Source organism: Plecotus auritus, assembly GCF_963455305.1.
Source record: "Plecotus auritus genome assembly, chromosome: 8".
In the NCBI taxonomy this organism is placed as follows: Eukaryota; Metazoa; Chordata; class Mammalia; order Chiroptera; family Vespertilionidae; genus Plecotus; species Plecotus auritus.
The window spans coordinates 94829809-94900240 of record NC_137782.1 but is presented as its reverse complement, the minus strand read 5'-3'; the positions used below and the strand labels follow the sequence as shown (position 1 = coordinate 94900240).

The window sequence follows — 70432 nt, the reverse complement described above, 5'->3', positions numbered from 1 at the left end:
CCCTGCCTAAAGCTTGAAGTGCTACATTTTCAAGGTGAAGATGTGTGGGCACAGGTTATGGCAGATTGAAAACGATCTCACTTCATGGGGAAAATAACACCTGTCTTATGGATGGATTGACAATGCCAATAAACTGAAACATGCTTCCCTCAGGCTGCTGTATTGGTTTCTGTCGGACTTGTTCTTTTTCTTTATGGGAACTGCCTGCACAACTGCTGGGCCGGGACCCTGGGAATTGAGGTGTCTCAAGTAGGGGAAGCAGTTTTAATATCCAGTGACCAAAGAGATACAGGAAACAGTTTGAAAATGTCTCAAAATAGAAAGTACTCTTTTTCATGACATTAACTGACAGACTATGTCATTAAGGCTTTGGCTGCCCCTTATCTCTGAATCGGCGGTCGTGTCAGCCGTGATGGGTCGATACCCTGGTGCAGGCAGGGGTCTATAGGTAGTGTGCTGCTTGGCCAGTAGCTTAAATGAAAGTAATTACTAAAGTCCTCGATTAGAAGAAAAATACTAAATTGTATTTACTTTTTTTCTTGTGCACTTAAAACCTGGTCTGATGAATTAATCTTTACATTCTGGGAGTATTGCTCAGAGGAAATGAGGCACAGCCTCACTCACCAGCTTATGGAGCTAATGGCCAAGCTGAAATTAAAATCCAAGGCTCCTGACTGCAGTCTCGGGGTGATGATTACAACAGTTAGATGGTGTTTGCGAGGTGACTCATTTAGTCATTAAATATTTATGATTGAAGAATTATTGCAAGTGTTTTGTTTTTATGTTTCTTTGAAACTTGGAAGCACTTGGCAGAGTAAAACTTCATTGCAGAGTTAACTGCTTAATTTTAACTGTTTTTGGAGAATAGAGAACTAAGTTTGAACAGGAAATTTTGAAACACGGTTCAGTTCGTGCATCGGGACCAGTTCTCACCACGGCACTTAAGCTAATAATAATTTTATCAGGGCCACTTAGCAGTGCCAAGAAGGAGCTCAGAAAATGTCTTTGTTCTCAGCTCGTGGAGAAGACTCCCTGCCCCTGGGACACTTGACTTGTAGGTTTTATTTAATTCTCAGCACAGGGCATGCTGGGAGCAGTAGAGCAGTGGGGAGAGCAGGGCTGGGAGCCACTGAGAGCTCCTGTGGTCCTTTGCCCTGGGCTGATATCCTGCTATCCGGGCACCTGGGTTGTTGGGTGATAGAGGGACTAGGAAGCATCGTTCATACAAACATGAGTCAGTGACTCATGAGGCCTTTAGACCTTTTTGATAACCAGACAAAGTAACTGGCAGGCAAAGAGCTAAATTATTTCCAGCCAAGTAATTAGAAATGAGTCACTTATTAGGGAGGCAAATGTGATCATTGGAGGTGAGACTTAGGGACAGGGCTTACGACATGGCAAGGATTAAAGGAACTGAATAAAAGATAAATTTACTGCCAGCAAAGAGTCTCTAAGGCTCTTTATCTGTGATTGAAAAGTACCCTGAACTGATAACTGATTAAATAAACTCTGCATCCAGCCCTGCTGGGTAGTTTGCAGGACTGTCCAGGTTACCAGGGGCCCCAATCAGATCGAGTTGTGGGTATTTTAGTCACTGGTTGGGATGGTCGAGGCTGTCGTTAATCTCTTGCAGTGCTCTGGGGTGGGAGGTGAAGGCATCGGACAAATTAAAATTCCGATTCTATGTCGGTCTCTGAGAGACCAATGTCACTGTAGCGACCATACTACTAAAGAAATCGGCTCTTCAAAATCAGAGGGGACAGATTTCTTTTGGTTTCTAGATTTTTAGGTTTTTTGTTTTTTGTTTTGTTTTTTTTAATCTATTTCTACCATATGAAAGAGTAGGCCGATGAGATGCATTTTGAAATATTTTTAACTAAAATTAATCAGTCTAGGTGGTTAGACTCCAAGAAACGCAATTTATTTAGTCTGAAATAAAGCAATTGAGCCATTTAAAATTGAATTTCTTTATAGTTTAATGATTACTATTGAGCAAGCAAAAATCTTTATAGTAATGTAAGTCAGCAGAAGTCTTTTTCTTTTTAATTTAGATTTATATCCTTCCTCCCATCCACTTAATTGCCTTTTTAGATTTGAGGAAAGTGCTCGAGGAAGCATGAGTATGAATTCTTAGGTAATCACAGGTTGTATGACTTTTTAGCATCTAAGGAAGTTCATAACTTCAAAGTAAGAGCTTACAGGTGCAGCTTCTTATTCAGTCTGTGTTTTTAGTGATTCTTGAACCTCAAGTAGAAAGTGTTTAAAACTTTTTTTTTTCGTTTTGTAAATAGAAGGCTTGCTATACTGCCGACCGCAAGACTTCAATTTTCTCTTGGCAATTTCAGTCATTTCCTTTTATGCATTTGTGAAAAGTAATGTTTCCCAGAATGAGCTATATCTCCCCGCTCCAAGTCCCCCAAACCTGCCTGCACCTGCTGCCTCATTATTATTGCAGATTATGGAAACAAATCAGGAGGCAAGACCCAGTGCCTGCAAGTGAATCCCGGCTGTCCATGGAGCAAACAAGGTAGAGCTCAGTGGTAATTGTAGGCCATTAAACCCTTACAGCCCTCGGGGCCGGCAGCGTATGTTAGAAATAGGTAAGCTGTAATTAAGTTACAGGCGATTTGATTATGCTCTTGTGTGTTTGGTCCTGTTGGCAATGAGAACAGATTAAAACCATGTAATGGTTAAAGCTGTGTCATCCTGCAAACATTATGACAACTTCTGCAAATTAATCTGAACTAGAAAAGTCCCCTAATGAGATGATGTCCTCTGTAACCAAGAGGGACACAGCCGCCGTCAGGCTGCCGCGCCCACGCTGTGCCCTTTCTGAGTGAGCGGGGGCTTGCACCGTGCTCAGAAGGTGGTGACTGTATGGGAGAGGGAAGGCCATTCCAAAGTAGCCTTTATAGAGGGACAACGGAGAGGGTGGTCGATGAGGACCCAGAGTCTGACACTAGTAAGAAACGTAAATGGTAAATGTGTGTGTGGAAAGCTGGCAACAAGGAGCGGATTGGCGCTCCTGAGTTTTGCCTGTCGTTTCTGGTTTGGGTTTCAGCCCGCACTTTTCTCCCCTTCCTTTCCTCCTTTCCTTTCCCCCTTCCAGTCCAGTCAGTGGCTGCGTTGTGCACAAGGACTACACAATTTGCTGGTGGGTGTTGACTCACTTACTTCAGCTGTGTGGCTCCCCAGTACCGCTTGGTCACCTGGCTTTCCTGGAAGCCAGCAAGCGTGAGGGGGCGTGCTGGGCAGAGTCCTCGCAGCCCGGGACACGGAGGCAGGAGTCCAGGTGCGCCTCAGTGCTGACAGTTACAAGGTACCCTCCTCCCCACAATCATGTGCTGTCCTGCCCGCACGTGCTGTCCATACAGTAAACAGTTGTAGACAAAGGGAGTATTTTGTGATAAATGCACTTTACTATTCAAAGGAGTGCAGACAGTGCATGGAATACAGCGCCAGAGAAGACCCTGAAGCCATCAGTGATGTCCCCGCCCCACCCACCGCCCCCTGCCAGTGTCCGTGTCCAAGCTAGCGCTGAGTGGCTGTGAGTAGTGGTACTCGGTGCTGCCCAGCGGAGCAGCCTTGGGATTGCTGCCCAGAGCAATCGTGTGAAGAGCCACTCCCATGCCAGCCGCTCTCTCGGTCAGCCCTCCTTATCCTCTGCTTCCGTTTCTGCCTCCCCCACCACCTCGTCATCTTCCTCCAGACCTGCTTTGGCGTCTTGAATCTGCTGGTACTCGGACACCAGGTCATGGATGTTGCTCTCGGCTTCCGCAAACTCGTTGATGTCCATGCCCTCGCCAGTGTACCAGTGCACGAAAGCCTTCCTCCTGAACATGGCCGCGAAATGCTCGGACACCCTGGTGAACAGCTCCTGGATGGCTGTGCTGTTGCCGATGAAGGTGGCAGCCATGCTCAGCCCTGGGGGTGGGATGTCGCAGACAGCCACCTTGACATTGTTAGGGATCCAGTCCACAAAGCAGTTGCTGCTCCGGGTCTGCACGGTGAGCATCTGCTCGTCCACTTCCTTGGTGGACATCTTCCCTCGGAAGATACAGGCCACTGTCAAGTAGCGGCCATGCCGGGGGTCACAGGCAGCCATGGTGTTGCGGGCATCAAACATCTGCTGGGTGAGCTCAGCCACCGAGAGGGCCCGGTACTGCTGGCTGCCCTGGGCCGTGAGTGGGGCGAAGCCGGGAATGAAGAAGTGCAGACGGGGGAAGGGGACCATGTTCACGGCCAGCTTGCGCAGATCAGCGTTGAGCTGGCCCGGGAACCGGAGGGAGGTGGTGATGCCACTCATGGTCAAGGACACCAGGTGGTTGAGGTCTCCGTAGGTGGGCGTGGTCAGCTTCAGGGTGCGAAAGCAGATGTCATAGAGGGCCTCATTGTCGATGCAGAAGCAGGCGTCAGCGTTCTCGATCAGCTGGTGGATGGACAGCACAGCGTTGTAGGGCTCCACCACCGTGTCTGACACTTTGGGCGAGGGCATGACGCTGAAGGAGTTGAGGATGCGGTCGGGGTACTCCTCCCGGATCTTGTTCATGAGCAGCGTGCCCATGCCTGAGCCGGTGCCCCCGCCCAGCGAGTGCACGATCTGGAAGCCCTGCAGGCAGTCACAGGCCTCGCTCTCGCCCCGCACCACATCCAGGACGCTGTCCAGGAGCTCCGCTCCCTCCGTGTAGTGGCCCTTGGCCCAGTTGTTGCCAGCCCCAGAGTTACCTGTGGCAGAGGACACGTGGTTACCTCCCCAGAGGCAGAGGAGACAGGGTGGAGAGAGGAGGACACCATTAGCAGGCATCCTTCTCTCGTCCCAATGGAACCTTCCAGAAGAACCTACCATGGACAAAACTGTCTGGTTGAAAGAGGCTTCCCAATTTGCTAGATCGGATGCTGTCCATCGTCCCAGGTTCCAGGTCCACCAAGATGGCTCGGGGCACATATTTCTTACCTGTGCAGAAAAATAGGAAGAAGTCAGCAAACTATTGTTTTTTTCTAAAAGTTAATGTTTCGCCCTAACCAGTTTGGCTCAGTGGGTAGAGCGTCGGCCTGGGGACTGAAAGGTCCCCGCTTCAGTTCTGGTCAAGGGGACATGCCTGGGTTGTGGGCTCCATCCTCAGTAGGGGGCGTGCAGGAGGCAGCCGATCAATGATTCTCATCATTGATGTTTCTATCTCTCACCCTTCCTCTCTGAAATCAAGAAAAATATTTTTAAAATAAAATAAAAATTAATGTTTCATCAAAATAGAATCTTGTGATACTGGCCCCTCCCCCCCCAAAAAAAATGGTATCTTTGGTAGAGATTTACAATCACATCCTGACCCTAACAACACACAAATCTACAAAGTGCCTTAAAAATTACTTTTCCATTATTGTTTTGTTTTGTTATGTTGCCGATGACAGAGATTCTATTCCTATTGGAAATGCTGCTGGTTTTTATTTAAAAACCGAATGGGAAAGTTGGTGCTTAAACTGCGCGTGTTAAGACATGTGCCCCCCTTTAGTGACTTCCTTGAACAGAGCTTGGGGAACCCGTCACTCAGCCTCCTGCGGATGTGCCCGGACATCACCCATGGACATCTCGTGGTCCCTGTGAGCACTGGCTGCTCCAGAGCACAGCATCCTACCGTGGGCCTCGTTGTAATACACGCTGATCCTCTCCAGCTGCAGGGCGCAGTCCCCGCCATAGCTCCCAACCGAGTCGATGCCGTGCTCCTCACCAATCACCTCCCAGAACTGAAAACAGAGGAGGGGTGGTCAGTGTGCAGAGGGACTCGAAAAAGGCTATGTTGGCTGCAGGTTGGACAGGAAGACAGGAGGTGGCCCTGGGCCTGCCTCCCTGGGTCTCCCTGCCTGTCCCTTCCCAAGACGTGCTTTTGGTCCTTTTCATAAAACCTCTTCGTGGCATCATTCACTTTGTGCCTCTATTACAGATGCATCTGAAGACTGCACTCCATACCCACCTGAATTCCCCAAATGAACTATCAACATAACATACATTAAGTTGGATTTTGCTCTGATTAAATTCAGGCTGTTGTATACATTAAAGCTGTTGTTTAGAATGTCACATCACAGTGTAGCTCTAATTTCACCTGTAGTGCTCCAGGCATATAAAGTATAGACTCCAAGCCCTAGCTAGTTTGGCTCAGTGGATAGAGTGTCGGCCTGCGGACTAAAGGGTCCCGGGTTTGATTCCAGTCAAGTGCATGTACCTTGGTTGCAGGCTCCTTCCCAGCCCGGGCCCTGGTCCAGGCACATGCAGGAGGCAACCAATCGATGTGTGTCTCTCACATTGATATTTCTCTCTGTCTTTCCCTCTCTCTTCACTCTCTCTAAAAGTCAATGGAAAAATATCCTTGGGTGAGGATTAAAAAATAATAATAATAAAGTATAGACTCCAGAATGAAAACAGACTGCACTCTTAGCTGCTTTCACAGTAATATTGCACTTCACTTTGGAGTTTTATTTTCATGCAGTTTACCCAAAAGCCCGTAACTGGGACATCTACTAGTATGCCTGATGCAAGCAATGTGCATTTTGATGATCAGGTGTGCACACAGTTCAAAGTCATGCATAGCTTACTTACCCTCGTGTAACTGAAACATACTGCACCTTCAATCACACATACAGTACTTATTAATGTAGATACATGCCAAGCTCTCAGTATGGAAACAGTTACCGGACGCCTTCTTTTCATTGCCCTGGGGAAGCCCATAGTCCCGTGCAATGAACACATCTATGCTCAAGTTCCCAAGGGCTTTTTCCCAGCCACCTCTTGTGAATGATGGCTCTGCTCCAGCCATGGTCTTATTTGCAGTAAGTTACCAGCACTGTTCAGGGTGTGGAAGAATCAATAAAGTTAAGTTCTGTGATACCACAAATGAAGTATAACTTCAAGTTCTTATGGACCCAAATAATAAGTAGTTGCTGTGGTTCTGACCACAAAGTTCTGGAGTGAGAGCTAAGACCCTATCTAGACTGCTCTCCCTCTCGAGGGCCTCCATCCACATTATCTTCCAGCGTCAGGGCAGTGGGGCTTGGGCCTCCTCGGTGGGCTGTAGTTTGAACATCTTATCGCTGTCGTGTGGAAGGGTGATGCTTCCCTTCAAGCAGTACTCGTCTTTGTCCCAGGTTTTAAACCCCTGCGTTCAAAGACTGGTTTCATCATAGCAGCAGCATCCACAGCAGCAGACAGTGGGAGACAACCCAGTGTCCATCGGGGATGAATGGTAACAAATGCAGTCCACCCACACAAGCAATATTCAGCCTTAAGAAAGGAAGGAGCCGAAACCGGTTTGGCTCAGTGGATAGAGCGTCAGCCTGCGGACTGGAAGGTCCCGGTTTCGATTCCGGTCAAGGGCATGTACCTTGGTTGCAGGCACATCCCCAGTAGGAGGTGTGCAGGAGGCAGCTGATCGATGTTTCTCTCTCATCAATGTTTCTAGCTCTCTATCTCTCTCCCTTCCTCTCTGTAAAAAATTAATAAAATACATTTAAAAAAAAAAAGAAAGGAAGGAGCCTGGCTGGGTGGCTCCGTTGGTTGGAGCATCGTCTGGTGCACCAAAAGGTTGTGGGTTCGACTCCTAGTCAGGACATATACCCAGCTTGTGGGTTCGATCCCCAGTCCGGGGCTTCTGGGAGGCAATCGGTTGGTATTTAACACATCAATGTGTCTCCCTTCCTCTCGAAAATCAACGAGAATGTCTTCAGAGGAGGATTTTTTAAAAAGAAAGGAAGGAAATCCAGTCACCTGCTATAGCCTGGATGAACCTCAGGACATTGTGCTCCGTGACATAAGCTGGTCACAAAAGGACAAATTCTGATGACTCAACATGAGGGACCTAGAGAAGTCAAACTGAGACGGAGTAGGCCAGTGGGGCCGGGGCTGGGGAGAGGAATTCGGGGTTACCGTTCAGCAGGGACAGAGTTTCAGGTTTGCAAGAGGCACTGAGTGATACCCTTTTAAATAGTTAAGGTGAGGGGGGGTGAATAGTTAAGGTGGTAAATTTTATGCTGCCTTTCACCAGTGTTTTAACATTTTAAAGACGGTTTTAATACAGTTCATACTTGTAAAGGTAATTTAAAAACAGCAATGAGAACAATCAGAGACTATAGGATTGGTCATCTTCCGATTAGGGCTGGAGTCACTGGGCGCTCTCATTGTTTTCTTAGCATTACCAACTGAGCCAGGTCCTTTGTAGAAAATTTTAAGGGGGGGAGGAGAAAAACTCATTTATATTCCAGAGGGTGTATTTTAATTCTTACTGCTACTGGGCATAAACCTTGTAGGTTTACAATTTACTTTCCTGTTGCATATTAAATGGAACAGCAGTTGATCCTTTTAACTTTATAACCTAAAGGGGAGGGAAAGATAGCTTCGCATATGGTGTTGAAAGTTTCCCAACAAACTTTGGAAAACTATTTGGAGACAAATTACTATTTTCAGATATAAAAAGTTCATTGCTTAAAGATGATAAAAGTAAAAATAGGTTATGTGTATCGTACATAAGAGACTCTACAAAATTAACATGAATTAAATTAACCCTGTATGCCTGTGCTGTTTCTGAGTCTAATTAAAGGCTGTTTAATAATCAAACGCCCAGCAAGTGCATGCGGTCTGTTCAGCTGACGGAGGGCAGTTTCTTGGTTGGCTGCACCATAGACCGTGGTGAAGCCATTGCTAGGAATGAAGGCGCCTTACCTTGGCTCCGATCTGGTTGCCACACTGGCCGATCTGAATGTGCACAATTTCACGCATCCTTGCTTTGTGCCCAAGGGCAAGATCTTTACGGAATCTTCAGACCCTGGGAGAGACGCCCTTCACCAGTGTGAGCCCAACACGACTGGTCATTGCAGTGATGGGACCAGCTGACCCAGCTGCCCCCCAGTGTGACCCAAGGGTGTGTCCAGCCCGAGGCCAGCCCAGCCCTCCTGTGTTCTGCCTATCATCCTAGTGAAGGGGGTGTTCTTTTCCTCTCCCAGCACAGAATATTGCCCGGTCATTTCCTAGAGTTCAAGACCAAAGGCTGCCTTTGTGCACGGTGCACAGCAGTCCAGCATAAGGTGTGGGCTTGCGAGATGGACTCTCGGCACTGGTTGGTGAGGCATGTGGTGTGACAACTGAGCCTGGCTCCTCATCACCCTTTCTAGCCCTGCGTTCTGTTGGCCCCTTTGCTCTTGTCCTGCTGTCTGGGGCTCATTGCCTGCCAGTAGTTTCCTTGAGCAGACCAAGAATGCTCAGGGGCCAGAGGGACGCCCAACCACATTTCCATTTTGCTAAGGCCCAGCCAAGGGCAGCCGTACTGGGGGGGGGGGGGGGGGGGGGGCAGAGGATGGACCCGCTCTGCCAGATCCTCAGCATGCTTCCCTGAGCTCCCAGCAAGCAACTTGCAAAACCAGGCCCAGGCCCCCCTCCCACCTCCTACCCACAGCCAGCCCTGCCCAGCAGCACAGAGCTCTGGGGGTGCAGGCAGGGCCACATCTCAGTCCTGAAGCCCCAGCACATGTGCAACTGTCCTCAGCAAGCACCTGCTTCCTGAGGCCTCTCTCAGCCTTTGCCAGGGACCCGAGGCGGGCCCTAATCATTGGACAGCTACCAACTGGTACCTGCCCTATACTGGGCACACATTTGGGAGCTGGGGTTCGGGAATGGAGGAGATGGTGCCGGCAGCCTGAGTCCCGGAGTTCTCTGAGGAGGTGACTGACTTAGGAAGGCAAGTCCCCAGGGTGTGGATTCAAAAGCAGGACTGAACTGGACTCAGCCCAGAAGCCCTGGCCCCTGTTCTCCCTGCCTCTGACATGACAGGTGATCTTGGTTGAGTGGTTGGTCCTGCCTCCCGGGCCTTTCCAGACCTTTGACTCCTAAACCCTGTGTACTGCCCGGCCTGGGCAGCCTGAGATGGGGGTACGTGGGACGGCGAAGAAAAGTTGCTAACAATGGACTTTGGGGGGAAAGGGTGGTAAATAGCCTCTACTCACTCCCAAAGGCATTCACCCACAGGAAGGACTTGAGCTGTCAATTGGAAGCAAACCCCAGAGGTGGGGAAGGAGGACTTGTCCCCCAGGGGCTGGCATGAGAGCTGCTCTGGTCTGCCACTGTCCAGAAGAGGCCCTGTGACGCTGGGCCGGGCCCTGGACCGGGGAAAGTTGCTGTGAAGGGCGCTCCTAGGACAGTCAGGGGCATTTGAATAGATGGCACACATTGCTCAATAACATTGTGTCCATGTTAGAGTTCCTACATGTGATCGGGGCCTGGAGCTTATACAAATAGAAATCCTTGTTTTCAAGAGATACTATGATGCACTCAGGTCAAGAGTCACCAGGCCAGCAATTTAGTCGCAAACATTTAGGCAACACCATAAAAATGTGATACATGGAAAGAGGTGAACCAGTGTGGCAAGTTGTTAACAGCAGGTGCATTTTCCCCAACGTGGTGCAGGATTAGCTCGGGGAACACTTCTCCAGTTTGGAATTTCCTTCTACTCAAATCTCAATGATGACAGGTTTCACAGATGCCTCTGGTTCAAACCCTGCCACCCTCAAAGGTAAAGAGAAGAAAGTGTAAATTCAAGATGAAGGAGTTTGCGGTGTCTAGCAGTACTTTTCACAAATTAAAAAATAAGCTTTCAGCTCTCATGGATGTCACCCCATTCCCTTTCCCTTGGTGCCCTCTTCCCTCATCCCCTGCTGACCTCTCCACCTTCCCCTGCTCATCAGACTCCTACAAAGTCCCAGAGTCTCAGGGCAGCTCCCCTGTGACTTCCTGGAGCACCTTGACCTTCCCCTCAGTCCCTGTGTCACACACACACACACACACACACACACACACACACACACACGCCTGCGGCCCAGCACTTTACTTGGTCCTGTTTGCTAATCACTTATTCTCATGCCTTATCTCCCGTCAGTCTGGGAACTGCCGCTATCTTTCCACCTTCGAGTCCCCCACCTGCCCCTCGGGTAACAGGGCCTCAGCAAATGTTTGCCGAGCGCACACAGACAGCTGGGCAAGTTTGAGCAGCCACAGCAAGTTTTCATAAAGGCAATAATGTATTTATTCAGAGTATGTCCTCATGGGGCCGGGGGCGGGGGGGAGAGTCGGGGGGGAGGCTGGAGGGTTTTTCCCTCCAACCCCTAAGTGGCTTGTTGATGGGGTAACCGCAGGTGCTGTTAGAGCTGCTCATAGGGCCGTGTGGGCTGCGGGGACACAGCCAGGCAGGGGCTACTAGATCTCTCTGTGCTCGTTCTTCGCTGTGTGGGCAGGAGCCACTGTGTGGGCCCCCACCACCTCCACCCGGAGCACATTCCTCTTGGTCATCTCAGTTTGCTCAGGGAGGGGAAGCCAGGCTCCCAGATGGGCACCTAAAAGGTTTTTCTGTTAATGGGGCAGTTGGCGAAAGAGGAAAGAAGAGGAGCTATTTGCTTTGAGCTGTTTGCTGGCAGTGTTTACTCAGTCTCCACACTGCACTCAGCTTTGGACACCACTGGGGCAAGGGCAGATGCTGGGCAGGGAGCTCACGGTCCAGGGCCGAGGCTCGGCTGCTCGTGGGCCTACCTCCTCCCTGAACCTGAGTTTTCTCAGCTGCAACACAGGGTTGTGGTCGCCTGTGCGCTGTGGGGACTGTGCCTTTGCAGGAGGTGTTTTGCGAGTCTGCTTCCAAGGGTGTTAGAGGCTGCGGCTCCCTGTATAGATGGCACCATTCATTTCTAGGTAGTGAGCACCTACTATGTGCCAGGCTGAGCTAGTTGTGGGCACAGAGAGCTGGCTGTCCGGGTTTAAGACGTCTGGGTGGAACAGAGTGGTAAGAAAGGCATGGGTCTGAAAGCAGCCACTTCACACCCCTCTGTCCTGGTGAAGGTAGCTGTGTCCCATGGAAAGAGCTCGCCTCGGAGGGCCCTTCTCAGACCAGCAGTGACAGCCCCTCTTGGGACACAAGCTCTGCTCTCCGACCCGGAGGATGGTGACCCTCCAGCCCTGAACTGCAGCGAGGGATGGAGAGTGGCCGTCTGTGACGGACAGTCCTTTGTCCCCCAGAGAAGGGCTGTGGCAAAGGCAGGTTAGCAGTGACTGCCCAGGAGCTCAAGCATCAGCGAGCATCACTGCAGAGGGCAGAGGGCAGAGGGCAGAGGGCAGAGATTAGGAGCAAAAGCATCCCAGGGAATGCATGGTGGTGACACCACTGCACGACAGGAACGCCGCTGCCTGCGGACGCTGAAACGACCCTTAGTTGGGCACCACCCCTCGGCGCACTGTTGGCCTCAAGAAGATGCGGTGGCAGCCAGCCCCTTCCTGCATGTCGCTGGGTCTATTATGGGAATGGGACTGCGACGATAAGGAAAACCAAGTGTCACCAGAAACCCCAGATCGGCTGCTCCCAAACTTCCTCCAGGAGATGCCCCCAGTGGTCAGGTGGAGGCCCCCCTCCCCCCGCCATTTGACAAATGAAATAGAATCAGGAAAAACACAGCACACTTAGAATTCATTGATTTCATCTGCCCCTGATCCTCTTCTGGGTACATCAAAGTTCCATGAATAACTCCAAGGAGATTGTTGAATTATAGTGTTTGCTTGTGATTCAGAGGCAGAAATTTTTCCAAATGTCTTAGCAAGAAAATGACATCTGAGGGGCCATTATGAGTGACTCAGCGGTGTGGGCAGATCAGCTGCACTGCGCTCCCCGTTCCTGTCCTCGGCTTCGGGTGTTCTCTAGCTGTGAGAGAAAGTTCCGGAGAAAGAATAAGTAATTCGCAGAGAGGAGGGACTGGGAGAGCATGGCTGTGTTCCCACAAGCCAGGCTGCCCGGCTTCATGGAGAAGTTTTAGACCTGGTCCCCCAGCCGAAAATCCCCATGGCACTCATACCACGCTGGCCTCCGGGCCACTCTGCACCCCTCCCCACCCCACCTTCCCCCGCCCGCCCCGGTCTCCAGGTTCAGGCAGTGAGACACTCTGCCAGCTCTTTGGGCACATCAAGGGTCAGAGCTGGGCTGTGCCGTCTCTAAGGTGCAGAAGGAAACACACACACGCATGCACATGCACTTCCCCGAACTGCCATGATTCTGCAGGGACACATTAGCCCTCTCCACCGCGCCTCTCCCTCTCTCAAGGCAGACAGGACCCGATAAGCAACGTTCTGTGGCAGAAACAGAGATAAGCATAGCACCACCAGCACCTGGAGCTGAAATCAAACAGAAACATACACTCCTTCAAGCCCAGTGTTTGTCCAAGAGACCTGTTGTGTGCCTCTCAGAAATCCATTCGTTTATCCAACAAATATTGGCCAGGTGCTCTCTGGGGGTTCGAGGGACCTCAGGGAAGTAGGGAAGGGGGGCCCTGCTCTCCAAGGATGCAGACATACAGCCCAGGTCCCCTTTCCACTGGCCTTTGCCAAGTTCTCTGCCACCTCATTTGGGAATCTGAGGCTCGAAGAAGAAATCGGCTCACTCAAGTCCCAGAATGAGGGTCTTCAGGCCCCTATGTCCAGGGGTACAATGTGAGGTGTTGAGAGGGGTCTGCCCGCTGGCCTCCAACGAGGCATCTGAGGAGCTCAGACTGCTTACCTCCTCTTTCTCCTCACCCCTGGCCCACACCTGGGTCCTGCCAGCTCTACCTCCCAGGCAAGTAGCCATGTGCCTGCTGTTTCATGTCTGCGAGGCATCATCAGCTGCCCGTTCTTGACCACAGCAGACCCCACCTGACCTCACTCTGCCTCCTTCCATCTCCTCCGCCCACGGCCACCAGAGGGATCTTATCACATAAACCTGGCCCTGCCCTTCAGGAGCCAGCTGCCACAGGGGAAAACTGCCCCTCTCACCACAGCCTGCATGGCTCAGACCCTCAGAGAAGATGCCGGGAGGGGCGGGGAGGGGGCTTGCAAAGACTGCGATGCAGGGCAGAGGGTCCTCACCTCCTGGCCTGCGCCTGCAGGAAGCGTGGCTGTGGGTGGTAGGCAGGACACAGCAGCTGTGCCCGGCCGGAGGCCTGAGGGGCATGTTTAGGGCACCTTTGAGCTCTCCGTGACCTCACCTGCCTGTTGCTCAGCCACCCCTGCTGCCTTGTGCCCCTCGGCTTCTTCCAGGTGAGCACCCACCAAGCATGTTTGCGTGTTGAGGACTTTGCATAGTTTCTCCCGTCTGCCTCGGAAGTGCAGCACTTCCCATGCCCGTGTCCTCGCCACCAGTCTCCACTCCCTGAAGCGCCCTCCCCAGAGGCCCCATCTCTAGCTGGCCCTGTTGTATCCATTTCCAAGCACTTTCTACTCCCGGAGGGCTTCCTTTCTCCATGTGCCCCTTTCCCACTTGTAAGCTCCTCGAAGGCAGGGGCTGGCACAGTGGTTTGGCACATGCCAGGTGCTCAGCAAATACCTGTGACTGCCTGACTTCAGAGAGCCACCGGATCTGACCAGTGAATGACCAAGACCCTTCAGACAGAGGTCATGGGCAGCTCCCAGGCAGGCTCGACATTCTGGGCTCGGCCATGACCAACATGTTCTGAAGGTCATGCTGACAGCCAACCTCATGAATGGGGTCCCAGGGAGGCAAGTGTGTGCAGCCAACAGAGGGGTTCATGGTGATGCCTTTGGGGACAGCAGCAGGACGAGGTCACACCTGACCCACCAATCAGAAGGCTTCCCCTGCAAGGCGGCTGGGATTCAGCTGGAGCATCTGACCTCATGGCCACGTGAATGGAGAGGGTCCCTGCGCTGGCAAGAACGCCAAAGTGCCCTGTGAAGCCAGACGTGACTGGCGAGCAGGGTCAGCATCCCTCCAAACAACACCAGTATCCAGGATGTGGCCAAACTCAGGAATGTGGAGTAATGGGAAGTGTCTGCAGCTTGCGGGGTGGGAACCACCAAGCGGCCTGAAGGTTCCGAGGGGTGAAGGTTCTGAGGAAATTCCACAGACACAGAAACAACCTGTCTGCACTCTTCTTCAAGTGGGGAGAGCGGGCTAGCCCCAGCCCAACTAGGAAGTATGTGTGTTCTTCATCGGGACGAGGGGAAATCAACCCTATTTTTAGAAATAATAGGTTTTTGTGTTGTGGCCTTGGATCATGTATGTGTCAGGAGACTTTATAGAGGAAAAGAAAAGGTGGGGGGACTAGATTCTAACCTGCCACCCACAAGCCTATGCTAAGTACAGGTCTCCTGACCTCTGTGGAGCCTCAGTCTTCCCACCTATAAAATGGGGAGATAGCATCTGGCCCCACCTCATAGGGTTGTGCCAACATCTAAAGAGGACAGATGATTCCCAGTCTGGAGACTATTTTAGAAAGTCATCGCCTCTGCCTTTAAGCACCTCTAGGAACAGGTATGATTCAGTTACGTCCAGGAGGAAAATGCCAGGGCACAGGTAGGCTTCCAGAGAGAGGACTTGGTAGTGGTTTCAGGGTGACTCCACATCTCAGCACCTGCAAGACTTGCCCCAGGTGGGTCACACTGAGTACAGGAGGGAGTGGCTAGAGCTGGTGGGCCCCTGCCCAGGCCCCTCTGCTCCAGGCTGGAGAAGATGAGTCTTTATCACAGACTAGAGGCCCCGTGCACGAAATTCATGCACTCAGGAGAGGGGGGGCCCTCAGCCTGGCCTGTGCCCTCTTGTAGTCTGGGAGCCCTGGGGGATGTCCCGCTGCTGCGGAGGTGGGAGAGGCTCCTGCCACCACCGCTGTTCTTGCCAGCCTTGAGCCTAGCTTCTTGCTGAGCGGCACTCCCCTGGTGGTCAGTGCATGTCATAGCGACCTGTTGTTCTGCTGTTTGGTCGATTTGCATATTAGCCTTTTATTATATGGGATGCCCTCACAGGACTGGCCGCCAGGTCTGCCAAGTCCGAAGCTGTGCTCAGGTGCACTTGCTGTGCAAAGAGACGAGCAGGCCCCGGAGGCCAGCCCAGCAGGCTCTTCCTCCTACTGAGCCCAGTGGCCTTTCATGTTGATCTGCATGCCCTTCCCTAGCAGTCAGCTGTAGTGCTCTGACCACAGTCTACAGGCTGACACTTTGCTCAGGTTGGTCCAAGGCCACCCCCATCTCAGAGCCTCAGCATCCACTGATCACAGCCAAGTTCACATGTAAAGGGCCCTGGGTCTGTATGTCTGACCATCCTGGGGGCTGGAGAGGCAGAGTGTGTCACACCAGCCCTCACTCACTCACTTCTCACCTTACAAGTTGTGGTTTCAAATGTCTGGACTCCCTCCCCATCCTGCTGCCCAATTTCCCCATCGCTTTCTGAGTCTGACTTGCTTCTGTGTCAAGGAAACGCTGGTGGGCCACAGCGAGGCAACCCTGATGTCCTTCCATCACCAGCCTGAGTGTCATCACCCCTCCCTCTGGCTAAGCTGCATTCCACAGGCCTGTGTGACCTTCCCAGCCGACCCTGGCCTCCGCCCTGGCTGCTGGAGGCCATGTGATCAGGCCAGCCTGCTGCAGCGTCTGTGGGAGGCAGCATTACGGCAAGCTTGGCCCTCGGAGCCCAGGGCCCTGTGTGACTGCAGGTCACCTGCCAATGACAAACTTAGGGCTTTCCCAGAAGAGAAAGAGCACAGCAGAGGGTGGGGCCGTGACTACACTTGAGCTCCCAGTGGCTTTTCAGGAACAGGGACGAAACTTTTGGCTGAGAATGCAGTGCCCGGGCTCCACCTGAGGCCTCGGCTGCCCGGACAGCCACTGCGGACAGGTGTCCAGCCCCATTGGGGTCCCATGGTCACTTCAGCACTCCTAAGGTGGCCATGGAAATTGCTGGAAGTCCAGGAGGCAGTCATTTTGATTTTTGAATGTCTGGTGGCACAGGCCGTTAGGGGCCAAGGGGCCGTAGAGGGGCCGGGCCTGCGGACCCTTCCTTCAGGCCAAGGCAGCGGCTCTGCGGCCTGGGCAGCAGGAGGGAGGGATGACTGTTCAGTTAGGAAATCGAGGCCATGGCTCCCCACTTCTGCTTTGAGTTCCGCATTTGACCCTGAAGAGCTTCGTCAGCAGGAAGCCTTCCCAGCATCTTGGAAGCCAGAATGCAGAACCAAGGATTTCTGTGCCAAGGGAGCCTGGGCACTGCCTCCTCTGTGAGGGGCAGCATCTCTTCAGAGGGCCTGGGCCCTCGCCAAGGGGGGTGCCAAAAGCCAGGCCAGGGCAGGATTCTGCAGGGACAGTGGCTTTCCTTCAGGACTTGGGGAGAGCCCTGCCCCTTCCCAGGGAGGCCTGGGCCCAGGTGGGATGTCGGGACAGGGGGACCTCTCCAGGGTTGAGGGTCTCAAGAATCCCAGACTGCTGGGGACATTCCAACACTGCTGTCCCTGGCCCACCCCGCCTCAGGGCCCCTCCAAGTCTGGCTCTGATGTGATCAGTCAGGACCCCAGCCACGTGGCTGGTGGCCAGTGGCGGGGTCAGGTCTGGGGTCTGGCTCCACGCCCAGTACGTGACCCCATCTCAGCCCCTCCCGCACAGGCTGCGGCTGAGCGGCTCTGCCCGCGGCCGGGGCGGGGCCGGGGTCACCGGGGGCAGGAGCGGCTGCCCCGCCCCGGGGGTGTGTCCGGGCACCCGCGCCGCCACCTTAAGGGCCGGGCGGGGCCGGGCCGAAGCGCGAGGGCTGGGAGGCGCGGGCAGAGGGGTACCGGCGCGGGATCCGGTACGGGGTTCGAATTGGCACCGGCGGGGTACGGGCGCGGAGCCATGGCGTCGTCAGGGCCGGCGGGGCCGCTGCTGCTGCTGCTCGTGCTGCTGGCGGGCGCGCGGGCCGGCCTCCTCTTCCGCCTGGGCCAGGGCTGCTACCAGGCGCCGCGCGGGGACCAGCTGGCCCACCTGGGGCGCAGGTTAGCGGCCTAGGGGCTTCGCGCGCGCTCTCTCCTCCTGGGGACCCTGCCGCCTCCTTGGGGCGCCCTGCCTCCCTTGACCTTTGAGGGTCAAATCCAGTTTAGGGGTCTCGCTTCTCTTTCATATCCGGGGAGCCCTGGTGTTGGCGGCCTGGACAAGTGCCGCCTCCCTGCGTTTGGGGCACTGCTCCTGCATTTGGGAGCGGCTTGGCAGGAGCGGGCTCACGTGATTGAGGCTCTGCCTGTGCGAGGCCAGGTGTCCTGACAGCGCTGGTCTTTCCCCAGGACCTACCCGCGGCCTCACGAGTACCTGTCCCCGTCGGATCTGCCCAAGAGCTGGGACTGGCGCAACGTGGATGGGGTCAACTATGCCAGCGTCACCCGCAACCAGCACATCCCCCAGTACTGCGGCTCCTGCTGGGCCCACGGCAGCACCAGCGCCATGGCGGGTAGGTGTGGCCAAGGCCTGCCAGGGGCTCCCTCCAGCACAGGGCCCAGCCCGGGATGGGGTGTCAGCCCGCAGACCGATGCTGTCTTGGCAGGGGCCGGTGACCCAGGCTGGCCGGTCCCCACGCAGGTGGGCAGGACAGTAGCCGTGACAAGTGGCCCCCAGGGGCCTTCTTTGTCCCAAAGATGGATCCAGATGTAGGAACCCAGCGACTCCCTAGGTGTCTCCGATGGAGATGAAGCTGCTTTTCCACAGCGGTTGGCAGTTGAGGTGCTGGCCTGCCTGGGCTTGGAGCGTGAGTGAGGCCGGCCCCTTTGCTCTGGGACCTTTGCCGGCTGACCTGTGAGGAAGGCGGCCGGAGGTCAGAGCACCTGAGAAGGCTGCTGGGCCTGGCTGGGGGAAGGGTGGGTGGGGGGAGGGGGGAACTTCACACTGGAAGCCCCTGGGCCGAGGGACCTCCCACTGGGAAGCCGCAGCAGGGCCGGGGCACTGTCTCCCTCCTGGCAGAGCTCAGGGCGGGCCAGCTGAAGGAGTGGCCTCTGCTGGGGTCTTCCTGGTGGCCTTGCCCTGGGGTCCCTGGGGGCTGCAATATACACCTGATCTTCAGGAAGGAGGAGGAAGGGGGCAGGTAGGCTAAGGCCCAATTGGAAGGTATAGGAACCCTTGGGAGAGCAGAGCGGCCAGGAGCTAGACAGGGCCAGAGCTCGAACCACTGGAAGGCATGGGCCGGCCGCAGGCAGGGGAAGGACAGCCTTAAGGCGGAGAGTCAGGGCAAAGGCTGGGCAGGTAGTCCCAGATGGCGCATTCGGTTGAGGAAGTGAAAGGGCCCCAGTGAGGGAGGGGAGAGGAAGACTGCAGAAGTCCCCTGAGCCCTGCCCCCGGGGAGGGCCCTAGTGGAGTCTTGAAGAAGCTGGGAGCGGGGGCTGGGGCCTGCCTTTGACTGTCCCTTTAGGATGATCAACCACAGTTCTGGGGGAATTTCCTGGACAGAGGACTGCTTCTCCCACTTTCTCCTCAAACCTCCATTATTTTCCCCAGCAGCAGGGTTCTCCTTCCACTTTCATTGAGAAAACAGAAGTCTCCAGAAGGGGACTTCCACGGGGGCCCACCCAGCTGCCACCCAACACAGCTGGCCATAGTTTATGCCTTCCCTCTGGTCCCTGGGCGTCCCGTGTGCGAGTCCCTTGCCCAAGCCACGCCTCCCTGTGCTCAGATTTGGCCATCACTTGCTATGTGCAAGAGCATGGCCCCAACCCGCCTTCAGCCACCACCCTCTGCTGGCCTCCCTGCTTCCTCTTCCCCATCCTTGAGCCCACTGCAGCCTCACTCCACTTCGTTGCAAGATCACTGGCAAGAGGCTGCCATGCAGGCAGGTCCAGTGGTCAGCCCGGGCCTCCACCTCCTGGGCTACCTTTGCAACAAATACTTTTAGCACTCGCCCACCTCCTTCCCCACTCTTCCAGGCTCCTTGTCCTCCCAACTTCACTAATGAACTTTGGCTTCCTCAGGACCAGGTCCCTGGCTCCACTCAGCCTGAACTCTCCCCTCAGCTTTACACCCAGCACCCACATTCCCTCTCGCTTGGACGTCTGGCCCCTCCAAACCTCATATGTTCAGACCGAACAGCCCGTCCTTCCCACTACTGCCCTCACCCCTCTGGACCAAGGAATATCCAAACCTCTAGAGAATTTTTCTAAGAGTTTATTTAAGCCAAAACTGAAGACAATTACTGGGAAGCAATATCTCAAATGCCCCAGGTAGTGACATTTGGAATTAAGGGGGGAACATGAGCAGAATTACAGGGAGGTGAGGAAGCAGGGTGGCATGGTTGCAGGATTGTTAACCAGATCCAGTGCCCTCCTGGGTCTTTGCCCTTGAGGGGTCTGAAAAGGTGTTTCCAAGGTGTGTTCACCTATGTATAGGAACAATGGGCAGGGCTGGCTTAAGGCAAAGAGAAATCCTTACTAAAAAAGTTATATGCCTGGGGCTTGTCTGCCCACCATCACCTGCCCAGCTGGGAATTTATGGTCAGCTCAGCCTGTGAGGTTACTTTCTGTAGAACCCCTTTTTCATCCACACCCTCAAACCCTGTTCTCAGTCCTCGGCTGAGCTCCCTCACTGAAAAGGTCCTCCTTCCTGTCTCCCAGGCAGAAGCCTGGAGTCATGCCCGATTCCTCTGTTTCTTACCCTCATACAATCCTGCAACAAATATCGATTCAAAATATTTTGCAAACTCCTCTGCATCTTGCCACCTCCACCTCCACACCCAGCCTGAACCCCCACACCCGACACCTGGCCTCATCCCAGAGCCGCTGGACTGGTCTCCCTGCTGTCCAATCACGAACAGCTAGCCCGAGCCTGGTCAAACCCAAGTCGGGTTATGTTTCTTAAACCCCTTTAAGATTTTATGCAGATAAAACACAAAATCCTTCCTTGGTCTGCCGGCGCTCCCTATCTTGTGGGTCCAGCGTGTTGCCCCGAGCTGGAGCCTGCACTTGCAGACCCTCCCTCACAGGGATGCCACCCAGTGAGGCCTCAGTCACCATCTCTGCACGTGGCCCTGAGTTCTCTCTCCCTAGGACTTCATGCTTCCACACTGACACGTGTTTATTGTCCTTTGTCCCCCACCACGTGGACCTCTGTGACAAGAAGCTTCTGTCAGGAGGAGGGTCAGGGGCTGCAGGAGGAGAGGGCAGGGATGCTCTGGGGGGCTGTGGAGGGCCTCTGCTCATTGTAACTTGGGGTTGGAAAGCGAGAGGAGGCCCTGAGGTAGCACCTGGCGGGGGTGTGGCTGTGAAATTGGTGGAACGTGAGCAGTGGGGACTGGGGTGGGATTGGCTGCAGGTCCAGGGGCCCAGGTAGGTGCAAGGGCCACCTGTAGCTGTCCCTGGCTGCCCACAGTGGGGTGTGGGCCCTGCCCACAGGCAGAGTCAACACTGACCAGATCCTGGCTGGCTGCTCAGAGCCCTGCCTCTGCCCCCGAGTCCCGTGGTGCAGATGCCACCAGCAGTGGGCGCAGTGCCCTTGGGGCTGGTCCCGCCCAGCCTCCCAGGGGCTGTTGGCCTTGGGCTCACTGCCTGTGGTCCTGGCTGCCCTTGCTCACCAAGTGTCCTGTCCTTGCTCCTGGCCCTTTCAGTTCCTCATGGGGCATCTATAGTTTGGCCCAGCCCACATGCCCTTCCAGTTGGGTGATGTGGCCAGAAACATCAGTGCAGCGAAGGGCTGGGGGGACCGCTCTGGAGAGCCTAGGCTTCCTCAAGGCAGTCTGGAGAGGGCCCTCCAGAGAGGGACAGGGAAGCCATGGAAGCGGCTGGGCAGGCTGGGTGCTGAATCCCACGGGTGTGCTTGCAGATCGGATCAACATCAAGAGGAAGGGGGCATGGCCCTCCACCCTCCTGTCTGTACAGCACGTCATCGACTGCGCGGAGGCTGGCTCCTGCGAGGGGGGCAACGACCTGGAGGTATGGTCTTACGCCCAGAGGCACGGCATTCCGGATGAGACCTGCAACAACTACCAGGCCAAGGACCAGGGTAGGGCCCTCACCCTGCCTCCCTCTTCCCAGGACAATCCAAGCTTCTCTCCCTGGTTGGGGAACTAGGGGAGGCTCAAACCTGTGGGTTTGGGGGAGCAGGGAGCTGGAGCCCATAGTCCTTGCTAAGGGCACCAGAAAAGCCCTGGGCAGGGATCTCTCCAGCCTGTGTCCCTGTGGTGGGGCTGGCCGTGGTTGTGGTTCTGACATGGTGGTTGCGTGGGCCTTTGTAAGAGAAGCACAGGTGGCCATACCCAGGGAAGAGTAAGTTTCCCGGGAGCGTGCTAAGCGCAGGCAGGCTGCTGCCGAGGAAGCAAGCGGGCCCCACTGGAGGAACATGGCTCTGGCCTGGTTCCTGCCAAATGATCCTGGGCCGTGTGCATTTAGGTGGACCTGGAGTCCAGAGGCCCTGCATGGACCAGCTGACCCAAGCGGGCCTGGAAACCCTGGAGTTGGCACATTCCTTTCAGGCTGCTCCCCTTTGAAATGAAAAGAAAAAGTCCCTAATTGGCAGTTTTAAGTCACCCGTTAACGTAAAAAAAACCATTGAAACCTGTAAAGAATTTTTGTGAGTTTGAGCCAAACTGTCGACATGTGCCAGGAAGCAGAACCTCAATGAATTGAGATAATGCTCCAGAGAATGGTGGGTTACATTTGTATTTATACATTGCCATCAAAGGAGGGACATAGGTGGGTTACATGAAATTCATTGGTGATAGATTAAGGAGGTGGGATAAAGCAAAGGGGGTGGGGGGTGGGGGTGGAACCCCTGGGATTGGATAAAAAGTAAAATGATGGACACATACTTCGGTGGGTGCAGGAACAATTAACATGATAATAAAGGAATTTGTAGTATCTGTCCTGGCGCCCAGCACATTTGGTTGTGCCCCAGGGGCTCCAGAAAAAGGGAAGTTACCCAGACATTTCAAGGATATGTTATCATAGATGCAAAAAAGACAGATAGGCTCAGTTAAGGTAAAAGTTGACCTTGTCAGTGAAGATACTGGCCTAGGACAACTGCCCACCATAACTGCGTTTAGTTAAAGCTTAATTTCAAACCATCCTTTGTGGTTCCTTTAGGTCTCTGAGTTTGCAAGACCGCCATGCAGGCCTCCCCTGAGCTTGTCAGGTCAGCATGTGGCCCCTTTCATCCACACTACCTTTATCAGCTGGAGCAGAGAGCTGGAACCAATTCAAGGGCTGTTTGAGACAGGAGGGGGCTAGGGGGAGCCCAGGTGCTTTCCCACCCCACCCTCTCCTACAAAAGGGATTGCCTAGCTCCTGTGACTGTGAGGCACACAGATTCAGGCCCCATCCCATACCACGGCCCTCGCTTGCCTCCAGGGCCATATTGCCCAGCCACAAGGAATTCCCCCAGACTGGTTGGGCAAGTCTTGAAGTGGTAAACGCTTCAGGGATCTGAGAACCTGAGAGGGACAGATAAAGGGAGGTGGAATGACAGCTAGGAACCAGGAATCAGGTGGGCCCTGGGGCCTCACTCTGCCCCTCTGCCCTGCTCAGCCCTGAACTGGTCTCGTCAGGGCTGGCCCCTGTAACCCTGGCGTGATGGGCAGACGCAACTCATCAGGAGCCTGGCTGTTTGCAATAAATAGCCTGGTCTTTGTATTTATCGAATGTGGCCACTTGCCGGTTGTCCTGGGCATTTGGTGACCAAAGGAGACATCAAGCCATTTTAACCTCAAGGAGTCGAATGTCCTGGGGGAGGAACCTGGGCTGATAAGAAACTAGAACAGCAACATAAGTAACATGCAAGCTGTGAAAAGGCAGGTCAGGGTCCGAGGAACAGATGCAGTGGGTGGTGTGGAGAACTAAAGGCTGCAGTTTTTAAAGCCTAATTCTTGATATCACCTCAAACCAAAATCATCAAAAAATGCTATTTTTTCCAAATGATCAGCCTATTCACTAGTCATCTTAAGAGCTAACCATCCAATGACACTCTATTTTCAGCTATGGAGTTTGTGAAAGGGCCCTTCTCCAGGCCATTAAAGGAAAAGAAAAAAGCTGTCTCTTGAGTGCCTACTATGTGCTAATTATGTCCTGTGCTTTCCACCAAGGCCTGGGGCCGGGCTTTTTAGGACTCCTGTGCAGCTGAAGGAGCAGCAGGATTAAACAGCTGTGGTGATGACCGCTAATGTCAGTCAGGGAGCCACGTGCAGGGTGGGCCTGGAGTGCTCACGGGCAGATGACTGAGGGCGGGTCTCTCGCTGACTGTGTGTACCCCCAGAGTGTAACAAGTTCAACCAGTGTGGCACATGCACGGAGTTCAGGGAGTGTCAGCCCATCCGGAACTACACGCTCTGGAAAGTGGGCGACTACGGCTCTGTGGCCGGCAGGGAGAAGATGATGGCAGAGATCTACACCAATGGTCCCATCAGGTGAGCAGCCCCGGCTGGGAGGTGCAGCTGCAGGCACATCACCCCTTTCCCTCAGCCTGCTTTATTTGCTAGGCTCGAGACGGCTGCCAAGGGAGTTTTCTCAGGAGTGGAGCCAAACTGGCCGTGGGCCCCTCGGGTGGTTGGGAATGAAGGGCAGTGTGTGGAAAGGCCCCGGTTGCAGCGAGTGCTGAGGGCTGTGGGCTGGGCCAACAGCAGGCAGACTCACTTGCCGCACTATCTCAGTCAGATTTACTCTGATTCACAAAGTGCTAATTCCCTCCCTGCTTGCTCCCAGCTGCGGAATAATGGCAACAGAAAAGATGGTGAATTACAGCGGAGGCATCTACGCGGAGTACCAGGAGAAGAGCTACATTAACCACATCATTTCCGTGGCAGGCTGGGGCATCAGCGATGGGACTGAGTACTGGATTGTCCGGAATTCGTGGGGTGAACCATGGGTAAGATGTTCCTGCTGACACACTCCTCACGTCAATGGTGCTGTGGCTTTGTGGCTTGGAGCTGGGCCCTCAGCAAGCACCAGTGACGTTTGGGGTCAGACACTTGACTTGTGTGGGGGCTGTCGCTGTCCTAGGCATCGTGGTGCGTTAAGCAGCATCCTGGCCCCTGGCCCCAGATGCCAGTAGCTGCTCTCCCTGCCCCTCAGTTGTGACAACCAAGACCGTCTCCAGACATTGCCAGGTGTCTTCAGGGGGAACGGCCTGGTGGGACTTGGTTCTAGAAGTTTCAGGTTAGCTAGCTTATTCCTTCACAGCCGTCTCGTCCTTTTTCCTGTCAGTTTTGGCTCAGCCCAGTAATCCTGTATAATTTTTTCATACCTTTGATTTGGGTCACAAATGCAGGGGAGAGAAACTGATTGCCAGAATTTTAATTTCTAAGAAGTAGTATGAACCATTAATGGCTTAAGACACAGACATTCATTATTGTGAAATGGGGGCAAGTGATTAATGTTGAAGTGCCACAATGTCAATATTTTGTATATATATTCTTATTGATTGGCTGCCTCCTGCACGCCCCACACTGGGGCTTGAGCCTGCAACCCAGGCATGTGCCCTGACTGGCAATCAAATTGGTACATAGGTCGACCCTCAACCACTGAGCCATGCCGGCCAGGCACAATGTCAATATTTTGTATTAAATGACTACACATGGAGAAAGAGTAGGAAGTTAAGTCATCTGGTCCAAAGCATCCATGTTTTGGTTCCATGAATTGGCCTTTGCCATGCAGGTACCTGCACCCCTCATGTTACATACTAACCAAGTGAAATACTCACAAGAGGTATTTGCAAGCAGGGGTCCCACACGGGGAAGGGAGAGACAGCTGGACAGGTGGTGGAGCCTGTGCTGAGTGACAGGTAGAGGGAGAGGGGGTGTTCGGCATGCTGAGGAGTGGGGGTCAGGGGCTGGGCGATAAGCTAACAAGAGCTCCCACTTGTCACAGGGCGAGCGAGGCTGGATGCGGATAGTGACCAGCACCTACAAAGATGGGAAGGGCGCTAAATACAACCTTGCTGTCGAGGACAACTGTTCATTTGGGGACCCCATCGTTTAAGGCAGATGTCTCGAGAGCAGATCTTTAAGAAAATATGAACCTCCGTGGTTTGGAGGATTGGGGGCTGATGTTCAAATCACACTGCTGAGGACTGGCGAGGGCACTAAGCACCAAGAGGGCGCCTGTACTGGCAGAGCACATCCCCTGGGAGAGTCTCAGAAGGGATGGCGTGAACCAGCCCAGGACACTCCCCTGCAGGACTGCAGTGAACCATCTACCTGCCCAAGATGGGATCGCAAGACATTAATTATGTGAACTCCATTTTCTTCGATTGATGGTTTGGTATTTTCTCTTTGGCAACTGTAGTCTATAATGTGGCATTTATCACCAGTTCTTTTGTCACCTTGGAAGGAATGGGGAGTAGAGGGGGAGACAGCAGTTTCAAATCGCCCAAGTGACAAATAAAATACAGACTTCACAAGAGAACAGAGCCTGAGCATGCCTTATTTACACATGGGAACAGAACACCAGGGTCTACACTTTCCAACTCAAAAGGAAGGTTTTTATTTGTCCTTGGGAAATTAAAACAATGAAATGAAATAACTAATCAGGTTCTTGTGAGAAAGCATAAGTCAGCTTTGCAAGCAGTTGATTTAAGTGTCTCAGCTTCTGAATTCCCACCACCCATCCCGAGAGGTAACCTGAACACAGGCCCTATTGGGGGAGAGAATACTGTGAACAGAACTGACAAGGCGAGGGACCACTCATAACAGCAATTTTCCACTTATCTTGCTCACATTTTCTTTTTTTAAAATGCCATTCACCCCAAGAACGCATTTCCGAGGTGCTGACTGAGCCCCTTTGGTCTGGAAGGCGTTTCCCCCCCGGGTCTGGAATGTTCGCTTCTGCTCCGGAGGGTACTGGGTCAGTTTACCAGAATGAAGTTGGACTTGCAGTGAACTTTACAAACAGGAGGAACACAGGTCAGAACCAGGAGGTAAAACATGACATGTAAACTAGCAGGGGGACACTCCCATCCAGCCTACCTATGAATTCTGTCACAGGGTCATGTTCACCTTCAGTCTTAATGGTGCCTGCGATGCTGTCGTTTTCCAAGATGGGGAGGAAAAGCTGCACGAAGTCAGAGGTGTATGGCGGAGCTATGACGTCAAGCACCTGCAAGGAGAGGACAGCAGGTCACTGCTCCCGCACCCATGCCTGCGAGCAGCCTCGCACCACAGGCTGATGGAATGCCAGTCTGTCTGGAGAAAACCACCCTCCCCACCCAGCGTCTTGCTCTCCAGTGACCCTAGGACCCAAGGGGCAATGCAGGTAAACAGTACAGTTGCAGCGTGTAGGAGGAAACAGGTATCTATGTCACCATCATCGGCATGGTTACCAGGAAGCACAGTTCTCAGGGTTAGGTACAAAACACACTTAAATTAATCCAGAAAGGACACTGTTAGTGTACACAGTAGGGAACATGAAACAAATGTGTTGCTGACCTCGGTTACAAAATAGCGAATGAGAGAAATGTCAGTGTCCAGCTTCTCCAGACACTTTCGGATGTAACCGACAACAGGAAGTACATAACCGCGACTCAGCAGGTGTACCATCCTGTCCAACAGGGTCTTCTTCAACTCAAGCTACAAGAGTGAACAGAGAAATCAGTTAGAGAAAGCCCTCTCCTCGGCCACCTGGCAGCCCCGCCCTGCTTACCTGCTCCATCACGTCCAGCTGGGAGTGCTCGGTCTCAAAAAGTTTCACGAGCAGCTGTAGGACCTGGGGGTGCAGGAGCTGGTGGCAGGTGCTGATCTGTAAACAGGCCAAGGGAGCCCAGCTGAGCATGAGGGCTGATCCCAGGGCTCATCACCAGCACACACAGCCACTGTCACTGTCACAGCCAATAAACAGCTTATCCTAACAACTGTGGTCCCCATCACTCAGCCCAGCCAGTCAGCTGGCTTCACTTGATAAAAACACAGACATCTACACCGTCAATGAACCGTCCTCACAAGGAAAACCCTGGTTTAGGATAGAAATAACTTACTTTGGAGATTAAAAATGGCGGCAGAGTAAGTGGATGCTGCACGGACATACTCCCAGGACCAAACTGGTATTACAACTACAATACAGAAAAACTTCCTGAATAATCAACAGAAGACTTGCTGGAGAGAACCCTGATAACCGAGGACCGAAAGTGGAGACACATAGAGACAGGTAGGAGGGACGGAGGCGCGAAGGGCTGGCTGTGCTCACACAGACAGCAACTAAAGTTCTGGAGAGATATCTCAGCTGTGGGGGCTGCCACTAAGAACTCTTGGGTCTAATCCCCATTAGAGAGCACCAGAACTGAGAAGGGTACCCACAAAGCATCTGGCTGTGAGAAGCAGCGAGCTGCTGTCTGCTAGAAAATGCAGACACCCTCTTAAAGCGCCAACACACAAAATTCCCTGTGGAGCCACCCACCCTGTGCTCCAGCAGAGGGAGGGCAGAGTCGACTGGAGCTGTGCAAGCAGAAGCCAGGATCAGGAGCTCTGACGTTAGAGCTCAGAAGGCAGAAACCCTGGTTTCCTGGGCTGAATCACTCTCTCAAGCAGCAGAGGACATCTTTCTCACACAGACAATTGCTATAGGTGACCTGGCCTGAGGGAAATATAGTTGACCCACCATATTGGAAAACACCCTGTCCCACAGGCCCATTAAGAGACTGAGAATAACAATTAGCCTCCAGGCAGAAGCAACTGCCCCACCCAATACATAAACAAAACAAAACAAAACAAAAACCTCTCACCAATCCTGAGAACCATTGCCTGAGGACAATTCTAGTAGTAATTCTATCAGTCTATAGCAGCCTTGGGCAAACTAAGGCCCGCGGGCCGGATCCGGCTGTTCTATCCGGTTCTCTTGCTCTTCCCTCCGCTCCTTTACTTTGAATTTATATTAGTTCACACAAACACTCCATCCATGCTTTTGTTCTGGCCCTCCGGTCCAGTTTAAGAACCCATTGTGGCCCTCGAGTCAAAAAGTTTGCCCACCCCTGGTCTATAGGCATAGGCGGTGTCTGGAGGCTTTGAGTCTTTGCCTGATCTAATTAGTCAGACATGGAGTTTGACACTGTCCTGCACTAGAGATTGGGAGGTGTAGCAGATCTACCTAATACCTACTAGTAGTCACAAACCAAAACTGGCAGCCAAAATGGGGAGACAAAGAAACAACCCGCAAATGAAAGAACTAGAGAATTCTCCAGAAGAAGAGATAAATGAAGCAGAGATAAGAAATGTATCTGAAATAGAGTAATGATGGTAAAGATGCTCAACAGCATGAAAGAAAATAGAGTAACTATGAAAACAGAAATAATGACATAGCATAAATAAAGAACAAACTGGAAGGAATACACAGCAGATTAGGGGAATCTGAGGATCAAATCAGTGAATTAGAAGATAGGGTTGAAAAATGACTCAATCAGAGAACCAAAAAGAAAAGACAATGTAAAAACAGGAGGATGATTAAGAGAGTGGTGGGACAACGTGAAACATAACAATATTCGAGTAGCAGGTATGCCAGATGTGGCAGAAAGGGAGAAAAGGATAATGTGTTTGAAGAAATAATGGTAGGAAAGGTCCCCAACCTGGTAAAGGAAAAAGTCCAGGAGGCACAGAAAACCCCAAGCAAGAAGAACCGAAACAGGTTCACACCAAGACACATCATAATTAAAATGCCAAAAATCATAGACAAAGAGAGAATCTTAAAGGCAACAAGAGAAAAGAAAATTGTTACCTACAAAGGAGCTTCTATAAGGCTGACACTTGATTTCTCATCAGACACTCCACAGGCCATAAGTACTCAAGGTAATGGAAAGCAAGCATCTGAAACCAAGATTACTATAACCAGCAAGGCTATCATTCAAAATAAAGACCTTCCCGGACAAAAAAGGGCAAAAGGAGTATATCAACACCAAGCCAACATTACAAGAAATGCCAACAAGCTAGACAATGTGGATGAAATGGACAAATTCCTAGAAAAAAAATCAATCTCTCTAAACGGAATTAGGAAGAATCAGAAAACCTGAGTAGGTCAATAAAAACTGAGGAAATTGAAGCAGTATTCAAAAAACTCCCAGCAAACAAAAGCCCAGGTCCAGACAGCTTCACAGGGGAGTTTACCAAACATTCAAAGAAGAACACTTACACTCCTCAAACCAGTGGTTGGCAAACTCATTAGTCAACAGAGCCAAATATCAACAGTTACAACGATTGAAATTTCTTTTGAGAGCCAAATTTTTTAAACTTAAACTTCTTCTAACGCCACTTCTTCAAAATAGAGTCGCCCAGGCCGTGGTATTTTGTGGAAGAGCCACACTCAAGGGGCCAAAGAGCTGCATGTGGCTTGCAAGCCGCAGTTTGCCGACCACGGCCTCAAACTATTCCACAACATTCAAGAGGAAGGAACACTTCCAAGCTCTTTTTATGAGGCCAGCATTATCCTAATTCCAAAAACCAGAAATGCTAAAGGGACTGCTGTAATAAGAAGAAACAGAGAGAGAAACCTAGGCATGCAAAATTAAAATGGCAATAAATAAGTACCTATCGATAATAACCTTAAATGTAAATGGCTTAAATGTTCCAATCAAAATACATAGGGTAGCTGAATGGATACAACAACATGATTCAACTATATGCTGTCTACAAGAGACCCATCTCACAACCAAAGACACACACAGGATGAGAGTGAAGAAGGGTGGAAATATGTTTTCCATGAAAATGGAAAAGAAAATAAAAGCTGGAGTAGCAATACTCATATTGTAGGTAAAGACACTACAAAGAAAAACCATTACAGGCCAATATCCCTGATGAACATACATGCTAAAAGCCTCAAAAAAATATTAGCAAATCAGATCCAGCAATATATTACAAAGATAATACACCATGACCAAGTGGGATTTATTCTGGGGATGCAAGGCTGGTACAATATTTGCAAATCAATAAACGTGATACATCATATTAACAAATTGAAAGACAAAAATCACATGATCATATCAATAGACACAGAAAAAGCATTTGACAAAATCCAACACCCATTTTCGATAAAAACCGTCAGCAAAGTGGGAATAGAGGGAGCATATCTCAACATGATAAAGGCCATATATGACAAACCTACAGCCAACATCATACTCAACGGGCAATAGCTGAAACCATTTTCCATAGGAACAGGAACAAGACAGGGATGTCCACTTTCACCACTCTTATTCAACATAGCACTGGGGGTCCTAGCCACAGCAATCAAACAAGAAGAAATAAAAGGCATCCAAATTGGAAAGGAAGAAATAGAAAACTCTCATTATTCGCAGATGACATGATATTGTACATAGAAAACCCTAAAGACTCCACCAAAAACTTCTAGATTTAATAAATGAATTTGGCAATGTAGCAGGATACAAAATAAACACCCCAAAATGAATGCCTTTTTGATACACCAATAATTAATTCTCAGAAAGAGAAACTAAAGAAGCAATCCCATTTACCACTGCAACAAAAAATTTAAAATACTAAGGAATAAACTAAATCAAGGAGACAAAAGACCCATTCTCAGAAAACTACAGGACATTGAAAAAAGACATATAAGAAGATAGAAACAAGTGGAAGAATATACCATGTTTATGGATAGGTAGAATTAACATCATTCAAATGTCCATACTACCCAAGGCAATCTACAGATTCAATGCAATCCCTATTAAAATACCAACAACATATTTCAGAGATATAGAACAAATTCTCCAACAAATTACATGGAACCAAAAAAGACCTCAAATAACCTCAGCAATCTTGAGAAAGAAGAACAAAGTTGAAGGAAGCACAATACCAGATTTCAAGTTATACTACAAAGCCACTGTAATCAAAACTGCCTGGTACTGGCAAAAGAACAGCAAATAGATCAACTGAACAGAACAGAGACCCTAGAAATTGACAAAAGCCATTATGCTCAAGTAATATTTGACAAGGAGGCAAGAGCATACAATGGAGTCAAGACAGTCTCTTCAATAAATGGTGTTGGGAAAATTGGACAGATACACGCAAAAAAAATGAAACGAGACCACCACCTTATACCATACACAAGAATAAATTCAAAATGGATAAAGGACTTAAATATAGGTCGTGAAACTGTAAAAATCCTGGAAGAAATCATAGGTAGCAAAATCTCAGACATCTCTCATGGCAATATATGGATACACTAGAAGCCCGGTGCACGAAATTCGTGCACGGGGGAGGGGGTGTGTCCCTCAGCCCAGCCTGCACCCTCTCCAATCTGGAACCCCTCGAGAGATGTCCGACTGCCTGTTTAGGCCCGATCCCGGTAGGATTGGGCCTAAACAGGCAGTCGGACATCCCTCTCACAATCCAGGACTGCTGGTTCCCAACTGCTCACCTGCCTGCCTGCCTGAGTGCCCCTAACCATTTCTGCCTGCCAGCCTGATCACCCCCTAACCACTCCCCTGCCAGCCTGATTGATGCCTAACTGCTCCCCTGCCAGCCTGATTGCCCCTAACTGCCGTCCCCTGCAGGCCTGGTCCCCCCCAAATGCCCTCCCCCGCAGGCCTGGTCCCCACAATTGCCCTCCCCCTGCAGGCCTGGTTTCCCCCAACTGCCCTTCCCTGCAGGCCCGGTCACCCCCAACTTCCCTCCTCTGCCGGCCTGGTCAACCCTAATTGCCCTCCCCTGCAGGCTTGATCGCCCCCAACTGCCCTCCCTTGCAGGCCTGGTCCCTCCCAGCTTCCCTCCCCTGCTGGCCATCTTGTGGCAGCCATCTTGTGTCCACATGGGGGCAGCCATCTTGTGTGTTGGAGTGATGGTCAATTTGCATATTACTCTTTTATTAGATAGGATATTAGATAGGATATCCTAGGGCCAAGTAAACTAAGGAGAAAATAAAAAATTGGGGCCACATCAAAATAAAAGGCTTCTGCTCAGCAAAAGAAACCATTAACAAAATGAAAAGGGAGCCCACTTAATGGGAGAACATATTTGGCAATGATACATCTGAAAAAGGGTTAATATCCAAAATATATAAGGAACTCATACAACTTAACAGAAGGAAGACAAACAATCCAATTAAAATATGGTCAAAGGATATAACTAGATAATTCTCCAAAGAGGACATACAGATGGCAAAGAGACATATGAAAAAATGCTCAAAGTCACTGATCACCATCGAGATGCAAATTAAAATGACAATGAGGTATCACCTCATACCTGTCAGAATGGCTACCACCAACAAATCAACAAACAACAAATGCTGGTAAGGATGTGGAGAAAAGGGAACCCTAGCACACTGCTAATGAGAATGCAGACTAGTGCAACCATTATGGAAAACAGTATGGAGTTTCCTCAAAAAATGAAATATGGAACTGCCATTTGACCCAGTGATCCCACTTCTAGGAATATATCCTAAGAAACCTGAAGCACCAATCAGAAAGAAGGTATGCACCCCTAGTTCATAGCAGCACAATTTATAATAGCTAAGATGTGGAAACAGCCCAAGTGCCCATCAGTAGATGAGTGAATAAAAAAAGCTGTGTACATTTACAACATGGAATACCTAGGCAGCAGAAAAAAAGAAGAATCTCTTACCCTTTGAGATAGCATGGAGGGACCTGGAGAGTATCAGGCTAAGTGAAATAAGTCAGTCAGAGAAAGACAAGTATCACATGATCTCACTCATATGTGGAATCTAAATAACAAAATCAACTAATGAACAGAATTGATCCAGAGACATGGAAGCATGGAACAGAGTGCAGAATCTAGAGGGAAGGAGGTGGAAGATGGGTGGGTGGGAAGTAGGACCTTGTATGCATATATGCATGGTCCATGGACACAATTAATGGGGCGGTGAGGTCCTGGGTCTGGGGGCGGGCTGGAAGAGGTGAAGAGAGGGGGGAAGGAAGGAGACATATGTAATACTTTCAACAATAAAGAATTTTTTAAAAAAATTCTGAAATTAAAAAAATAAACAAATATAATTTTTAGGGACAACAGAAAAGTTATTGATAGCAATAAATGATATACAAATTAATATATTAATATAAGTGGATGATAGGCAGCAAGGTATGCTAACTTTTTTTCATACAAAAGACAGAAAAAATGCTTTTTTCTATTTGCTTTAATAATGATAGAAATAAAGTCTAAACAGAGGCATGAATACATGCAACTGACAGTTGACAAAGGGAGAGGCAACTGGAAATAAAAATAAAACAACTTGCTTTGATGAGAATGTCCTGAGTTCACTGTACAGATGTGCTAGAAACACAGGCACAGACGGCGCAAGGACGGACAGTGCCGCAGGTCCGGGTACAATGTTTTGTTCAATGTTGTTTTGTTTCGACGCCAATGGGATGCTAGGGGCACGAACTGTGGTTCTTATGCATTAGCCCATGATCAAATCGTTTCCCTTTAGTCAACGCACCACTGTGTGCTGTGTATGGCTCTCCAGCCCCTACCTCATCCAGCAGCGCCAGGTGCACCGGGGTGTGGTCAGTCTGAAGCTGGAAGTACCGTGGCTCTGACACAGTCCAGTCCACCCACTTCAGCACACCCATTGCCACCACTGGAAACCTGCCGGTAACAAGGCACAATGCTACCTTTCAAAATTTTTTCAACAACAAACAGAAAGGTTTAAAAAACAAGGACAACAAGCTCAATCTATCTCATCAATCCTTTTTGATACTCTCTGCAAGGGAGATACCCATTAGTAAGAGATGAGCTGGCTCCCTGCCAACACGCAGTGAAGAACCCTCGCTCAGCACTCGGCTCCTTTACCTCCTCCCTGCTTGACAGGAGAGCATCCTTGGAGCCCCGCAGGAGCTGGGGGCCAGGTTGAGGTTCACTGTTATTTAGCAAACCCCGTCCTTGTCCCTATAGCACAGGCTAAAGGGAAAGACTCAAGTGCCTAAGAGAACACCCATTTATAAGCATTTCTAGTGAACTCTTATTGATGTAATTGGCATAGTTGTTGGGTCTAACTTTTACCATAAATAGACCCTTTTCTCCAAATCAATTTTTGTAACTCAGTTTAAAGTTCTCTATATACAAAAAAAAAAAAATAAATGAGTGAACATTTCTGAAGCTTCTGCAGGGTTTTTGAGTGAACTACTCCCAGAGTGATGAAAGTGAGCACGGAGCTGTCTGCTTACCTGATGCACTGGTAGAGTGTGCTCAGCTCGGCCACCAGTTCAGAGGCTCCTTTGTTCTCATTACAACACAGATTGTGAACGGTTTCGACTGCCTTTGACGTCGACTTCAGCTCATCCTTATTGATGCTCACTCGCTTGTTCTGAAAACACCCCCACCCCCGTCGGTGAGTCCCACGGAGCACATAGCTGGCCAGTGGGGTGATCAGCTATGGGCCACCTCTCCCTGCAAAGGCCCCTCCCTACTCTGAATTCAGGGGTCCATTTACATTTAAATGTCACCCTCCCCAGGCACACATTACAGAGAGACTGAAAACCAAGGAGACTGGTGTGTGGCTCAGGAAAAAGATCTCATTCTTTTTTTTTTAAGGTCTCATTCTTTAGTCACACAAACTTTAAACTATAGTATGAATAAGTAGTAGAGATGCTGTGTTCATTTTCTTGAGACTGTTTCTGACACTTCGACTATTTTATGAATAAACACTAAAAAAGACATTTCTGACACTACACGGGCTCATGATTTCTTGCAGCCAGAATCCCCAAATAATCGCCGGGAGGAAGTGGGTCACTTGTGTCCTTAACAGCACCTTCTTCCAGGTCTCCACCACACTGGCCGCATACGCCAAGATGTGGATGTACTTGTGCTTATGGTCCTGGTTGATCCTGGCGCCGGGTTTAAAGAGTGACTGCATGAACAGGTCCAGGAAGGCTGGCACCCGGATCTGGGAAGGACACATGACAAGTTGGAAAGGGACGCGGAAACATGGCAGGTAAGTCCACTTGCTCTCATTGTGGCGGGCTGTGAGTGGCGCACACCCAGCAGCTGCTTCAGTGTGTGGGCTTAGTGTGGGATCGGGGGGACCAGGAAATGCACAGAAACATTTCAACAGGAATTTGTCCTCACTGATGTAAGAGCATTAAGAGAAACACAGACTTTCCAAGATCCCCCTTCCAAGTCGGCACTGTGGGGTCCTGCTTCACTGTTAAAATGAGAAGGCACTTACGAGTTCAACAGGAGGCGGGTCCATGCTTGTAAACATCTTGAACAGGACTGTGATGTCAGCCGGATTCAGGGCTCCTTTGGACAACATAGCCCCAAGGGCCTGGCACGCCCTCGGGTAGGAGGCAGCCGTGCCTAGTGCTAGCGTGATCTGACTGGCATCATGGCCTCTTGATGAAAACAATCATATATCTCATCGTCAGTAAGGGAGAATACATCATTAATGACCCCTCCCAGCCTCCCTTTTTCTCAGTGAATGCTTTGACGGCTGGGATCCCTGTTTTTTCCTAGTCCTGCTTTCACTGTACACTCACTAACTGACCCAGGAGACAACACTTGGAGCTACTGGGAAGGAAGGGTTCCAACACAGCTCGTAGACTTTCTAGAAGGAACCACTCACTTTCTAAATACCTTGTTAAGACTCCACCAGTAGAAAATAAAGACAATAAGAGCTAATCTTATTCTACAATATGGACAACCCCAATAATTAGTCTACTGACTAACCACTTCCAAGACTATTCTTATTTACAACTGATAAATCCCAATATATGAAACACAGGTTCAAAAATCCAGTGAGTTGAACAATCATCAAGTACTTAACAAATTATTCAACAAAGCAACACTTGAGGAAGCAAGGCCTCCCCACGTCCTGAAGTTTCCCTGACTTCTCTAGCTTGGGGGTCAAAGGCAGGCTGCTGTGTGACCCGATAAGAGGGCCTGGAATCTTCGGTTGTGGAAGCAGGGCAATGGGGGGGTCTACTGGGGCATCTAGTGGGACCCGGTTATCACAGACACCGCCTCACTTCTCCTGGGCAAAGCGCTGGACCTCCTGGGCGATCCTGCGCATGGCGGAACCGCCCTGCTCCTCTTGAGCTAGCACGGACATCATGGCCTGGGCAAACAGGTATGTGTGCTCCCCATGGCACACCATTTTCTGAAAAATTCCAGGGAGAGAGTGTGAGGTTTCATGCTACAGCAATGACAAACGCAGAGTAAAGAGCAGATGACTCTGTCCTCCTGCAGGAAGCTGTCATTGTGGAAGGAGCTTTTGGCCGGGGTGTCCCCTAAAGGAAGGGGCATTTCACATGGGAAATGCTCGACCCAGCCGCCTCCTTCCACTCTGAGATCAATTGAGAACTTACGGCAAACTCAGGAAGATTTTTTTCAAGGTTTTCTTCTCCTCCATCCAAAATTGTAGCCAGAGTGGTACGAAGTACTCTAGAGAACACCTCCAGCTGCTGGCAAGCTGTGGATACACTGGTTATCTCCCCTTGGTACCCTGCGTCAGAAATAAGCTACAACACAAAAAGAAGAAGCCAAACAGAGTGTCAACAAGTAGTGGCTACATATTTCATAGCAAGCTGGCTTGTTATCAGTGTTCGTGGTGAGATGGGACAAGCAAGCACTGGACTCAGTCACACACTTTCACTCTGACCCTGCTCCGCCTCTAACTAGGTTTGTGCCCAAGCCGAACACCTGGCTCGGTTTCTTTGTAAGATGGAGGAGACAGATCAGGCAGTCCTAAAAGCCCCCTTGGGACACAACGGACTCTATGTTTCTGCCAAATCCTAGAAACCCCAGAAATGTTGACCCAATAACACACATACAAATGCTGTGCTTTTCTTTCTCATGTAAGGTTTACTCAAGTAAAACGATGAAGGCCTTTAGCAAAAAAGCAAATGCAGTCTCTCAAAGGAGAAAGATCACACCCCCCCGCCCCGAACCCCCCACTAACCATCCTTAAAGATAGCCATTGCTCATGAACACTTCTGTCTTTCTCTACCTCTGGCCCTCTTCCTACCTTAACAGTGAAGTTAAGCATCAAACAGTCTGGATGGGCTTCGGCCAGTTTGTAGAAAAGATCTCTCCATGTGGTATGTGCAATCATTTGTTCAAGCCAAGCTGGGGTCTGCCAACAGACAGACAGACAGACAGACAGAGAGAGGTGAGGCCCAGCATTAGCTTAGTGAAGACTGTGCTGACTAAACAATCACGGATATTTTCAACTGCAGAGTAGAGCCCTGGGAGCATTGGATGTGGCCCCACAGTCCCAGAGCAGCTGACGCCACACGGGCAGCTGAGTGGCAGAGTTGAACGCCCACTCACAGCTTCTGGGAGAGCCAACTCCACGCAGGACAAGCCAAGGCACTTCCTGGAGACTTCCGAGTCCCACAGAAGCATGCTCACAGGAGAAGCATCACACGCACAAATGCTTCCTGCTAAATCAGCTGTGTGCCTGGGCACAGAGGACAAGGCAACTTGAAATAGCACAGATGGCTTTGCCCATCACTGGTGAAGCAGCCATGGGAATGTGGCTCTCAGCTCTTCTACTGCGTGGCTGCCAGGGCTGCACTCTGCATCCACCAGCCCTCCGTGCCAAGGTTGAGCTGCCCACAGGCTGCTCCCAGACACTGAGGGTGGCAGGGCTCTGAGGGCTCCTGTGACAGGTGATTGTGGCTTGCAGACTCTGACATTGCTGAAACTTTCTGACAACTATACTATCGTCTGAGACCCCACCTACCTGCCCTCCCTCTTGTCTTCAGGGATCAGACCTGCCTCACAGCTCCTGCAGCCTCCTCCAGCCACTACTCATCTTCCCCACATACTAATCCAGCCCTGGCATCTTATTTTTGGAGGACCTAAATGAACAAGCCACACCACCTTAGAGCCGGCGCGTAGAGGTAGCATGGAATGGGAGGTGGGAATCTGCTGTTTTCTCTGGAGCTGGTACCTGTGTGCCTCTCCCCACTAGACCAAGTGTGGCATTTAAAGGGCAATTCGGACTCGATGCAATTTTTGGCTCACACCCTGATTTTAGTCCCTAACTCTTATATTTCTTATATAACATGCCACACTCCACTGTGCACATGGAATTAGCAAAAGACCCTAGGAACTGGTATTAGAAAAAGAAAAAAGGCCCCTCACCTCTCCTTCTTCAGTAAAAATAGAGTCTGCTTTGCGGGGGTCAAAATGTTTGATCAATAAATTCTTCAAGTGATTCTCCACAGTCTCCTGCACCTGCACAGGTTCAACACCTGAGAGAGAACGAAAACCTCTCAATTTGTTGTTAAAGAAAATAGCTCCAGTCTATACGTGATATCAGAGAACTGCTTCTGACAACTGAGGATTTGGGATCAATTTTTAAAAATTCCTATTTAGTAATCCTATTCAATGCTAAAAACCAAAAGGAGTACAGAGCAGAACACAAGGATGCTCTACCCTTTCTACATGGACAGGATAATATCTTCAAACCTCGCTAAGGATAAGGACAAATGACCAAACCAGACAGGCAGGAGGACAGAAAGGCACACCCCTGCACAGGAGGAGGGAGCAGATGCCAGCCAGTAGAGACACTGTGTCTAACCACTGTGACAGTGACGACAGACTTGTTTCCAGGAAGTCTTACTGTGTCGTCACAGCCAGTTCCGTGATTGACAGGAGGCTCTACTCTGATCACATTCGCTGAAAGCCACAATCATATTCAGCCCTAAACTGTCCACCATCTGCTGTTTGCTCTCATGGGCCTCTGAAATGACACCCTGAATATACACCGTGTAACAGTTCAATGAGAATCACAGTAGCGGGCTATCTGTAAACCTCAGTTACCAAATGAAAGACAAGGGTAGGAAAGTTCAGTTCTGTCTTACTTAAGTCTTAAAAACCAGGAAGACAAAGAAGCTTTCCAATTTATCAGCATTATAATGACCCAAAGGTCTTTGAAAAAGGGGGGGAAGATGATGAGCAGTCAGGACAGGGGCCACCCACAGAGCACCTGTCTGAATGAGCCACTCGGCCAACAGGTTGACAGTCTGGGCCACAGCAGTGTAGTTCTCTGACAAGAGCTGGATCACGTTCTCTGGAGACCCTCCTGCCTGAAAGTACCTAGAAAAAGTAAACTCTTTCACTAAAATGAAGGTAGATGGGCATGGGGGTCGATGACAGCAGGGAGGCAGATAAGGAGGAAGACAGGTTATTAAGGTTATACAGTGTGGAGGGGACCCCTAGAAGCCTTCCTGTCTGATATCACAGCATTCTTACTTTTACAGGTCACCTTCCGGTCCACTACAAAACTTTCTCTAAATTATCGCCACCTCCTCCCAATACAAATAACCCTTCTCACATCCATACCTCTTGAGGGTGTTGAAGATGGAGGGCTCCATTATGTAGTCCCGGGTAGAAAACTTGTGGAGGCACTCCTGCTGGACCTCAGCGTCATCCTCCCCCTCGGCATACTCCTCCTCCTGCTGGTGGTCATTTCTCAATTAACACAAGCTCCTGTAACCTCACAAGTCTCTCTCACACTGTCCCCTTCAAATTACTCCACACACGATACATTATTACATGTGACTTCCATGGGACTCTCAGGGAGTGGGCTGGACAGTAATGAGTGGCTAAGAAAATGGGATCCAGAATCACACCAAGGGGGTCTGTCTTGGCCTCTACCCTGGAGAACCTGTACATGCAGTCACCACAAGCCACCTCATCTTTGGGAACCTTCCCTGTTAAACAAACAAAGGGCATCATAGCACCTACTCCCACTTGGCTGTTGTGAAGATTGCACAGCTAATTTTTGGAAGAGCCAAACATAGTGCCTGACATTTAGTGAGAGTTCAGTAGACATTAGCTATTACTGTTTTTACTATTATTATGTATTTGCCATTTCATGCTTTCTGACGAGGTTAAGGCAACAGTGATTCTTGCAGGCATACACCGCCAATCTGCTGTTAGAAAGTAAAGAACATAGACTTGCATCGTATAAGCAGCCCTGGCTGGGTTCTAGTCCCTGTTCTACCTGGAAACCACTGTAAACACATTCCCTAGTCTTAGGACAAAGCAGCATGATGATGTGATAACCATGGACCCAATGACCCCGAGGTCTGTCCAGCTTTCACTCTGTTGTCCTAATGAACAAGCATGTGCTTTTGAACACTTGCTGTGTGCTGAGAGCACTGTGCTTATCACCAGGGAACCTAGGAACATGTAAGACAAGGTGTCTCTTTCCACCAAAGGCGTTCACAAACTAGTCGGAGAGACCAACCTCCGTGTAACTTGACTCTATGTAGGGCAAGAGCTGGGCCAGACTTGGCAAATGTGGCCCAGGGCCAAATCTAGTCCTCCTCTTGTTTTTGTAAATAAAATTGTATTGGAACAACAGCCAACCCCATTTTTTAACAACATAGTATCTATGGCTGCTTTCCCCTTAGAAGATCAGAGTTGAGTGGTTGTAGAGACCTGCACAGCTTAAAATACCATGTGGCCTTTACAGAGAAGTCAGCCCACCCTCTGAGACCATGTTTGACGGGGAGCCTTGAACAAGGCTGTGAAGGAAGCCCGGATTCACTCTGAGGCTCCTCCTCATGTATGAGTCTTGGGCTTCTACCCTGGACCCCCTTCCCTCCTCCTACATCTTCTCTGAGACCATACCACCTCCCTACCCGTAAATCTAGAATTTAGCCTGGATCAATCAATTGATGGATGGATACCTATCTCTTTCTCTCCAGACTCAAGTACTCAACAGTGTATTCTCATGTCCATTCCGATGCCCCACCAGTATTCCAAACTCATTTGATCCAAAACTGACCTCACCTTTTTCCTAAAACCCATATTTTAGTACAAGGTTCCATATTTACCTGTTACCCCAAGCCCACAAACCTAGGCATCCTCAATTTCTCCTCCCTCACTAATCCCCACAGTTCCATCTCCCACTTGTCAGTCCTGTGTGGCCCTTCGCTCCATCTTTCCCTCCCTATTCTGTGGGTGTCACAGAACCAACATTCCCCTCAGGGCTCGGCCTCCTTCCTGCCTCTCAATCACCTTTCACATGATGCCACAGGCATCTTTTAAAATTTTTTAATTTTTTAACCCTCACCTGAGAATATTTTTATTATTATTATTGATTTTAGAGGGGGAAACACTGATCTGTTGCCTCCTGTACACACCCCCACATGGGATCAAACCCTCAACCTAAGTATGTGCCCTTACCTGAATCAAACCCAAAACCTTTTTGTGTGCTGGGTGATGCTCTAACCAACCAAGCCACCAGGCCAGGGCCTGTTATTTTCATAAGCCGCCAAACGGCCGTCTCACTGAGAAGACACATCCAAGCTCTAGCATGCCCTCAACCTTCCAGCTGCTCACCTGGCCAGTCTCACCTCTGGATGGGCTACCTAAAGCCAGACTGAATGTTCGCATTTCAGTTGCTCTTAGCTTCTTCCACCATGTGGACTTCAAATCTCCCTGCCTCCCACCATCAGCAAGCTCGGTCCCCAGGGAACAGGATATGAGTCACAAAAATGGACCTAGCAAGATCTTCCAAAACTCGGCTCATGCCATCCCTTCACCTTTCTTGACCTTCTTCCCCTCGTCTGAGCAGGTACAGCGGTGCCAGCTGGAAGAACAGTGCAAAGCACGGCTGGTCCACCCCCTCTCATCAGTGCGAGCCCTGTAGGTGGGACTGAACTGCGATAGTGGCTGAGGCTCTCGGGTCAGTGGGGCGCAGCCCAGCTCTGCCTGCCTCCAGCGCAAGCGCCGAGAGCTATTAGGCGAGGCCCTGGCCCAACACTCTGGGCCTCGAAGGTGCCATGTGCAAACTTCAGGACAGGATGCTCCCAACACCACCCACCACTAAGTTCGGCCCATCGGGACCACGTGGGTGGCCGGCAGTTTGATACAGTGGTAATGGAGGCAAGAGACCTGGGGGTCACCTCGTGTCACGGCTGAGTGCCGCTCCTTGCCCCCACCCTGCTGGTCGCCAGTGCAGGCGCGGAGCCGACACGCCGCGTGCGTGACCCTGGCGGGCGGGGCGTAAGGGGCGGGCCCCGCCGGCCGGGGTGTAAGGCGACGGGCAGGGCGGCGCGCTGTGCTTGCACCACAAGGTGACCGCGGGGCCGACGCGGCGGGGGCGGGCCGCCCGGTGCCCCCTCACCTGGCCGCCTTCCGCCTCGTCGCCCCGCTCGGCCGCACTCACGAAGTACTCCTCGTCCATGATGGCGCCCGGCGCGGCCCCCGCCAAGCTCTCCCGGGAGCGAGCGAGCGGCCAAGGCGCATGCGCACGACGGGGCGAGAGAGCGCACGCGCGGCCCCGCGGCCCGGCCTCCCGCGGCCATGCGCCTCGGCCCAAGAGGGAGGCGGGGCGAGGCGGGGGCGAGGCGGGGGCGAGGCGGGGGCGAGGCGGGGGGGGGGGGGGGCGAGGCGGGGGCGGGGCACCGAGAATTGCCCCAGGCACGCTGATCCAGGTGCTAACCTAGGGAACTTCCTTTGTGACCCTAGAGCACAGCCTGTTAGAAGTTTTTTACTAGAATCATGCTTGGCCTGGGTTCGCGTCCCCTCCACTTCTTCCCTGTGTCTTTTAGTCTTGAAATCATCCGTTTCCTCATAGGACAACTGGCCCCATAGCAGGGCTGACTTATCAGACACAGGGTCTAGGGCCCACGAAAATGTTTTAATTTTTTTTTAATGAGAAGAACAATAACTATTATGACAATGAATCCATCCTGGATTACATTAGTATATGTATAATTGGTATGAAGAACTAATGCAGTATAATATATAATTTTTAATATTTCTTTATGAAAGAAGGGTCCATGAAGGCCAAAGTACCTAGAGCCCACAAATGTCATAATGCAGCCCTAGAAAAGAGGGCTTACTTCCTGCGGTAGCTGCTGAGAATAATGGAGATGATGCTTTTTAAGCCCATAGCATGGTTCTCAGCACATAGTAGGAGGTCCAAAAGCAAGAGCTTGAAGACTTCATGGAAATTTTGAACAAAGATGTTAACATCCTCTGATCTGGATGCTGTAAGGGCATTAGAGACAAGAGCGCTGGATACTAGTAATAGGATAGTTTCTGGAGGGCTCCCCAAGAAGGTTTCATTCATTCCTTCTTTCATTCCTTTGGGCACTGTTTATTTACCTGTGCCTGACTCTATGCAACTTATTTAAGTGCCTGACTCTATGCTACTTTTGGAGCTCATTGGTGAACAAGTTGGACATGGTCCTTGTCCTGAGGGAAGCTACATTCTACGCAGGGAGCTGAATGAGGGGAACAAATAAAATAATAACAAGTGCTAGTGTTCTGTGATAATAGGAGAGAGCAACTTTGGGCGATCAGAGAAAGCTTTTCTGAGTCATATGCCAAAAGGAGTCAAGCAAGCTGTGACCAGGAGAGAACACTGTAGGAGAGCAGAGCTGCTTGCTATGTGTCTTTGGAACACAAAGGCCATTGAAAGTGGCACCAGGCAGCTCAGATGAAGCAGAGGAGACAGGCAGGGCCAGAGTAAGGAGTTAGGTTTTTAACTGAGGGCTATTAGGAAGGATTTAGACTCCTTAGCATGGATCTTGCGCACAGTAGGGTGCTCAGTAAGTATTAGTTGCTATGATGAGCAGGAAACATTTGGGGGTTTTTTTTGGTTTGCTTGCTTTGAGGGAGTGACAGATCATATCTGGGTTTTTGGTGCTGTGTCCCCATAGCTGAGGGGGAGGCCTTATGTTGGGGAACTTGGAGGTGGGAATGCAAGATAGGAGGCCTCAGTGAGAGTTAACGGGTTAAGAAGGGGCTGGGGTAGATGCTCTAAGATTGAGGTTCAGTCCAGAGAATGTAGCAGCCATGGCAGGGGAGTAGGGGGTGGCTATTGAGTGGGCCAGGAAGATGCTGAGACTTGCAGCCTGTGTGCCTGGGATGGAGGAAGGCAGGTTTCTGCAAGGGCCATCCTGAATTCAGATAGGGACTCACAGAATTGGAGGTGCCATCGGAACCGGCCTGCGGAGATGTCTTACAGGTGGCTGGAGGTGGAAGCCTGTGACTCTAGCTCCTAGTCACAAAATGAAATCTATTAAGTTAATGAATGAATGCCCTGCTGATGGCTTGTTGCAGGGTTCATTTCCATGTGCTTTCTGAAGTGTTGCAAAGATTGGATGGCTGTTAAACTCCTACCTTCTCTACTCTTGGATTTCCTTTTATAAAATAGTGCTTGAATTGAAAGCAGGCAAATTAATATATGTATAAGCAATTGCTCGTATAGAAGCAGGGCTTATGTAACTCACCTCTCCCTCAATCAAAAGGTTACTCATTAAATGGATGAACAAACAACCCCTAATGAAAGCATTACCTCCAGTCTGTAAGTCGCAGTGATTTAGCATATTGGGTCTATAGGTCTTGCCTCCTGAAATATGATTGACTTGTTTTTTAAAAGCCTTTCTAAAATGTCCAAATTAGCTTTCATTGCTTAAAATAAATACTCTAAAAACATTTTAGGATGATTTCCTGTTTAAGAAAAATTCGTGGAAATTTCCATGGAAATGAAAAGTTGGTTTCACTTAATCCATTGGAGGAACATTTGGGGAACAACTTCTCGGTGTCATGTGCTGGGATGGAGCTGTAAACCATCGACACAATTTAGTGCTAATGTCGGAAAAAAGAAACTCTGTCTCTTATGATAGGGAAAGTGCAGAGGGTCAGGGGCTTGAGCTCACAGAGAGGTCAAGGAATACCTCTCTAGGGAAATGATATTGAAGCTGAGACTTCAGGCTTGAACATGGAGTCCTAAGAGAATAGGGCGGAGCAGAGAAAATAAAGATGATAGTGAGAGTAAGTGGCTGGAGTGCAGACCAGAAAAAGAGCGGGGGGGAGAAATGCCTGAGAGACAGGCAGGAGTCAGATGACCTAAAAAAAGTGCAAGAGATGTGGACTTTATCCCCATGAGAATAGGTAGCCATTGAAAGTTTTTAAACACAAGGGTGACATGATCATATGTAGGGATTTTAGAAGGTTGTTCTGGCTGCCAGGGAGCAAAGCAGGGGTTGGGAGGCCAGTTAGGATGCTGTTGACAAAACATCCAAGTTGAGACTGTTGGTAAGTGCAGTTAAGGCAGGCTTGAGGCTGAAGTGAACACATTTGTGAAAGGCTCAGGAGGCCAGACAGAGGGGGTCTGACGGGTCTTACCCAGTGAGTGCATTATAAATACCCAAATATTTAAGTCCTTCCTCTTCCATTCATGCATCAGCCCACTCTTCTGTGTTCTTCAATGCCACTGAACAACACCTGCCACTGCCAACCTTTCTGCCATATCCAAAGAGCACTTCTGTGTCTTCATTCTGATTGATATTCCAACACTAATCAGCACGGATAGCCCTGACCCTCTTGAAATCCGATCCTTCCTCTGCATCGCAGCACTGCACCTGCCTAATTTGCCTCCCACTGCCTCAGCTGTTCCTTCTCAGACTTCTTCCCCTGTTGTCCCCAAACATTTCTCTAGACATTTCAGTTCCTGGGGATGGAGGCTTGGAGTCTTCTAGACCTCCACTCTCTTCTTAGGGGGTCTCATCTTTCCCACCCCTTCAAAATCATCTATATGCTGAGAACTCTCAAACCTGTATCTCCAACCCTTGTATCATCTCTGATCTCCAGATCTGTGTATCTAAGTGACCCAACTGCCCGTTGACCTCACCATTGGGTTTCCCCAGGGGCATCTCAGCATCTCTGTGAGTACCCCAACATGGTCCTTCTGCAGGAAATGGGGCCACCAGCTACACAGTTACCAAGACCAATCACTAGGAAGTCATCCTTAACTTTTGTTCCCCATCCAATCCAAAAGTACTTCCTGTACCAGTTTTGCTTTAAAAGCATACCTTCAGTCTATCCATATTTCGCATCTCCACTGCCACCTTCTTAGTCCAGATTTCCATGAGGTCTCAGTGAGTCACCGGCAATAGCCTCGAACTAACCTGGCCACATCTATCCTTACTCTGTTACAGCCCATTCTCCAAACACCCACAACGTCTTGCCTTTTTAAATTTTGCTAAATCACTTTATCATAAAGAAAAACACCAAAGATTGTAAAACTCTCCCCCTCCCTTTTTTTTGCTATAATTTGTGTCCTCATAAGGCAAATAAACTGAAAAAATACTTATGGGACTTCTAGATGAAGGTTAGGTGCCAAGGGGGGAACAAAAAGACTGATGTGAATGTGACCCATCCATGCCATCAAAGGGCTGCAGATCCAACAGGGGAGATATGACATGCATATAGATCATTGAAGTAGTACATGGATAACAATGACATGCTCTGAGAGAAGTGTTGATGGTGTTCTCTTGAAACCCAGAAGAGGAAGATCTTATTTCTGGCTGAGATGGTTAGGGGCTATTTCTTGGAAGAAATGGCTTTTGAGCAGATACTTAGCAGGTAGGCAGGATTTGAGGAAGTTGAGATTATAGAAAAGGGTGTTTGAGGGAGAAGGAACAAGAAGCAAAGGGCATTTGGGAAATAAGGAATGGCTCAGTTCTGTTGATCCACAGGAAAGGGAAAAGGGCCCTGAGAGAAAAAGCTGGAAAGTAGTGCAAGATATTCGAATGCTTTGAATTACATGCTAATGACATTAGCCTCTGTCTGAGGGAGCAGGCAATGGAAAACCATGAACAAACTTTAAGAGGATGAGAAGAATCAGGCATAATAAACACACAAATGCGCATATAATGATTTGGAGTGTATAGAGTTCCCATCCCTAAGTTTTCTTCCTGATTCCCCTAAAGTTTTTAATACTCCTCTTGTCAAGAGGTGGAGCTTAAGTTTTCCTCTTCTTAAGTGTGGCCTGAGCTTAGCTATTCACTTCTAATGAATGGAATAAAGCAGGGACCATGTGAGAGGTTATGGGCTATGACACAAAAAGACACCATGGCCTTCATCCTGGTCCCACTGTCTCTTGAATCGCTCACTTTGGAGGGAGAAAGAACCCAAAATATGGGCAACCCTATGGGGAGGAGCACATGGTGAGGAGCTGAATCCTGCGCAGCCACGGAAGTGAGGTTGAAAGTGGAGCTGCCACTCCTGGTGAAGAACCAGCTGACATCCTGAAGGTCACCTCAGGAGAGCCCTTGAATCAGAACCGCCCAGCTAAGCTGCTTCCAAACTTCTAACCTACAGAAACTATGAGATAACAGATGTGTGTTGTTTTAAGCCAATATGTTTGGAGTAATTTGTCATGCAGAGATAATCAACTTATACTAGTTTAAGACTATTCTTTTAAAACATTAATCAGATTAGGCCCCTCCACTGTTTGATGTCCTCAGTGGTTTCCATTTTTTATTCTTGTATTATTATTTGTGAATTATGGTATTATTTCCTTATGAACAACAATAAACCCACCCCATCTATAAATGCTTCCCAATGTGAAGACATAAGTTATAATTATTGGAGGAAAATAACAATTAGCAAAATTTGTCAGATACTTAGGGCCTTTAGGTCTCTCTATGAAACAAAATATGCTTAAACTATGTCCTCAAGGCAGAAAAATTAAGGATCTGAAAGACAGGAAACTAAAGAGTAGCCAGGTGTTTGTTTCTGCACTCTGTCCCCGTTCAGAGCTAACCTGATCCACACACAAGCTGGGCTCCTCCCTGACTACAACCTGTTCACTCCTTCATCACTTTCTGCCACCAGCATTCTCTGGAATTTTAAACAAATCTTTATTGTTGAAAGTATTACATATATCCCCCTTTTCCCCCCACTGACCCCTTCTACCGCCCCTAGACCCCCACACCAGGCCTTCACCAACCTATTGTCTATGTCCATGGGTTATGCATATATGCATACAAGGTCTTTGGCTGAACACTTTCCACCCACACATCCTCCCCCACCTTCACCCTCTGAGATTCCACAGTCTGTTCTGTGGTTCTATGTTTCTGGATCTATATTTTTCATCAATTTATTTTGTTCATTAGATTCCACATATGAGTGAGATCATGTGATACTTGTCTTTCTCTGACTGGCTTATTATAGAATCTGTCTTGACTCCATTGTATGTTCTTGCCTCCTTTGTCAAATATTAATTCAGCATAAAACTCTCCAAGTCCCTGCATGCTGTCTCAAATGGTTAGAGATCCTTCTTTTTTACCGCTGCATAGTATTCCATGGTATAAATGTATCATGGCTTTTTTATCCACTCATCTACTGATGGGCACTTGGGCTGTTTCCATATCTTAGCTATTGTAAATAGTGCTGCTATGAACATAGGGATGCATACATTCTTTCTGATTAATGTTTTGGGTTTCTTAGGATCTATTCCTAGAAGTGGGATCACTGGGTCAAATGGCAGATCCATATTTAATATTTTGAGGAAACTGCATACTGTTTTCCATAATGGCTGCACCAGTCTGCATTCCCACCAGCAGTGTACTAGGGTTTCCTTTTCTCCACAGCCTCTCTAGCTCATGTCATTTGTTGATTTCTTGATGGTAGCCATTCTGACAGGTGTGAGGTGATACCTCATTGTCATTTTAATTTGTATCTCCCTAATGATCAGTGATTTTGAGCATTTTTTCATATGTCTGTTGGCCATCTGTACGTACATTTTGGAGAAATGTCTATTTAGGTCCTTTACTCATTTTTTCATTGATTGTTTGTCTTCCCTTTGTTAAGTTGTCTGAGTTCCTTATATATTTTGGATACTAAGCCTTTATCAAATGTAACATTGCCAAATATGTTCTCCCATACAGTGGGCTCCCTTTTCATTTTGTTGATGGTTTCTTTTGCTGTGCAGAAGCTTTTTATTTTGATGCAGTCCCATTTGTTTATTTTCTCCTTAGTTTTCTTTGTCTTAGGAGATGTATCTGTAAACATATTGCTACTGGAGGTGTCTGAGATTTTCCTGCCTGTAGTTTCTTCTAGGATTTTTATGGTTTCACAACTTACATTTAAGTTTTTTATCCATTTGAGTTTATCCTTTTTTTAAAAATAATCTTTATTGTTCAGATTATTACAGGTGTTCCTCTTTTTTTCCCCCCATAGCTCCCCTCCACCTGATTCCCCACCCCACGCCCTTACCCCCCGCCACTGTCTTCATCCATAGGTGTAAGATTTTTGTCCAATCTCTTCCCCCACCCCTCAAACCCCCTTCCCCCTGAGAATTGTCTGTCCACTCCCTTTCTATGTCCCTGATTCTATTATATTCACAAGTCCATTCTGTTCTTCAGATTTTTTATTCACTTGATTTTTAGATTCACTTGTTGGTAGCTATGTATTTGATGTCATTTTGTTGTTCATAATTTTTATCTTTACCTTTTTCTTCTTCTTCCTCTTCTTAAAGAATACCTTTCAGCATTTCATATAATACTGGTTTGGTGGTGGTGAACTCCTTTAGCTTTTTCTTGTCTGTGAAGCTCTTTATCTGACCTTCAACTCTGAATGATAGCTTTGCTGGGTAGAGTAATCTTGGTTGTAGGTTCTTGCTGTTCATCACTTTGAATATTTCTTGCCACTCCCTTCTGGCCTGTGTAGTTTCTGTTGAGAAATCAGCTGACAGTCGTATGGGTACTCCCTCGTAGGTAACTAACCGTTTTTCTCTTGCTCCTTTCAAGATTCTCTCTTTGTCTTTTGCCCTTGGCATTTTAATTATGATGTGTCTTGGTGTGGTCCTCTTTGGATTCCTCTTGTATGAGGTTCTGTGCGCTTCCTGAACTTGTAAGTCTATTTCTTTCACCAGGTAGAGAAAGTTTTCTGTCATTATTTCTTCTAATAGGTTTTCAATATTTTGCTCTCTCTCTTCTTCTGGCACCCCAAAAATTCGGATGTTGGTACGCTTAAAGTTGTCCCAGACGCTCCTTACACGATCTTCATATTTTTGGATTCTTTTTTCTTTTTGTTTTTCTGGTTGGGTGTTTTTGTTTCCTCATATTTCAGATCTTTGGTTTGATTCTTGGGGTACGTTAATCCACAGTTGAGTTTGTGTATATTTTTTATTTTAGACAGTGTATACTTAATTTCTGACTGGTCCTTTTCCATTTTTTTTGGCATTCTCATTAAGATCCTTAAAGGTCTCACTAAGTTCCTCAGCGGTTTTTAGAAGATTCTTGAGTAACCTTATAAATGTGGTTCTGAACTCTATGTCATCCAGTAGTTTGCTTTCCTCCATTTCTTTCATTCATGACATGTTTCTTTGTCTCTGCATTTTGCTGCTTCCCTGTGTTGATGGAGTGGCTTTGTGTGGTAGGTGACCTATAGGGGCCAGTAGCTCAGCCTCCCCAATCACCTGAGGTGGATGCTCTTGGTACATCCCTTTGTGGGCTGAGTGCAAAGTCTTGGTGTAGTTAAGCCTTGATTGCTGTTGGTACACTGGGAGGAATTGACCTCCAGGCCAATTGGCTGTGAGGACCCGCTGTGTCTATAATGGAAGAACTGCTGCGCTGGAGACACGCTTATGGTGCAGGACTTGTTTCAGTGGGGCTTTGGTGCTCACTGAGTCTGCCTCTTGAATGTGTCACTTATGGATGTGAGGAGTTGAAATCTGGTGTCTCACACTTTCCACAAGGTACACTGGCTTCTGGATCTCCAATGGGGTGCAGGTCAGCTACTGTCTGAGGCCACCCAGCAGGAGCTGCAGCAAGAACTACAGTTTTCTCCTTTTTGCTTGGGGTTTGGAGGTTTTGGAGCTGTCTGACCTGGGCTGCAAGTTTGCTAGGTTAAGCTGCGATAGGGCAGGCCATTCATATGCTAAAGCCGCTGCTTGGAGCTTGGGTGGGTTTGTAGATTGTGCGGGGCGGGGTCTCAGGGCGTCACTAGGCTAGGGCGTGGCAAACAGCGATGGCTGCCAGTTAGCTGGCTCTGCGTCTCTGACCACATCCCCGCGTCCCACACCCCAGCGCAGTAAACAATTATTCCTGCACGCAGCCCTGCAAGCAAGCCACCCTCACTTTCCAACCCAATGGCAGACAGTCCAGCTTCTCCCTGTAGGAGTTTGGGTCCCCCGCTTCTCCCCAGAAACTGGAGTTTGGAGTAATTGGGAGCTTGTCTTCCTTCAGGTTGAAAAAAGCAGCGCTCCCAGTTGCCCACCGCCAGCCCGATTCGCTCATCTCTGTACCTCAGCTTTTCAGCGCTTGTGCACGTCTCAATGCTCTTTTCTCTTTCCTTCTAATTGTAGAACTTCCACTCAGCCAGCTTTCCCGTGGTTCTGGGTGATAGACATTTTGTCTTTTAGTTGTAGTTTTGAAATTGTTGTGAGAGGCAGCAGTTTAGGTGTTTACCTACTCCGCCATCTTGGATCCTCTTCCTGAGTTTATTTTTTTTTAAATATATTTTATTGATATTTTACAGAGAGGAAGGGAGAGGGATAGAAAGCTAGAAACATCGATGAGAGAGAAACATCGATCAGCTGCCTCCTGCACACCTCCCACTGGGGATGTGCCCGCAACCAAGGTACATGCCCTTGACTGGAATCGAACCCAGGACCCTTCAGTCCGCAGGCCGACGCTCTATCCACTGAGCCAAACTGGTTTCGGCATCTCCCTGAGTTTATTATTGTTTTATGGTGTAAGTTGGTGGTCTAGTTTCATTTTTTTTTTTTGCATGTGTCTGTCCAATTTTCCCAACACCATTTATTGAAGAGGCTGTCTTCACTCCACTGTATGTCCTTGCTTCCTTTGTCAAATATTAATTGAGCATAATAGCTTGGATCGATTTCTGGGACTCTGTTCCATTGATCCATATGCCTGTTCTTGTGCCAATACCAGGCTGTTTCGATAATGGTGGCTTTATAGTATAACTTGAAATCTGGTCTTGTGATTCCTCCAATTTTGTTTTTCTTTCTCAAGATTGCTGCAGCTATTCTGGGTCTTTTTTGGTTCCACATACCTTTTTGGAATATTTGTTCTAGATCTGTGAATATGCTGTTGTTATTTTAATAGAGATTGCATTGAATGTATAGATTAGTTTGGATAGTATGGAAATTTTTTTAAATTTTATTTTATTGATCTCAGAAAGGAAGGGAGAGGAAGAGAAAGATAGAAACATCAATGATGAGGAAAAGAAAGAAAGATGGCCACCAGCAAGAAGGTAGGGTGAGAGAGTGAGGGAGTGATAGAGGAGTGTGTGGATGTGAGTGTGTGTGTGTGTGAGTGAAATAGGGACAGTTAGATGCTGCAGGTCTTCTAAGGGGCTGCCAAACCAGGCAGTCTTAGACAGCGAAACCCCGCTGCTACCGTGGACACTCCAGGGGCAGCCAGCACAGGCACAGAGATCATACCGTCTTGAAAAACAGAACTGTTTGAGACTAGGATCCTAGCCTCATCACCACCTAATCTGGTCTCAGATGCAAACCAGGACTTTACAAACACTAAGGACAAAGACCTGCGACCACAGCTGCAGACCCACAGACACCAAGAATCCAGACATCCCGGCTGCAGATTTCTGTGAGTCACAGAGCCCATCTCCCTCCCCATAGGCTCATTGCAGTGCCATAGGAACTGCTAGACCCACCCCTCACACAGGGCTGCAGCTCCGCTACTGGAATTAGAACCTGGGCGCACACATGGGCACATGGATACCGGGAATCTGTTCCCCCCAGTGCACAATCATGTCACCAGACCACACGCCCACACAGGGTGGCAGTGCCACCTGACCTTGATTCTGGGCAAGTGCACAGGGAAGTCTGTTCTACACAGTGCAGAAGTGGATCCCCTGCTGACACAGGGCGGCTGTGCAACCCAGACCCCCAAGCAGACTGGGGACCCTGATTCTCTGCACAAGAGGCAATACTAAGCACCAGTTTCTCATTGCACACACCTGGGTTCCCTGAGTTCCAGTGCATGCACACTAAGAGCCAGTGACTCCAATTCTTGGCTCATGCACACACAGGGACCCTAATTCTTGGCACAAGGCCGCACCAAGCAACAGAGACTCTGATACTCGATTCTTGGCACAGACACAGGGGTCCTCTGACTCTTGGAATGCACTAGGGCACCCTGATTTTCAGCACACGTCAGCGGGGTCTCTTTTTCAGTGCGGCACAGGTGGGGTCCCTGATTCTAGGTGCATGCCCGAGGCCGCACTGAGTGCCAGTGACTCTGATCCTGGGCGAGCGTGGCTCCCACCAACCCACTACAGCCACATGTCTTGGTGTCAGAGCTCTTCAGTAACACTCGGGTGGCACAAAGCTCCCAGTGCACATGGCCCAGGCCCCAGCAACTTGGCGTTTGAACCTTCTGGTGGTAGTACGAATGGGGAGACAGCAAAACAATCCCCAGAGGAAAGAAAAGGAGGAATCGCCAAGAAAGGAAATAAGTTAAATTGAGGCATGCAACATGACAGAAAAAGAATTCAGAGTAATGGTCACACAGTTCATACACTGGATGGATGAGAAAATCAACAACCTATGCAAAAATCATGAAGAAGTCAAAAGTGATATAGCTACAATAAAAAACACCATGGAAGGTTTCAACAGTAGATTAGAAGAAGCAGAGGACCGAATTAGTGAGTTAGAAGATAAGGTAGTGAAACAAGCCCAATCTAGAGAAAAAAATTAAAAAGCAGGAGGAGAGCCTAAGGGAGCTTTGGGACAACACGAAATGAAGTAATATACATATAATAGGGCTGCCAGAAGGACAAGAAGAGCAGCAAGCATTAGAAAATCTATTTGAAGAAATAATGACAGAAAACTTCACTGACATGGGGAAGAAAAAAGTTACACAAGTACAGAGAGTCCCAAGCAAGATGAATCTCAAAAGACCCACACCAAAACACATCATAATTACAATGGCAATTGTTAACGACAAAGAGAGAATCTTAAAGGCTGCAAGAGAGACAGAGAGTTACCTACAAAGGATCTCCTATGAGATTATCAAATGATTTTTCAACAGAAACACATCATACTAGAAGGGAATGGAAGGAAGTATACAAGGTGATGCAAAGCAAAGGACTGAATCCAAGAATACTCTATCCAGCAAGACTATCAATCAAAGTTGAAGGGGAAATCAGGAGCTTCGCAGACAAAAAAAGGCTAAGGGAGTTTATCACTACCAAACCAGCAATGCAAGAAATGCTAAAGGAAATGCTGTAAAAAGAAGGAACAGAAGGGGAGGAAGGAACACAGGCTTAAAGCACAAAAATGGCTACAAACAAGTACCTATCAATAATAACATTAAATGTAAATGGATTGAATGCTCCAATCAAAAGTAATCGAGTGACTGAATGGATAAGAAAACATGACCCATATATATACTGTCTACAGGAGAACAAGGGACTCAGACTGAAAATGAAGGGATGGAAAAATATCTATCAGGCAAATGGAAATGAAGAAAAAGCTGGGGTAGCAATACTTATAACTGACAAAATAGACCTCAAATTGAAGACCATAACAAGAGACAAGAAAGGCCATTTCATAATTCTAAAGGGATCAATACAACAAAAGGATATAACTCTGGTAAACATATATGCACCCCATGCAAGAACACCCAAATACATAAAAAAAACTTCTGGAAGATATCAGGGGAGAGATTGACAGCAATACAATCATAGTAGGAGACTTTAATACTCCATTAACATCACTGGATAAATCCTCTAGACAAAAAATTAGCAAAGAAATATCTATCCTAAATGACTCACTAGATCAGATGGACTTAATCAACACCTTTAGAACATTCCACCCCAAAACTATAGAATATATGTTAAGCACACATGGGACATTTTCAAAGATAGACCACATATTGGGACACAGGCAAAGTCTCTCCAAATTCAAGAGGAAATCATATCAAGCATCTTCTCAGATCACAATGGCATAAAATTAGAAATCAACTACAGTAAAAACAATCACAAAAATTCAAACACTTGGAGGCTGAATAGCATACTATTAAACAATGACTGGGTTACCAAAGAGATCAAAGAAGAAATAAAAAACGTCCTGGAAACAAATGACAATGAAAGCACAACAATCCAAAATCTTTGGGAAACAATGAAAGCAATCCTGAGAGGAAAGTTCATAGCATTACAGGCCTACCTCAAAAAACAAGAAAAACTGGTAATAAACTATCTAACTCTGCAACTTTAAGAATTATAAAGAGAGCAACAAGAAAAGCCCAGTGTGAGCAGAAGGAAGGAAATAATAAAGATCAGAGTAGAAATAAATGACATAGAGACCAAAAAAAAAAAGATCAATGAAACCAAGAGCTGGTTCTTTGAAAGGATAAACAAGATTGATGAACCTCTAGCCAGGCTCACAAAGAAGCAAAGAGAGAGGATCCAAATAAACAAAATCAGAAACGAAAGAGGTGAAATAACAACAGACCCCACAGAAATACGAAGAATCATTAAAAAAATACTATGAGCATCTCTACTCCAACAAACTGGTCAACCTAGAAGAAATGGACATATTCCTAGAAAAATACGACCTTCCAAAACTCAACCAGGAGGAATAAAAAAATCTGAATAGGCCGATAACTATGGAGGAAATTGAAGCAGTAATCAAAAAATTCCCAACAAACAAAAGCCCTGGACCAGACAGCTTCACAGGGTAGTTTTATCAAACATTCAAAGAAGAATTAAAACCTATCTTCCTCAGACTATTCCAAAAAAATTCAAGAGGAAGGACCACTTCCAAGCATTTTCTATGAAGCCAGAATTACCCTAATCCCAAAACCAGATAAAGACAATACAAAGAAAGAGAATTACAGGCCAATATCCCTCATGAACATAGATGCCAAAATCCTCAACAAAATTCTAGCAAATTGAATTCAGCATTACATTAGAAAGATCATACACCATGACCAAGTGGGATTTATTCTGGGGAAGCAAGGATGGTACAATATCTACAGATCAATAAATGTGATACACCACATAAACAAACTTAGAGACAAAAACTATATAATCATATCTATTGATGCAGAAAAAGCATTTGACAAAATCCGACACCCTTTCTTGATAAAAACTCTCAGCAAGGTGGGAATAGAAGGATCATACCTCAACATAATAAAAGCCATATATGACAAACCCACAGCCAACATTATACTCAATGGGCAAAAACTAAAACCATATCCCCTAAGAACAGGAAAATATAGCAATGCCCACTCTCACCACTCCTGTTTGACATAGTACTGGAAGTACTAGCCATTGTGATCAGAAAAGAAGAAGTAAAAGGCATCCAAATTGGCCCTAACTGGTTTGTCTCAGTGGATAGAGCATTGGCCTACAGACTCAAGGCTCCTGGGTTTGATTCCGGTCAAGGGCATGTACCTCGGCTGCGGGCACATCCCCAGTAGGGGGTGTGCAGGAGGCAGCTGATTGATGTTTCTCTCTCATTGATGTTTCTAACTCTCTCGCCCTCTCCCTTCCTCTCTGTAAAAAAATCAATAAAAAAAAAATATATATATATATATATTTTTTAAAGGCATCCAAATTGGAAAAGAACAAGTAAAACTGTCCTTATTTTCAGATGACATGTTATTGTACATAGAAAACCCCAAATACTCCATCAAAAAACTACTAGACTTAAATGAATTCGGCAATGTAGCAGGATACAAAATTAACACCTAGAAGCCTATGGCTTTTCTATATACCAATAATGAACTCAAAGAAAGAGATATTTAAAAAGCAATCCCATTTACCATTGCAACAAAAAAATTAAGATACCTAGGAATAAACTTAACCAAGGACACAAAGGACCCGTACTCAGAAAATTTCAGGACGCTAAAAAAGAGATAAAGGAAGACATGAACAAATGGAAGAATATACCATGTTCATGGACTGGTAGACTCAACATCATTAAAATGTCCATACTACCCAAAGCAATCTATAAATTCAATGCAATCCCCATTAAAATACCAATGGCATACTTTAAAGACCTAGAACAAATTCTCCAAAAATTCATCTGGAATAAAAAAAGACCCCGAATAGCTGCAGCAATTTTGAGAAAGAAGAACAATGTTGGAGGGATCACAATACCAGATATCAATCTATACTACAAAGCCACTATTCTCAAAACTGCCTGGTACTGGCACAAGAACAGACATATAGACCAGTGGAACAGAACAGAGAACCCAGAAATTGACATAAACCAGTATGCTCAATTAATATTTGACAAAGGAGGCAAGGGCATACAATGGAGATAAGACAGTCTCTTCAATAAATGGTGTTGGGAAAACTGAACAGATACTTGCAAAAAAAATGAAACTAGACCAGCAACTTACACCACACACACAAATAAATTCAAAATGAATAAAGGACTTAAATGTAAGATGGGAAACCATAAAAATCTTAGAAGAAGCCATATGTCATAGCAGACATATGTCATAGCAATATCTTTACCGATACAGCTCCTAGGTCAATGGAAACTAAAGAGAAAATAAACCAATGGGACTACATCAAAATAAAAAGCCTCTGCACAGCAAAAGAAACCATCAACAAAACAAGGAAGCCCACTGCATGGGAGAACATATTTTCCAATGCTATCTCAGATAAGGGTTTAGTCTCCAACATTTACAGGAAATTCATACAACTTAACAAAAGGAAGATTAAAAAATCCAATAAAAAATGGGTAAAGGATCTAAATAGACACTTTTGGAAACAGGACATTCAGAAAGCCAAGAGACATATGAAAACATGCTCTAAGTCAGTAATCATCAGAAAGATGCAAATCAAAACAACAATGAGTTACCATCTCACAACTGTCAGAATGGCTACCATCAACAAAGGACAAGTGCCTGAGATGATGCAGAAAAAAAGGAACCCTCCTTCACTGCTGGTGGGAATGTAGCCACTGTGGAAGACAGTATCGAGTTCCCTCAAAAAATTAAAAATGGAACTGCCATTTAACCCAGTAATCCTTCTTCTAAGAATATATCCCAAGAAAACAGAAACACCAATCAGAAAGGATATATGCACCCCTATGTTCATAGTAGCACAATTTACAATAGCTAAGATTTGGAAACAGCCTAGATGTGCATCAGCAGATGAATGGATTAGAAAACTGTGGTACATCTACACAATGGAATACTATGCTGCTGTAAAAAAGGAGGAATTCTTACCATTTGCAACAGCATGGATGGACCTGGAGAGCATTATGCTAAGTGAAATAAGCCAGTCAGAGAAAGATAAATACCACATGATCTTACTCATTTATGGAATATAAAGAGCATTATAAACTGTTGAACAAAAATAGATAGAGGCAAAGAAGCATCGAACAGACTGTCAAACTACAGGGGGAAGGTTGAGGGGGGTGGGGTAGGAGATCAACCGAAGGACTTGCATGCATGCATATGAGTACAACCAATAGATGCAAGACAATGGGGTGGGGGGTGAGGGTAAGTACCAGGGGTAGGGGAAGCTGGGGGGAGGTCAATGGGGGAAAAAAAGGAGACATATGTACTACTATTTGTAATATCTTAAACAATACATTTTTTTAAAAAAGAAACATCAATGATGAGAGATGTTTCCTTTTTTTTTTTTAATGTATTGTTTACAAAAAAAGAAACATCAATGATGAGAGAGAATCATTGATCATGCCCTTCACAGAGATCGAGCAAGGAAACCAGGCAGGTGCCCTGACCTGGAATCTAACAATGACCACCTGGTTCATAGGTCAATGCTCAACCACTAAACCATGCCAGCTGGGCATTATGGACATTTTAATGATGTTAATTCTACCAATCCATGAACACAGTATAATCTTCCAATTGTTTATATATTTTTCTATCTTTTTTTTCAATGTCTTGTAGTTTTCCAAATACAAGCATTTTACCTCCTTGGTTAAGATTATTCCTAAGTATCTTAATTTTTTTGTTGCAATGGTAAATGGGATACTTTATTTTGTTTCTCTTTCTGAGAAATCATTATTAGTGTATAAAAAAGCCATCAATTATTGGGTATTGATTTTGTATTTTGCTACATAACCAAATTCATTTATTTATATATTTTTGTTGTTGTTGATATATAAATTATTTTAAATTTATTTAATCAAACAAATCATTTCTTTTAAGAATTATATTGAATTTATTCTTTTTCTTTTATAAATCTTTATTGTTGAATGTATTACATATGTCCCCTTATTTTCCCCATTGACCTCCACCACTCCAACTGGCCACCAACCCGAGAACTTTCCCACTCTATTGTCTGTGTCCATGGGTTATGCATATATACATAAAGGTCTTTGGTTGACTACCTCCCACCCACCCACCCACCTTCCCCTACCTTCCCTCCGAGATTTCGCACTGCATTCCGTACTTCCATATCTCTGGGTCCACTCCCTTCATCAGTTTTTACTTAGATTCCACATATGACTGAGATAATGTGATACTTGACTTTCTCTGAGTGACTTATTTCACTTACCATGATACTCTTCAGGTCCCTCCATGCTGTCTCAAAGAGTAAGAGATTCTTATTTTTACTGCTGCATAGTATTCCATGGTATAAATGGAATATTTTTTTTATCCACTCATCTACTGATGGGCAATTGGGCTGTTTTCAGATCTTAGCTATTGTAAATTGTACTGCTATCAACATAAGTGTGCATACCTTCTTTCTGCTTGGTGTTTCGGTTTTCCTAGGATATAATCCTGGAAGTGAGATCACTGGGTCAAATGGCAGATCAAGAGACTAGGAAAAAGGGTGGAGGAATAGACAGAGTGTTCCAAGCCTTGTCCCGGAGCAGAAAGAAAGAACAGCTGAGGGTCGCACGAGGAGTGTTTGTTGGCAAGTTAAGGGACAGCTAAACTCCAGGAGAAGGTGGGGGGCTGCTAGACAGGGTTCCCCTGACCGGGCAGCCCCCACTGTGGCTGTGTCCCCTCCCAGAGCTCCGGGCTCGGACGCGGAGTCTGCGCCATCTTGAACTGGAAAGTGGAGCTTATAGGAAGCCTGAGAATCCACAACTGCGGCACCCACGGAACAGCTGTGAGCCCCAGAACAACGCTCCCCAATTGGTGCAAACACACGGGTTCAGAGGAGCTCTACACTCCACCACGGAAAGGTCAGATTTCGCCTGGGATAAGGTGAGGTCTCTGGCCCTGGCGGGAGAGAGGAACGCGCGTTTTGTGGGAGCTGGAGGACCAGGGAAGTCTGTGCCTAGAAAAATCCGTGGCTGTTGGGGCTGGCGGGATCCGTGAATGCGGGTCCTCAGAGCTGCTAACAAAAGGGATCTCTAAAAGCAACCCATTTTGATCTGATGTGCAGGGACAGCCTAAGAATTTCAAAGGTGTGCCTGCTGCTTAGACTTGCGCGCAGACCCATTGTTCGCACACTTGGGCTTTTTCCTCTTCAAATCCTTACTTCTGATTACTAAGCCCAACACATAGGATCACCCAGTTGGGGACACCCTGTGAGACTGCAGGGGAAAGTTGTTTTTCTGGAATCTGGGGATCAGAGCGGGGAGGGACCATCGGAGAGCCAGCTCTGAGGCAGCCCACTCCCACAAACAGGTAGTGAGTGCCACAAGGAAAGAAGGCTCTAACACTGCCTAGAGAGGCCATATATAGAGCTGGAAGTCAATCCAGAAACACTGCTACCCAGGGGCTGAATCACAAATTGACACTTGTGTAATCAAAAATAAAGGAATACGAGAAATTAAGACACACCGCCTGCTTAAAATCAGGACTGGCTTACAACACTGAAGAGCAGGGGAATGCAGGGAACTGCAATACTGTCTGCACTGAGAAACAGGCGTGCCAAACAGAACAACAGAGGAAGTGAATGACCTTCATTACTCCACATTTTATTTTTATTTTTTTTATTTTCATTTTTTGCATCTTTTACTCAAGAAACTATTTTTTTCTTTTTTCCTCACTTGATTTTACCTTTTTAATTATTACATTTTTATTTTCAATCAGTATTATTAATACTGCTATTTTATCTTTTTTTTTAAGTGTCATTTTATTTTCTCTTTATTTTACTTTGGGATTAGTATTCTACATTCTATTTTCATCTTTCCTTTAGCATCGTTTTACTCTATCTAAACTCTACCTTTATGCCATCACTCGCTTCCTAACCTTTCCCTTTTCGGTGTCCTGTTTATCTTATCCCTTTCCTGCATTAGATTTTCCCTATTCTTTCTGTTTACCCCTGTTAAAATTTCACCCTACTTATATATCTAATCTCCAATCCCCTGCTCCAAGTCCATACACACCTCTCTCTTCACTGTCTTAACTATCCAAAAAATTGTTTTTCTCTCTGTCCTTTTGTTGTTGTTTGCTTGAATGTTGATTACATCGAATTTTTATGCTTTTCTGTGAGATTGTTTTGCTTATTCTTCTTTTGTTTGTTTATTTTTTTGTTTGTTTTGTGCTTCTGCTTTCCCTTGCCTTGCTTGATATTAGTTGGTGTTGTAGTTTGTATTAATCCCCAGGTACTTGTTGCTGGCATTTGCTGGGATTAGTGGTTGTTCTATTGGAGTTTTATCCCCATATATATATAGTTTGTTCCCCTTTCTCTCTTAGTCTCTTTCTTGTCTCTCTTACTTTTTTTTCCTTTTCCCAATTTCATTTTGACACTCCTTTTTTTCTTTCTTTCTTTTTCCTCTTCTTCTTTCTCCATGTACCCTAATTTGCCTTTCTCTGGTGGTCACTTTTATTTGGGGTTATTAATATTGTGAATACATTTCTGTTCAGTGTCTTATTTGTTGTACCTGGTTGTGCTGTATTTTGTGCCTTTAAATCAACGCAGGAGAGAGAGAACTACATAACCAGACATTCAGAGAAGAGAGACCATGGGGAGACAAAGAAACAGCCCGCATATGAAAGAAAAGCAGGCATCACCAGAAAAGGAAGTAAACGAAATGGAGGCAAGCAACCTTCCAGAGAAAGAATTCAGAGAAATGGTCATAAGGTGGCTGAAAAGAATGGAAGACAAATTCGACAATATGAGCAAGAACCAAGAGGAAATGAAGAAGAACCAAGAAGAAATGAAAAATGACATTGCTGCTATAAAGAACTCAACAGAAAGCATCAAGAGTAGACTAGAAGAAGCAGAGGACCGCATCAGTGAGCTAGAAGACAAGGGAAAAAATAGCCAAGTAGAGCAACTTCTAGAAAAAAAAAATTAAAAGGCAGGAGGAGAGCCTAAGGGAACTTTGGGACAACACAAAACAAAACAACATCTGCATAATATTCCAGAAAGAAAGGAAGCTGAGCAAGAAATAGAAAACCTGTTTGAAGAAATAATGACAGAAAATTTCCCTGATATAGGAAAGAAAAAACCCACACAAATCCAAGAAGCTCACAGAGTCCCAAGCAAAATGAATCCCAAAAGACCGACGCCAAGGCACATTATAATTATATTGGCAAACACCAACGACAAAGTAAGAATCTTAAAAGCGGCAAGAGAGAGACAGAAAGTTACATACAAAGGAACCCCCATCAGACTAGCAACTGATTTCTCAACAGAAACTCACCAGGCCAGAAGGGAATGGAATGAAATATACAAAGTCATGCAAAGGAAGGGTCTGAATCCAAGAATACTGTACCCAGCAAGGCTATCAATCAAAATTGAAGGTGAAATCAGGAGCTTCACAGACAAAAAAGGACTAAGGGAATTTATTACCACCAAACCAGCAATGCAAGAAATGCTAAAGGGTCTGCTGTAAAAAAAAAAAAGAAGTAGGAAGCGAAGAAGGAACACAGGGGTAAAGAATAAAAATGGCGACAAATAAGTATCTATCAATAATAACTTTAAATTTAAATGGATTAAATGCCCCAATCAAAAGACATAGGGTAATGGATTGGATAAGAAAACATGACCCATATATCTGCTGTCTACAAGAAACCCACCTCAGAAAAAAAGACGCACACAGACTGAGGATGAAGGGATGAAAAAAGGTTTTCCAGGCAAATGGAACTGAAAAAAAAAAGCTGGGGTAGCAATACTTATATCTGACAAATTAGATCTCAAAGTGAAGGACATAACAAGAGATAAGGAAGGCCACTTCATAATACTAAAGGGAGCAATCCAACAAGAAGAAATAACTCTGGTAAACATGTGCACCCAATACAGGAGCACCCAAATACATAAAAAACTCCTGGAGGATATCAAGGGAGAGATTGACAGCAATACAATCATAGTAGGAGACTTTAATACCCCACTATCACCATTGGACAAATCCTCTAAACAAAAAATCAGCAAAGAAACATCAATCCTAAATGACTCACTAGACCAGATGGAATTAATTGACATCTTCAGAACATTTCACCCCAAAGCCACAGAATATACATTCTTCTCAAGTGCACATGGGTCTTTTTCAAAGATAGACCATATGTTGGGACATAGGCAAAGTCTCTTCAAATTCAAGAAGATAAAAATCATATCAAGCATCTTCTCAGACCACAGTGGCATAAAACTGGAAATCAACTACAATGAAAACAACCCAAAGAAATCAAACACATGGAGACTAAACAGCATGCTATTAAACAATGACTGGGTTACCAGAGAGATCAAGAAAGAAATAAAAAACATCATGGCAACAAATGACAATGAAAACACAACAATCCAAAATCTATGGGACACAGTGAAAGCAGTCTTGAGAGGAAAGTTCATAGCTCTACAAGCCTACTGAAAAAAACAAGAAACAATGGTAATAAATTACCTAACCCTACAACTCAAAGAGTTAGAAAGAGAACAACAAGAAAAGCCCAGTGTAAGCAGGAGGAAAGAAATAATAAAGATCAGAGCAGAGATAAATGACATAGAGACCAAAGAAACAATACAAAAGATCAACAAATCCAAGAGCTGGTTCTTTGAAAGGATAAACAAGACTGATGAACCTCTAGCCAGGCTCACAAAGAAGCAAAGAGAGAGGACCCAAAATAAAAAAATCAGAAATGAAAGAGGTGAAATAACAACAGATCCCGCCGAAATACAAAGGATTGTTTAAAAAAATACTATGAACAACTCTATTCCAACAAACTGGACAACCTGGAGGAAATGGACATATTCCTAGAAAAATATAACCTTCCAAAACTCAATCAGGAAGAATCTAAACAGCTCAATATGCCAGTAACTATGGAAGAAATTGAAGAAGTCATCAAAAAGCTTCTGGCAAACAAAAGCCCGGGGCCCGACGGCTTCACAGGAGAGTTTTACCAAACATTCAAGAAATAACTAAAACCTATCCTCCTCAGACTATTCCAAAAAATTCAAGAGGAAGGAACACTTCCAAGCTCCTTCTATGAAGCCAGCATCACCCTAATACCAAAACCAGATAAAGACAACACAATGAAGGAGAATTACAGGCCAATATCCCTCATGAACGTAGATGCCAAAATCCTCAACAAAATTCTAGCAAATCGGATCCAGCAGTACATCAGAAAGATCATACACCATGACCAAGTAGGATTTATCCCAGGAATGCAAGGATGGTACAATATCCACAAATCAATAAATGTGATACATCACATAAACAAATTGAGAGATAAAAATCACATAGTCATATCAATTGATGCAGAAAAAGCATTTGACAAAATCCAACACCCTTTCTTGATAAAAACTCTCAACAAGGTGGGAATAGAAGGATCATACCTCAACATAATAAAAGCCATATATGATAAACCCACAGCTAACATCATACTCAATGGGGAAAAACTAAAACCATTTCCCCTAAGAACAGGAACAAGACAGGGATGCCCACTCTCACCACTCCTGTTCAACATAGTACTGGAAGTATTAGCCACTGCAATTAGACAAGAAGAAGAAATAAAAGGCATCCAAATTGGAAAAGAAGAAGTAAAGCTGTCCTTATTTGCAGATGACATGATATTGTACATAAAAAACCCGAAAGACTCCATCAAAAAACTAACAGACTTAATAAATGAATTTGGTAATGTAGCAGGATACAAAATTAACGCCAAGAAATCTATGGCATTTCTATACACCAACAGTGAACTTACAGAAAGAAAAACTAAAAAAGCAATCTCATTAACCATCACCCCCAAAAAATTAAGATACTTAAGAATAAACTTAACCAAGGAGGTAAAAGACCTATACGTGGAAAACTACATGACACTGAAAAAAGAGATAGAGGAAGATGTAAACAGATGGAAGAACATACCATGTTCATGGATTGGTAGAATCAACATCATTAAAATGTCCATACTACCCAAAGCAATCTATAGATTCAATGCACTCCCCATTAAAATACCAACGGCATATTTCACAGACCTAGAAAGAACTCTCCAAAAATTCATCTGGAATAAAAAAAGATCCCGAATAGCCACAGCAATCCTGAGAAAGAAGAATAAAGTAGGAGGGATCTCAATACCAGATTTCAAGCTGTATTACAAAGCCACTGTCCTCAAAACAGCGTGGTACTGGCACAAGAACAGACATATAGATCAATGGAATTGAATAGAGAATCCAGATATCGACCCAAACCACTATGCGCAATTAATATTTGACAAAGGAGGCATGAACATACAATAGATTCAAGACAGTCTCTTCAATAAATGGTGTTGGGAAAATTGGACAGATACATGCAAAAAAATGAAACTAGATCACCAACTTACACCATACACAAAAATAAACTCAAAATGGATACAGGACCTAAATATAAGATGGGAAACCATAAAAATACTAGAGGAATCCACAGGCAGCAAAATCTCAGACATATGCCGAAAGAACTTCTTCACTGATACTGCCCCTAGGGCAACGGAAACCAAAGAGAAAATAAACAAATGGGACTACATCAAAATAAAAAGCTTTTGCACAGCAAAAGAAACCATCAACAAAACAACAAGAAACCCCACTGAATGGGAGAACATATTTGCAAATGTTATCACTGATAAAGGTTTAATCTCCAACATCTACAGGCAGCTTATTCAACTTAATAAAAGGAAGATAAATGATCCAATAAAAAAATGGGCAACAGACCTAAATAGAATCTTTTCAAAAGAAGACAGAAGGAAGGCCAAGAGACACATGAATACATGCTCAAAGTCACTATTATCTGAGAGATGCAAATCAAAATGACAATGCGATACCATCTCATACCTGTCAGAATGGCTATCATCAACAAATCAACAAACGACAAGTGTTGGCGAGGATGCGGAGAAAAAGGAACCCTCGTGCACTGCTGGTGGGAATGCAGACTGGTGCAGCCACTGTGGAGAACAGTATGGAGTTTCCTCAAAAAACTGAAAATGGAACTCCCATTTGACCCAGTAATCCCACTCCTGGGAATATATCCTAAGAAACTAGAAACACCAATCAGAAAGGATATATGCACCCCTATGTTCATAGCAGCACAATTTACAATAGCTAAGATTTGGAAACAGCCTAGGTGCCCGTCAGCAGATGACTGTATCAGAAAACTATGGTACACCCACACAATGGAATACTATGCTGCCATAAAAAAGAAGGAATTCTTACCATTTGTAGCAACCTGATGGAATTGGAGAACATTATGCTAAGTGAAATAAGCCAGTCAATGAAAGAAAAATACCACATGATCTCACTCATTTGTGGATAATAAAAAACATTATAAACTGATGAACAAAAAGATAGATACAGAGGCAGTAAAGCATCAAACAGACTGTCAAATTACAGTGGTAAGGTTAGGGAGAGGTGGGGGAAATAAGAGATCAACTGAAGGACTTATATGCATGCATATAAGAGTAACCAACGGATGCAAAACATTGGGGGGTGAGGGCATGTATGGGAGTGGGGTGGGGGGGCAATGGTAAGATATGTACACCTATAATACCTTAATAAAAAAAATTTAAAAAAAAACACAAAACAAAACGAAACAAATGGCAGATCCATTTTTAATTTTTTGGAAGAAACTCCATACTGTTTTCCATAATGGCTGCACCAGGTTCCCTTTTCTCCACATCCTCACCAGCACTTGTCATTTGTTGATTTGTTGACGGTAGCCATTCTGACAAGTGTGAGGTAATACCTCCTGGTCGATTTAATTTGCATCTCGATGATGATGATCAGTAACATTGAGCAATTTTTCATATGTCTCTTGGCTGGCCATCTGTATGTCCAATTTGGAGAAGTGTCTATTTAGGTCCCTTGCTCATTTTTTAATTGGATTGTTTGTCTTCCTTCTGTTAAGTTCTATGAGTTCCTAATATGTTTTGGATACTAACCCTTTATCAGGCATATCATTGCCAAATATGTTCTCCCATACAGTAGGCTCCCTTTTTGTTTTGTTGATGGTTTCTTTTGCTTTGCAGATGCTTTTATTTTGATGTAGTTCCATTTGTTCATTTTCTCCTTAATTTCCTTTGCCTTAGGAGATGTATCTATAAACATATTAGTATGAGAGATGTCTGAGATTTTGCTGCCTATGATTTCTTCTAGGATTTTTATGGTTTCACAACTTACATTTAAATCTTTTATCCATTTTGAGTTTAATCTTGTGTATGGTGTAAGTTGGTGGTCCAGTTTTATTTTTTTGCTTGTATCTATCCAATTTTCCTAATACCATTTATTGAAGAGACTGTCTTGACTCCATTATATGCTCTTGCCTCCTTTGTCAAAAATTAAGTGAGCATAAAGGCTTGGGTCAATTTCTGGTGACTATTCTGTCCATTGATCTATATGCTTGTTCTTGTGCCAGCACCACGCTGTTTTGATTGCTGTGGCTTGGTAGTATAACTTGAAATCTGGTATTGTGATTCCTCCAAAAATTTTTTAAATATATTTTTATTGATTTCAGAGAGGAAAGGCGAGGGAGAGAGAGATAGAAACATCAATGATGAGAGAATCATTGATTGGCTGTCTCCTGCACGCCTCCTCCCCCAACTGGGGATCGAGTTGCAACCCAGGCATGTGTCCCTGACCAGAATTGAACCTGGGACCCTTCAGTCCACAGGACAATGCTCTATCCACTGAGCCAAACAAGCTAGGGCTCCAACTTTTTTTTTCTCTCTCAAGATTGCTGTAGCTATTCAGGGTCTATTTTTTATTTCACATACATTTTTGGAGTATTTGTTCTAGGTCTGTGAAATATACTATTCGTATTTTAATAGGGATTGCATTGAATCTATAGATTGCCTTTGGTAGTATGGACATTTGAATGATGTTGATTCTACCAATCCATGAACACGGTATATTCTTCCACTTGTTTATATTGTCCCAATCCCTGTTTTCAACATCTAGTAGTTTCCCGAATACAGGTCTTTTGCCTCCTGGATTTACTTTATTCCTAATTATCTTAAATTTTTGGTTACAGTGGTAAATGGGATTTTCTGTTTAGTTTCCCTTTCTGGGATTTCATTATTGATGTATAAAAAAAATCTATTTTGGAGTATTGATTGTTCATCCTGCTACATTGCCAAATTCATTTATTTAATCTAGTAGTTTGTTTTTTTTTTATAAAGTCTAGTGTTTTTATGTACAATAAATGTCATCTGTGAATAATGAGAGTTTTACTTCCTCCTTTCCCATTTGGTTGCCTTTTATTTCTTCTTATTGTCTGATCACTGTGACTAGGACTTCCAGTACTATCCTATCTAATAAAGAGGGAATATGCTAATTGACTGCCATGCCCTCATAAGATGCAAGCGCCCAGTCCCCTCAGCCCCACCTCATCCAGCCAGAGTCCCCCAGTCCTCTCAGCCCTGCCTCATCCAGCTGAAGTCCCCCAGTCCCCTCAGCCCCATTGGGGGTGCAGGCACCACAAGCTTCATCCAGCCAGAGTCCCCCAGTCCCCTCAGCCCCACCTCATCCACCCAGAGTCCCCTAGTCCCCTCAGCCCCACCTCATCCAGCCTCAGTTCCCAAGTCCCCTCAGCCCCACTGGGGGGTGCAAGTGCCACAAGCTTCATCCAGCCGGAGTCCCCTGGTCCCCTCAGCCCTACTTCATCCACTCAGTCCCCCAGAGTCCCTTCAGGTCTGCCTCATCCAGCCTCAGTCCCCCAATCCCTTCAGGTCCACCTCATCCAGCCTCAGCCCCCCAGTCCCCTCAGCCTCACCTCATCCAGCCTCAGTCCCCCAGTCCCCTCAGGCCTGCCTCATCCAGCCAGAGTTCCCCAGTCCCCTCAGCCCCACAGGGGAAGGCAGTTGGGGGCAATTGGGCCAGCATGGGAGGGCAGTTGGGGGTGATCATGCTGGCAGGGGAGCAGCTAGGCGTCAGTGGTTAGGGGGCTATCAAGGTGGCAGGCAGAGTGGTTAGGGGCAATCAGGCAGGCAGGCAGGCAGGTGAGTGGTTAGGAGCCAGCAGTCCCAGATTGTGAGAGAGATGTCCAAGGGGTCCCAGATTGGAGAGGGTGCAGGCTGGGCGGAGGGACACCCCCCATGCACGAATTTCGTGCACCGGGCCTCTAGTGTTGAATAAGAGTGGTGAAAGTAGAAAACCCTGTCTTGTTCCTGATCTTTATGAAAATGGTTTTAGTTTTGCTCATTGAACATGAGGTTTGCTGTAGGTTTGTCATATATGGCCTGTATCATGTTGAGTTATGCTTCCTCTATTCTCACTTTGCTGAAAGTTTTTATAAAAACTGGTTTTTAGTCCTGGCTGGTTTGGCTCAGTGGATAGAGCGTTTACCTATGGACTGAAAGGTCCTGGATTTGGTTCTGGTCAGGGTCACATGCCTGGGTTGCAGGCTGGATCCCAAGTGTGGGGCGTGCAGGAGGCAGCAGATCAATGGTTCTCTCTCATCATTGATGTTTCTATCTCTCTCTCTCTCTCCCTTCCTCTCTGAAATCAATAAAGATATATTTTTTAAAATATGGTTGTTAGATTTTGTCAAATGTTTTTCTGCATTTATTGATATGATCATGTGATTTTTATCTTTTAATTTGTTTATATGATGTATTTATTGATTTGTGAATATTGTACCAGCCTTGCATCCCTGGAATAAATCCCACTTGGTCATGGTGTATGATCTTTTTAATATA

At 47.1% G+C, this 70432-nt stretch overlaps 4 protein-coding genes across 5 annotated transcripts in view; 2 read left to right on the top strand and 2 right to left on the bottom strand.

The window, feature by feature from the left end:
• Nucleotides 1-152, top strand: part of ATP5F1E (ATP synthase F1 subunit epsilon) — a 3842-nt gene extending 3690 nt beyond the window's left edge. The window contains exon 3 of the mRNA XM_080683160.1: nt 1-152. This exon is cut by the window's left edge and continues 1 nt beyond it. The gene's annotated coding sequence lies outside the window, so the exon portion shown is untranslated.
• A 3251-nt stretch (nt 153-3403) lies between these two features.
• TUBB1 (tubulin beta 1 class VI) lies at nt 3404-8916 on the bottom strand. The gene is made up of 4 exons (XM_080683891.1): nt 8705-8916; nt 5631-5739; nt 4844-4954; nt 3404-4725 (listed from the first exon to the last, which is right to left on the bottom strand). Exons 1-4 carry the CDS (start codon nt 8759-8761, stop codon nt 3647-3649), a joined length of 1356 nt encoding a protein of 451 aa, XP_080540017.1. The 5' UTR covers nt 8762-8916; the 3' UTR covers nt 3404-3646.
• Nucleotides 8917-17506: 8590 nt separating this feature from the next.
• CTSZ (cathepsin Z) lies at nt 17507-26163 on the top strand. Its single transcript, XM_080685043.1, has 6 exons — nt 17507-17790; nt 18076-18239; nt 21590-21769; nt 24014-24164; nt 24460-24622; nt 25624-26163. Exons 1-6 carry the CDS (start codon nt 17651-17653, stop codon nt 25732-25734), a joined length of 909 nt encoding a protein of 302 aa, XP_080541169.1. The 5' UTR covers nt 17507-17650; the 3' UTR covers nt 25735-26163.
• Nucleotides 26164-26214: 51 nt separating this feature from the next.
• On the bottom strand, nt 26215-42915 carry NELFCD (negative elongation factor complex member C/D). Of its 2 annotated transcripts, none has more exons than XM_080685041.1 (15): nt 42784-42915; nt 39987-40102; nt 39631-39740; nt 38784-38893; nt 37660-37767; nt 37001-37153; nt 36662-36792; nt 35863-36028; nt 35446-35580; nt 34862-35001; nt 34169-34283; nt 27394-27489; nt 27180-27320; nt 26721-26850; nt 26215-26634 (listed from the first exon to the last, which is right to left on the bottom strand). In XM_080685041.1, exons 1-15 carry the CDS (start codon nt 42841-42843, stop codon nt 26600-26602), a joined length of 1746 nt encoding a protein of 581 aa, XP_080541167.1. In that variant the 5' UTR covers nt 42844-42915; the 3' UTR covers nt 26215-26599. The 2 variants fall into 2 exon arrangements, with proteins under 2 accessions (XP_080541167.1, XP_080541168.1); XM_080685042.1 differs by having other exon boundaries at nt 39987-40099; nt 42784-42899.
• Nucleotides 42916-70432: the final 27517 nt, after the last annotated feature.

Coding starts and splice junctions, on each gene's coding strand:
- CTSZ (XM_080685043.1), top strand. CDS start 17,651: ATGGCGTCGTCAGGGCCGGCGGGGCCGCTGCTGCTGCTGCTCGTGCTG. Junction 17,791..18,075: donor CTGGCCCACCTGGGGCGCAG/GTTAGCGGCCTA, acceptor GTCTTTCCCCAG/GACCTACCCGCGGCCTCACG. Junction 24,623..25,623: donor ATTCGTGGGGTGAACCATGG/GTAAGATGTTCC, acceptor CACTTGTCACAG/GGCGAGCGAGGCTGGATGCG.
- NELFCD (XM_080685041.1), bottom strand. CDS start 42,843: ATGGACGAGGAGTACTTCGTGAGTGCGGCCGAGCGGGGCGACGAGGCG. Junction 36,029..36,661: donor CAGCGCTTTGCCCAGGAGAA/GTGAGGCGGTGT, acceptor GTTTTCATCAAG/AGGCCATGATGCCAGTCAGA. Junction 35,002..35,445: donor TGGTGGAGACCTGGAAGAAG/GTGCTGTTAAGG, acceptor GGGTGTTTTCAG/AACAAGCGAGTGAGCATCAA.
- TUBB1 (XM_080683891.1), bottom strand. CDS start 8,761: ATGCGTGAAATTGTGCACATTCAGATCGGCCAGTGTGGCAACCAGATC. Junction 5,740..8,704: donor GCAACCAGATCGGAGCCAAG/GTAAGGCGCCTT, acceptor CTCTGTTTTCAG/TTCTGGGAGGTGATTGGTGA. Junction 4,726..4,843: donor ACCAGACAGTTTTGTCCATG/GTAGGTTCTTCT, acceptor CCTCTGCCACAG/GTAACTCTGGGGCTGGCAAC.